Source organism: Pelodiscus sinensis, chromosome 1, assembly GCF_049634645.1.
Source record: "Pelodiscus sinensis isolate JC-2024 chromosome 1, ASM4963464v1, whole genome shotgun sequence".
NCBI lineage: Eukaryota > Metazoa > Chordata > Testudines > Trionychidae > Pelodiscus > Pelodiscus sinensis.
This window is the reverse complement of record NC_134711.1, coordinates 158673644-158745732: the sequence shown is the minus strand read 5'-3', so window position 1 is coordinate 158745732 and position 72089 is coordinate 158673644.

The window sequence follows — 72089 nt, the reverse complement described above, 5'->3', positions numbered from 1 at the left end:
GGTTTAAACTCCCACCATTCAAGTCACTGGAAATTTCCCCATTGACATGAAGGGGAACAGGATAAAGCCCCAGGCCATAACAGGAACGACGACTGTCCCAAAAGTAATGATTGTGAGCTACTTGTTCTTTTGGCAATAAAAGATTGCTCCTTGGGCTGAAAAGGCTGAATATCACTGATTCATAAGGAACAAAATGTTACCAATTCATAATTTATTGCAGATTCAAGATATTTGGTGTTTTTGTTAATAGCAAATGCTAAGTCAGCTTTCATTTAAAAAATCCAAACCATAAGTTTATAGCTCTCATAATTGCCGAGAGTAACTTGAAAACATGAAGTCTAAATGCCAAAAAAACCAGCAGGCAAATAAAAAGAATAAAAATTACTTTTTAAAATAATCTCATGATTTTAAGTGACTCTTCTTTTTTGGGGAGGGAGATGTGATAGGAAAGTGCCCTGCCTCAGGACTTTCATACACTAAGAACACCCTTGAGAAACCTTAATTTTGTAATAGGCTAACCAACTAAAAACTTCTTTCTATCAATAATAGGGGCAATACTTATGATAGAGAATTCACGTGTACTTATTATACACACAAATTCCCTGGAAAAAGGAACAAATTTATGCTATTGCATATTGGACCTCATTATGCAACATATTAATCACTTCAATCAGATGCATGATGGTGCTATAAAATTAAATTGCAATTATGATTAATAGTGAATTACATTTATGTACTGTCTTGGTTTCCAAAAACGTCCCCTAACTATTTTACAAAGGTTACAAGCTATTTGGGCCTCATTACATCCATCTTGCCGAATACAAGAAATGTGGCCATTGTATAAGAGCAGTATTCCCCATCACTTTGGAACAGTAAGTAAAGAATTTCCATGGATCAAATGTAAATAGTCAAGTTGTAATATGGCCATAACTTTGGGACTGATACTTCGTTAAAAGTGTCACAGGAACAACCACAGATAGTCAGAATTTTAGTTTACATATCACCCACAAAATGCCTCCAGCAGCACAATGTCTCAGGACAACAATACATTACATACTATATCCTACACTACAGCACACGTACTTATGAACACCAGGGTAGATGCATATAGTAATATATGTATTAATAGAACCATAGATATGTAGGACTAGAAAGGACCTTGAGCGGTCATCTAGTCCAGTCCCCTGCAGTCAAGGCAGGACTAAGGTGTAGGTCTCAACATAAAAACCACCAGTAATGAAAATTATACAATATCCCTGGGCAATTTGTTACAGTGCTAAGCTACCTTGGCAGTTAGGAAGTTATTGCTAAAGTCCAACTTAAATACCTCTTGCTGCAATTTAAGCACATTGCTTTTTGCTTTCTTCAAAGGTTAAGGAGAACAAATTTCCCTCTTTGTTATATCAACTTTTTATGTATTTGAAAATTGTTGTCACGTTTCCTCTCAGTCTTCTCTTCTACAGTTTTTTCAATCTTTCCTCAAAAGTCATGATTTCTAGACCGTTAATCATTTTTGTTGCTCTCCTCTGGATTTATTTTGAATTTTTCAACATCTTTCCTGAAATGTGGCCCCAAGAACTGTACACAGTACTCCAGCTGAGGCCTCATCAGTAGAATGAGAGAATTAATTGTCACGTTGCATAAAACGTGCCTGCTAATACATCCCAGAATGATATTCATATTTTTTGCAATAGTGTTACACTCTTCACTCATATTTCACTTGTGATCCACTCTAAATCCCAAACTCCTTCCTAAGCTTTCATTTCAGATTTTCTGTGTGTGCAATTGATTGCTCTTTTCTAAGGGGAGTACTTTGCATTTGTCCTTTCTAAATTTCATCCTATTCACTTCAGACTGTTTCTCCAGATTACTTTGCATTATAATCCTATCTTCACTTGCGACCCCCTCCCATCTTGGTATCACCTCCACACCGTATAAGTGTACTGTCTATGCCATTATCTAAATTATTGAAGATTTTGAGCAAAACCGGACACAGGACAGATACTTGCGAGAGCCTGCTCTCTATGCCTTTCCAGCTTGACTGTGAACCACTGATAACTACTCTCTTGGAATTGTTTTCCAACCAGTTATGCTCCATCTAGGTTGTATTTCTCTAGTTTGCTTATATGGTCATGCAACTCTATGTCAAATATGCTACTAAAGTGGAGATATACCACATATAGTACTTCTCCCCCATTCTCAAGGTTTGCTACCCTGTCAAAGAAAGCTATTAGGTTGCTTTGACACAAATCCATGCTGACTCTTACTTATCATCTTATTATATTCTAAGTGTTCACAAACTGATTAATTAATTACTTGCTCCATTATCTTTCCACATACTGAAGTTAAACTGACTGGTGTTTAATTCCCTGGGTTGTCCACATTTCCCTTTTTATAGACTGGCACTGTATTTGCCTCTTTCTAGTCCTCTAGAATCACTCCCATTTTCCCCGAGATTTCCAAGATAATCACTAATAGCTCAGCTATCTCCTCAGTTAGCTCCTTGAGTATCCTAGGAAATATTTAATCAGCTTCTACATGCTTGAAAACAGCTAACTTGTCTAAGTAATTTTTAACTTCTCTTATTTAGTCTTTGAACTTACCCCATTTTCACTGAAATTATTATTGCTAATAGTAGTAGCATTTATTGGTGTGTTCCTGCAAAATTGTTCTAAGTACTGAACGGCTAAAAGCTCAGTTGCTTGGAAAAAAAACTTTTTCACATGAATTGTTTTCTGTATTTTTTATTTCTCATTTTGAATCTATTTTTATTTTGATTTGAATCGAAATTTTTGTTTCATGCTATTATCAGTTTTCCCATTTCTCTCTACCTTCCCCTCACATTTTTTCTCCTTTCTTTCCTTTTGTCATTCTCTCTTTTCCAGAAAAATGAGGGAGGAAAAAGGAAAAGATGGTAGAGGACCTAGACCACACTTAGGCTGAAAATTCAAATTACAGGCAGTCCCCGACTTACGCGGATCCGACTTATGTCGGATCCGCACTTACAAACGGGGCTTTCTCGCCCCGGAGGTCGAGGTAGCGGATTGCTACCTGCGAGCTCCGGGACGAGAAAGCCCCGTTCGTAAGCTGCTCCGGTGCCCCTGGTCTGCTGGAGACCGTCTCCAGCAGACCAGGGGCACCGGGCGGGTTCCCACGCTTCTGAGGCTTTGCCAGAGCAAAGCCTCAGAAGCGCGGGAACCCGCCGCTAGTGCGGCTTCAGTCCCGGTGCCTGTGGTCTGCTGGGGACCATCCCCAGCAGACCACAGGCACCGGGACTGAAGCTGCAGCCCCGGCGGGGTCCCGCGCCTCTGAGGCTTTGCCAGAGCAAAGCCTCAGAGGCGCGGCACCCCGCTGCCGCTGCGGCTCTGCTCCCAGTGTCCCTGGTCTGCTGGGGGGGGGGGCGCAGCTAGTGTGCCCCCCCCACGCAGACCAGGCTTTTGTTTTGGACCCTGGGGCAGAGCAGCTGGGGCGCTGCCCATTGGTCCTGCAGCGCCGCTCTGGACACTACTGGACCAACCCGGCAGCACCCCAGCTGTTCTGCCCCAGGTCCTGATTCAGCCGCTGCTGGTCAGTTTCAGCAGTGGCTGAATCAGGACGCCTGGGGCAGAGCAGCTGAGGTGCTGCTAGGTTGGTCCAGTAGCACCAAGGAGCGAGGAGTGGTGCTACTGGAGCAACCCAGCAGCACCCCAGCTGCTCTGCCCCAGGCGTCCCCAAGTCAGCTGCTGCTGAAACTGACCAGCGCTGACTACAGGAAGCCCGAGGCAGAGTTGTTCTGCCCCAGGCTTCCTGGAATCAGCCGCTGATCAGTTCCAGCAGCAGCTGACTTGGGGACGCTTGGGGTTCTTAAGTTGAATCTGTATGTAAGTCAGAACTGGTGGTCAGTTTCAGCAGCGGCTGAATCTGGACGCCAGTTCCGACTTACATACAGATTCAACTTAAGAACAAACCTACAGTCCCTATCTTGTACGTAACCCGGGGACTGCCTGTAGCTCTATAAAAATGCAGTAAGATATAGATAAAACTTTAAAAATGACTTTCAATGGTAGCCTGTTCCTTGTTCTGTAAGCCACCCATCATTGCAAATTCATGTTCATCTGTCATAATTTTAAGTTAATTGTGGATATATTGTAAAAAATTATTTGAGAAGAAATGTGAGGTTGGAGGAGGAGAACAAAACAGCAGCAAATCTCTTCGCTAGCTGGATCTCATTCCTTTGAGAGAAAGCCACATCTGTCAGTGATAAATACATGGGTTCACATACACATACTTAAATGGAAGTTTTGGTCACCTATTACTACAATCTTTTTTGAAGCAACCTCAATAGTCATCAACAGTGCAACATCCAGTAATCTAGTTGAGTACCCAATGGCCAGTAAACAAGAATATGTCTACACTTGCACCCTCTTTTGAGAGAGGGATGCAAATGCAGCTGAGCAAAATTGCAAATGAAATGCAGATTTGAATTTCCCATGCTTCATTTGCATAATTGTATCCGGGCACTATTTTGAAATAACCTATTTCAAAAAAAGAAATGCTGTCTAGACGCAGTTATTTTGAAAGAAAACCCTTCTTTCAAAATTACCCTTAAACCTCATTTGCATCCTTCTCTTGAGAGGAGGGTGCAAGTGTAGACATACCCCATGACCTTGCTCCTGGGGTGCAAACATACGTGCATGGTAAGAACTCACCTATGATGATGTGCACATCCATGCAACCCCTGTGTATCATTTATGACAAAAGTTGGCCTAAAAATGGCCATTTCATCATTCAGCAAGTTTTCTCTGATAAATTTCAAGTACAGAAGTATGAATCAAAGACCCTAGTGAATCTCGGTCTGGCATAGCCAGAGCTGCAACTCTGGCTTGGAGAAGCCAAATGTTCTTTAGTGGATCTGACTGAGTTGGTTGCAATAGGGGACCTATGAAGTAAATGCAAAATTCTCTCATGGAACATCCAAATGCCACCCCCCCCCCCCCCCCACATAGTTCACCTGCCAAATAATTCCATCATTTACAGTGGAATACTAAAAAATCTCTGTCCTCCTCATTGTCCTCCCCACAGGCTCATCTCCCCCACTGTTAGATCATCCAATGCAAACTTCTCCTAAGGATAAAATGTAAAGGAAATTAGACCATGGAAAACACTATCAGGGTGTTTCATTCTGTCACCCACTGCATCTAGCTCCTTCCCCTCACATTCTCACTGAGGCATTAGTCACACCATAATCTAGAAAAACATTGCTGAACTACAACAAACAATAAAAAATCAAGTCTCAGAAACTTAAAAGAAAAAATAAAATGGCAGCAAAAAGAATATAAAGAAACAAGCCATCTGTTCCCTCCCTTAGAAAAAAGCTTCAAATGCCACTGGTTGGAAAATGCTTTTAACCAGTAACACTAGGGCTACAAAGTCATTTGTGAGCCATTTCTCTGGCTACCTCCCAACCACTGCATCTCCATCCAAGATGGATTTGCTTTGGGTTTTGCCTCCTTGATCTGTTTACCAATTCCAGAATGTTGTTAGGTTTCAATTTATATACTACAAGAAACCTTTTTAGTAAATATCACGAGAACAGTATGTGACATGTATTGAGCTGGTCAGGCCACTGTGGCATAATGGGGGATATAATGTAATTAGCATCCCAGTGATATTACCAGCATAGATGTGATTGATAGAAACTTTTTCAGAATATTTCTTCCCACACCCCAGAAAGACTTAGACGTGGAAAAACAACGATGAGTCCCATGGTACCCTGGAGACTAACAGATTTATTTGAGCATCAGCTTTTGTGTATAAAAACAACTACATCAGATGTGGAGTCCATGTGTCTGATGAAGTGGTTTTTACTCAGGAAAGCTCATCCCCAAATAAATCTGTTTGACTTTAAGGTGCCCCAGGACTCCAACTTGTTTTTGCAGAAACCAACTGACACAACTACTCCTCTGAGTCTTAGATGAGGAAGACACACCCCGGCATATTTTAAATTTTAAAAAGATACTGTCCACTCATCTGGAAAGGCAAAGACAAATAAAAACAACAAATAGTCTGGCAGCACTTTAAAGACTAACAAAACATACAGACGGTAGTGCTGTCAGACTATTTGTTGTTTTAAGTTTTTCCTGTTACAGACCAACTCAGCTACCCCTCTGAAGCTCTAGAAGAAACAGACAAATGTACCTGATCTTCACCTATGTCCATAAGATGAAGCAAAAGGGCACACTGGCTAAAGAAGCATAGACTTGTCTGGAATAGCTAACTTTCAAATTAAAAAAGTTAGTGCAAGAGACCATCATGTGACAGGGTTTGATTCCTTTCTGTAGAATTTAAAAACAATTTAGGTGATTATGCAAAGCAAATCCCAGCTCAGCCGAAAATCAAACCTCCGTGACAGGCTTGTCATCTGAGTGACTATTCCCTCTGCAAATCAATATACAAAAAGTATATTCTCTTTCTGGCACTTTCCCAGTCTAAGCAACACACATTATCCTCCATCACAAAGCACTGAGGGACTCTAAACAGAATTACAACAGACACATTCTACTCCCACCTGATACTGCTCTCAGATTTTAAGAGAGCTGGCATCCAACACTGTGATACAAATGATTCTAATTAAAAACCTACAACATCCAAAAAAGGAAACATGCCACCTATTGGAAAGAATAGTTGAAAAGTGGGATTTTCAAAAGCATCTAAGGGCTCATCTACACAAGGACACAGGAAATTTAATCCAAATTAACAAAGGATGAGAACATAAAACAATTGGTTAAACTGAATAAAATCCTTGGCAGTAGCCTCCCCAGGAATTGAAATTAGGGGGGGGGGGTGTTCAAATTTACAAGGGAGGATGTCAGGGCCCATGAGGGTGAAGGTGGGCTGTATGGCACCATAGTTCACAAAACTGGGGGGGGCTGTTGGGGAAATTCAGGGGGGTATACACCCCCATAGGGAGGTGTAGGGAAATCCCTGCTTGTGTGTACACTCTTGTTCTGAATTCAAGTGGCCTTAAATTGATTTACCTTCCTTAAGAATGAGAGTGTCCACAAAAGGGTTTAATTTAACTAATCCTCTTCAATTCACGTCTTTAGTTAATTTGGATTATTTTTCTTGAGAGATCCTGTAGACAAATCCCATGCATTTTAGAATGGCAAGTCCCAAAACTTTCAGTGTGTTTGGGCTCCTAAGTCACTTTGGCACCTTTTAAAATCTCACCCCAAATCAACCTGCAGCTAGACAAGATGCCATCAGTAGCAATAGCAAAAAAAAAAACCCATTTGTCCATGCATAAAAGCTTCACAGCCACAGACAACTAGAGATGGAGGTGGAAGGTGCAGTCAAAGTCAACTGAACAATCCCAATGGATAACAGCCACAAAACCATCTCAGTAATTTAGAAGCCTATGCCTAGATCCCATTTTTAAAGGTGAAAAGCACAGTTGAAATTATTACTCAAACTTTAAATACAAACCAAGACATACACAGAGTGGAACCAACCCCTTGAGCACTTCAGTTGTCATCAGTGAGACCAAGCAAAGGTTGAAACAAAATTGTTTTTTGTTTCTTTCTTTGTTACTCGAGTTATACAAACCACCAGCAAGGTCCTACGCTTTTTCAGTCACTGAGAAAGAGTTGAAAGCTTCTCACGAAAAAATACAAGAAGATGGGCGGGGAAGAGGTGGGAAATCCCCTGTATAACTTTGGGAGAAAAGAAAACAGCAAGGTCACCTTACAACAGCCTAGATGCTAAGCTGAACCCAGGCCATGCTGAACACAACTCATGAAGGAGTCAGCAAAAGAGGTTTTTATACTGCATTTGTGAGCACTAGATTCCAGGGACCAGGTGGAAATCTGTTAGGTCCCCAAATTAAGTTAAATCGGATTCAGGGTGATTCCAAACTCGATCTATCCTCCCACACAACAAATTGGCTATTTAAGAAGTCAGAAATAGTTGGACTGTAGAGGTACAGTGCCCATGTTTTCCATGCTATGGGCTGGGAAGTACAGTAGCATGCAGAAGCTGAGCTGGTCCTTTAGCACCTGTGGGTTTCCTCTTAGGAAAATGTGGCTGGTTAAGCTGGCTGGCAACTTTGTATTACAAAGCACAGTATGTGGCATCCTGCCACAATATCAGCAACAGACAGTAATTCAAAATTGTCACAGAGGTGAGGTATTAGCACATTACTGAAAAGATTCCAAAGGATCTACTCAGTTAAAATTTTCCCCCGTGAGAGGCCTTTACAATCAGATCTATACAGTACAAATCTCAAGTTGTCAGAATACAAAGACTCTGGCAGTGCTACAGTAGCACTCTCTAGAGCAGGAAAATGATACTAAGTGCTGAATGCCACAAAGCAGAAGCAATTAAATCTAATAACACAGTAATAATAGTTGACTTCAACTACCCACACAAAACTGGTCACGTTTCAGGTTTAGAGAAGGATTTTCTTGACAATTAGTTTTAAGAGCACATAAGAGGAGATGCTACTGTCAACTTTGTCCTAAGTTATGCATACAAGTTGATTCAAAAAGTTAACTAGAGTTAAGTAACTATTATAACATAGAGCTTCAGGGGGTAGCAGAGTTAGTCTGTTACAGAAAAAAACAACAAATGGTCTGGAAGCACTTTATAGACTAACAAAACATGTACATGGTATCATGAGTTTTCATGGGCACAGCACACTTCTTCAGATCATGCCCACAAAAGCTTATTATAACATAACTGCAGTATCCTTGGGCAAGGGGTTGTATCACAAATTAGAACTATGGCCCTTTAGAAACAGAGGCAAAATAGGAGAGACACCACAAAAATGTCTTCCAAGTTGTGCTGTTCAACACATTTATTGATAATCTAGAAAGAGTGTTGAGTTATAAAGGTAGCAAAGTCTGCAGATGACTCAAACACATGACGGTTAATCCACACCACAGAGAACTGCGAGAAACTTCAGGGAGACCTTAACAAGGTAGGCAAATGAGAAACATGATGGCAAATGAGAATACAAGATTGGCAAATGCAAAGTAACACAGAGAATGACATTAGCATCACAATAGACACGTCGATAAAGATAATTGGTAACTGAGAAAATGCAGTTTAAAAACAAACAAATAAGGTGTTAGTGTGTATAAGGGATAAGATGGCAAAATAGGGAGATTATAATGTCTCTACATAAATCAATGATAATGTCTCATCTGGAATACTGCATGTAGTACCAGCCACATCTCAAAAGAACATGAAGAATTAAAGTGAGAGTTCAGAAAAGAGCAACAAAAATTATTAAGGACATGGAAACATACTCATATACAGAGAGATTGAAAAGAGTTGATATAAGAAAGGAAAGGAGATATAATAAAAGTATATAAAATGCTGGTCTAAAGAAAGTAGATCAAGAATTTTAGTTCTCCCTCATATCAAAAGAGCAAGGGGACTTTCAATGTTTTTTCATACAACGTGTGTGTAACAAGGTGGTCTGGGGAGGATACTGCTGAGAGTATCTATTCAGGGTGAATTGCTTCGAGACAGGACTACTTACAGACAAAGAATGTAAGTCCTCCACCTTAAGGCACACCAAACCAGTCACAAAGAAGCTGTCTGGTTCACCACTCCGGTAAACAAAAAGTCATACAAGCAATTCCCTCATATACTCAGTTCGGCAAGCCCTGGTCATCTGCTATCTTCCAGGAAGCCCTGCGATTGTAGGAATTTTGAACAGACTACTCGATCCATTGACAGGTATCTTATCTGCCAGGGGCATAGAACTTGCTGGAAGATTGACTGAGCAGGCGCTTCTTCCAACAGAAATGATCGATCCACCTGGACATCTTGCATTCAATTTTCCTGAAGTGGGGGTTTCCCCAGATCAACCTCTTTGCGACCACAGCCAACAGGGAGTGCCTGATGTTCTGCTCCTTCAGGAATCACAGCCCAGGCTTGATCACAGATGTGTTTCTGCTCTCATGGGAGGGGGGTGTGGGAGAAAAATCAAATAACTCCAATTGTGTCTAAAGGGGTGGACTGTGAAGGAAATCAAAACTCTCTAAAAGAAAACTGCTGTAAGGGTTAAAAAGTTTTCCAGGCCTCTCTCCCTGTAACAGAGAGAAATCAAATTAGCTCTAATCAAGAGCCTTCCAATGCCTCTCTCAAGTTCATGGATACTCCTAGTCTGTCACAATTTGTCATGTAAACCCTTATCTTTGTCACAGTTTGCCTTGTAGACTTCTCCACTCCACATTCTCATGTGCCTTTGTTCTGTAAAACTTACTTCTAGCACTCCTGGGGTGAACAGAAGTCTCAGAGTACTTCTGCTGAGACTTTGATATGTTAAAGAAGAACAATCAACAACTGAACTGTCTAAGCATTCTGTATATAGGATACCTAAATCTGTCTCTCAGGGCTGCTTTCACTCTTGGTGTGACAGCCTGCATGCATGCATCATAAAGTTTTTCCTTCTAGATTTCTCTCCTGCCTGATTTGACCTCCGGCCTCGGACCCTTCTGGGGGCTCTGTACCCCAGGGGAGCGAGATTTCCCCCTCAGGGGCGCTGTCTGCTTTATGCCTTCCCACTGTTTCCAGTGGCTCACAAAGTGCTACTCAAGACCCGCAGGGACAAGGCAGACATCATTCCCAAAGCCTCAGCCTGGCTCTGCCTACACTAGTATCCATGCTCCTGAAGCTCTTGATTCACCCACCCATCCAACTGTCTCTTGTTCCTGATCTGATTACATGGGATCACAGACAGACTCATCACCCAGATCTGTAGTCCCTCCACCTCATGGCCTGGAGGCTTCATGACTGAACCCGACAGAGCTTGCCAGCTCAGAGCAAGTGAGAGAGATGATCCTTGGTAGCCATAAACCCACCAACCAAGGTGACATATCAAGCAAAAGTGGAAGAGGTTTTCCTAGTGGTGCCCCCCACATCAGCTTGGCCCCCTTCAAGCATTCAGTTCAGATATCCTGTGGAATTTCATGCACCTAAAGCAGCAAGAACTTGGATCATCATCTCTAAAGGTCCATCTTGGCCTTCTACAATGGGGTCTCCAGCCCCATGGTTTTTGTGCATCTGATCATGAAGCACTTCCTACAAGACCTTGGAAGATGGCATGCTCCCATCTGGCATCTGGTTCTGGCTTGGGACCTCAAATTAATCCTCTCCCATCTCATGGGACCCGCTCTTTGACCCACTGGCAACCTCTTCATTCCTCTACCTCTCTTGGAAGGAAGAATTCCAGGTGGCAATCACCTCTGCCCACTGCATTTCTGAACTGAAAACCTTCTGTCGAAACCTCCTATACTAACTTCCACAAATCAGCTTGGAACCACACCTGGCCTTGCTGCCCAAGGTGATTTAACACTTTCGCATAAGCCAGGACATTTTTACCACCTGTTTTCTACCTGAAACAGCACCGTAACCCCTAGAAGCAGAGACTGCATGCCCTGAACATTAGAAAGGTGCCCACGGTCTATACTGACCACACATTATGTAAGCTGGTCAACTTAACTGTTTGTAGTGGTTGCAGAAAGGATGAAAGGGCTCCCAGTTTCTGCACAATCTGTATCCTCCTGGATCACTGCTAGCATTCAGACTTGCTATTCTCTTGCCAAAGTTATTCTGCCTAGCATCATGGCTCATTGGACAAGGCCCCAAGTCTCATCTGACACGCTCCCGGGGGAGGGATAGCTCAGTGGTTTGAGCATTAGCCTGCTAAACCCAGTGTTGTGAGCTCAATCCTTGCAGAGGCTATTTAGGGATTTGGGGCAAAACTTTGTCAGGGATGGTACTTGGTCCTGCTGTGAAGGCAGGGGACTAGACTAGACTCAATGACCTTTCAAGGTCCTGTCCTTTCCAGCTCTAGGAGATAGGTGCCACTGCACAAGGTCTGCAGTGAGGTAATGTGGTCTTCCGTACATGTTCACTTCACACTACTCCTTAGTTCACCAGGCCAGAGAGGATGCCACCTTTGGAGGAGTAGTGCTGCAATCCATGTTTCCAGACTCAAATCCCAACACCTAGGTAAGGGTCAGGAACCACCTAATTGAAAGTGATACGAGCAAGCACTGGAAAAAGAAAACAGTTACTCACTTTCTTGTAACTGTTCTTCAAGATTTGTCACTCATATCTCTTCCATACCCACCTTCCTTCCCGTCTGTGGGAGTAGCTGGCAAGAGAGGACTGAATGGGGGTTGGGCCCATAGGGTCATATATGAGCAACACTCCAAGGGCTCCACTTCTGGCTTGATGGATAACTGCTCAGGAAAAACTTCTGACAGCCGTGCACATGGCATGCGCATATCTAATCAGAATAGATGTGAGCAACACATCTTGAAGGACAACAGTTACAAGAATGTGAGTAACCTTTTTTAATAGGAGGTGAGAGGTTTTGAAAACCACTCTCATCAAGGAAAACATTCTTCTAATCCCAAAGCACTGGGTCAATTGACAAGTTAGACGCTTACCCAAAAAATATCACAGTCACCAGTCCTTTACTAGCTAAGAAACAAACAAACAAACAAAAACAAAGAAAAAAGAAACAAAGAAATGTATCTTTTTCTGCTTTTCTTCCTAAAGAGGCTTTTCTGACATTTGGCCCATCTACACGGGGCCAAATGTTGGGAAAAAACCCTCTTTCGGAACATCCCTTTTTCCTCATAGAAATAAAAAACGCGTCTGCGTTTCCAAAAATTTTTTCGGAAAAACAGACTCGTTTCTTGGACATGGCAGAGCTTTTCTGGAATACCTCTGGTTGGACTTGTGGTCTGATCCAGTGTGACAATTCCTGTGTTCCTACATTCAAAGTTGTCAATTACAGATCTTCCTGTACCTTCTCCTTCAGTATCTGGTGCTGGTCATTACGGGAGACAGAATACTAGACTGGTAGAGCCATTGAAGTTACTACAGATTTACATCAGTGGGTATCAAGAACATAATTTGACCACATATTTTTTTCCTCTTTTGTGTATCTTCCCACCCCAAAGGATCATTACTTTCACAAAATTAAGCTGATTTTTTCCTTTACTTAGAAGATTGATGTTTACTTTGTAATCACTTAATGAAATTCAATCATTATATCAAAAGTAATTTACTAACTTCAAATTTAAAGACATCAGTTATTAATTAAGTGTTATAAGACAATTTTGCTGACATGGTCACAGCAAGAATTTATACGGAACCAGGGCCGGTTTTAGGCCGATTTCCCCGAATCGGGCCCCGCGCCTAAGAGGGGGGCCCTACGCCTAAGAAGGCTCCGTGCCCGGGCACATCCATGGTGCCCCTGGCCCCGGGCGCATGGCTCATGCACAGTGCCCCTGGCCCCGGGCGCACGGCGCATGTGCGGTGCCGCTCCTGGGTGCACGGCGCATGCGTGGGCCCACCCCCACGAATCAGGCCCTGCAGTTCCTAAAGCCAGCCCTGTATGGAACTTTCTACAATCAAGTACCAGTTTATCAAACTTCTGCCAAATCACAGCAACAACATCCATATCCAGATTAGCTTGGACCAAGTTGTTTGTTTCCTTTTTAAAAAGCACAAGAAAAATATATAAATTAAAACATTTCTAAAATGTTCAAAATAGGGAAATGATGTGTGATTTAACCATAGAAAAACAGTGCTATAAAGCATTTTATAAGTAGCAGAGCCCTGGAAATATATGCATTTTTCTCTATAGATTTAACTGAAATGTTAATATAAACAAAGTTTAGGAGCCAAGAATTTAGAAGAAATCAAAAGTTTAGATGTGTATATGACTAATACTAATATCTTCACTGATATACTTGGTAAAATAAGAAAAACAGAGGAAATCCTGCCGTTTTGAAATTTGTGTAAGTTTTTATGATTGACTGCCATCATGCTAGGGTTTCACCAATAAAGGATATCAAACTTCCTTTTTTTGGTTACACAAACCATCCACTAACTATCTGAGGTTAGGAAGGTATGGCCCAATGGGTACCTTCTCTTGTAATGGTCTATTACAGGTTTATACCTTCCCCAGTACTGACTACTTCTGGAGGCAAGGTCCTAGATTAGACAGATTTAGTAAGGCAAGTCCTGTTTCTTTACACAAGAGCTGAATTTTCTCCAGATGGTGGAATTTACTCATGGATTTCTTCTTTGTGCTCACAGAAGGCCTGATTCTCCTCTTATTTATCCCAGTTTTAAACTGGTGGAATATAATTTTCTTCAATGGAATTACTTCTTATTTACAGCAATATAAGTGTGAGCAAAATCAGGCCCTGAATTCTAGGATATCAGCATTCAGAAACAGCTAGGAAGATAAGGAAAGCGTGTGAGAGAATGTGTGTATTTAATATTCAGACACTGAGGTGTAGATTGTAAAATTGCTCACAAGTAATCAGCAACATCTGAAGCAATAATGACGCTGGTTTCCAATTTTACGCTGTACTATGAAGTAATCAACATCTGTTTCAAAGCTATGTAGGTACTGGGAAAGTTAAAAACATTGCTGACAACATATCCTTCCCTCCAGTGGTAGACAGACACTTTCCTCGGCCCTGAAAACAGGAAAGGAACTGGCACCTGTACCCAAATCTCCACAAGAACCTTCAGAATGGAAAGTTAGAGCCCTACAAAATGAGAACAGAATTCAATCTCACCAGGGCAGTCTGAGAGCATGAAAAGGGTTTGTGTGAATGTTCCCTTTGCAGATTGCAGGCTAGGCAATATATTGGTTCACGTTTCACAAATGGGCCTGGACAGACTATTTGTGCAGAAATCTGATTGTGCCTGACTAGTACAGTGTAGGACCACATCCTGCAAGATGCAGTCTCCTCAGCTGCTAGCTCTCCTCCTCCTCCTCATAATCTAAGAGGTTTTGCAACATTGTGCTGTGCAGTGTTCTCTGTAAGCTGTGAGCATGTGTGGTCACTCAGGAGAAATTCAAATGTCACCCAGCTAATTAGCACAGCGCCCACAGCTAGGTTTTTGTTCCTGGTGGCGTACATTCGCATGCACCTTCATGCACATAAAAAAAATTATTCGTCCAGGGATGGAAAAATTCACACATAGATGGAAAAGATTAGAGGGAACATTGTTGCCATGAGGTCTTGACAGAACAACACGTTTTCCATGTTTATTGTTTGTTGTATAGTAACACTTAGTATCCCCAATCTCAGACCACAACCCCATTGTGCTAGGTGCTGTATAAGCCCAGAACAAAAAGCCCCCTGGTTCAACTAAACGGTGAACTTTTTAAAAAATGTTAATGTATTTGTAAAATTCCCTTGTACATCACTGCCACAGAGCAATGCCTTTTCAAAGAGCTGATTTATGCCCATTTTGTTTTAATATTAACCATTTCAAATGTAGCTTCAAAGTTTATTAGTATTAACCAGTTCAAAGTGTAGCCTTGTCATTTCTTTCCATGCCAATATTTTTATTTCTATAGAAATCATACATTTCAATTATGCTATCCATTGCCAATTGTTGAATCAGACCCATTTCATAAAAATAAACCAATGCCAAGATTGTGCATAATCAAGAAACAACTAGTTTCTCCCAGGAGGATGAAGGTACTTAACATTCCAGCCTTGTGCTTCTATGCACTCGAGGCAGAAGATAACCTCATAATAAATAATGCACGGTGTTTTCCAACATTACCAAGCAGAACTGTTTCCTTGGATAAATAGTTTATTCTGAGCACTGGGTACATTTTTCCTGCAAACTGGCTCTTCTGTTTGAAACATTAAGTGTGTTTCATAATCTCGATCAATGAAGAATCCATTAAGTTTTCTGACTCACTATTCATTTAACAGTCAAAAGAAAATTAATGAGACAATTCTAATGTTAAGTTCATTTGTAGCAATATGGTTCAATTGCACTTCAAAGAGCTATGCTAAGATTGCAAAGAGAAGCATTTTTTGGCTTTTACTGATTTCAAGAGCTCAGAGCAGTCCCTAGAATATGTCAAATTGAGGGAACGGCTCTGGGCCCTATGCTCTGGTGCTAGAGCTCCCATTACCAAAACCTTCCTCTCCTCCTCCAATTCCCATTCTCCCCAGTGCCTTCTGCCCACTGGTGTGCCTGCAGATCAGTGCCTCCCCCTCTCTCCCAGATCAGATGTTTCTCAGCATAAGCAGACACTGAGGAAGAGGAAAGAAGAGTGGGAATGCAAGCGTACTCGAGGAGGGGACAGAACTGGGTGGGACAGAGAAGGAGATGTGGGAAGGAAGAGGTGGGCTAAGGCAGGAAGAGAGGGGGTGGGACTAGAGCCTTGGAGGGGAAGAGATAGAGTGGGGCTGTGGCTTGGGCAGAACGAGGGGAAAGAACCCCCAACAGATTAGAAATTCAAGGCCTACGTAGCAGATCCTGCACTCTCCTAGAGATGGCCCTTTGAGAACGTTAGGCTCTTTTAGGTTAGATTATTTTTAAATGTGTTTGTGAGGGGGTAATAAAAAATGAAATCAATGGGAAAAAATGATTCCGTAATGCAGAACCATTTACTAGCCCGCGCTATAAGGCTGCATGCTACATGAACCATTCATTCCATGAGGTAATGGCACTCTCACAACTGAAGGCGGTTCCGTCAGGTCAGGGTTGAGGCATCCTGCTGGGTTAGAAAGTGAGGATTTGCATGGCCACTGTTCATCTGGCACTGTTTTGTGGATAAATAGAGAAGAGCACTGACAGCTTTGCACACGGCAATAAGTGGACATTTAGAAATTGCTCAGAACCAAGTATTTTGAGGCTAAGACTGGGAAGTAGAATGCATGAAGGCTTACACAACATACCTGTATCCTGGCTCATATCACCTCTGCCCCTCAGCTATTGTGCCTTTCCTAAATAGACATTCTTCATTGTGGCAGATGAGATGGTGACTGAGCAACATGAAAACATTTATCCTAAAAATTAGATTAAGACCCCCTCGGTCCATTTTGTTTGTGACTTTTAAAAAAATCACAGTTGGACCTACTGTAGGCCCTTGGAGATGAAGGACTCATGCATCGAACTGCTATGACTCTATGGTAAATCATCACTTCATCCTCTTTTCATTGTCAGTCATGATAACACTTACATGGCAGGTGACTTTTTTTTTTTTTTTTTTTGCACTAGAGAGAGGTACTTTTCAAGTAAGCAAATACCATTCTTCGGGTAACAGCAGGTTCAAAGGAAAGCTTGGTATCTAAGGGAAAAAAAACATACTGAGGTGCTGTTTTCTCTTAGCAATTCAGAAGCAGCATTTAAGTGGCCAGGAATTGGATGTGGCAGCCTTTACTAAGGACGCTGAGTGAGCAAGACACTGTTTAGAAAAAATAGAAGACAACTTTCCCCAGCAGAAATGTATTTTTCTATTTACATTTAAAGCACCCATCCATTGCTTTGGATGATTTCAAAATAGTTATAACATCAAAAATTTTAAAAAAAATCAGAGCACATAATAAAATAAAATTTCACCCACTATTTATAAACTAACTCAGCACACACATGTCATATTTTGCTTCCATTTGTTCACCCTCCCCAAGTAAATTCAAACTCTAACAGAGTTACTCCAGATTTATACTGTTGTCACTGGCAGCAAAAATTGTGGGTCAGGCTCTGTTTAAAGACATGGATTCACACTTCTCTCTCTCTCACTCACATCCAAGCACATACACACCAATGGTATAAATTTATTCTGATATAGAAACATCCTGTGAGTTTGTTTTATGGCTGTTGCTTTAAGATAAGCATACATAGGGAGCATGGTATAGTTTTGAAATATAAAAGAAATCATAAGGAGATCTGGGAAGATTTAAACACAGATTTGTACCACACTAAACATGTTTGACAGATCAGAAATAAAACACCCGCATACTGAACAATATCTATCCCTCACTTGTAGCTTAGTAGCTGCATTCGCTGGAAGTAAGAGATAATTATTATTACTGCTATATACTGAAGTTGATGCACGACTGCAGTTAATCACTGTAGTATTACCGTACTCCATGACATAGTGATACGTTCTTGTAGGCCTGGAATTTTATGGTTCTATTTCGTCTGTTAGCTGAAAAAATGGTCCTATTTCTACCTTCTTAGTTATTTCTTTGTTTTACAGAAAAGTAGCGTACTAAAAAGCTTTTGTACTCTGTGTCACTTCATGAGCAGATCTGTTAAATTATGGACCTTTGAACTCCACACCACAGTCAACAAAATATAATATATTTCAATGCACCTTCACAACATAAGATCTGACAATTGATCTGCTTAAAAACTAGATAAAGTTTAGTTATATAGTGAACCTGATCCAAAATCCACTCAAGTTAATTGAAGTCCTTCTGCTCATCTACAGATTTTGGATCAGACCCTGTGAACATAAATGGTGGTATAAATTACAATTTGGGTGTGAATTTGTCAGAAAATAGGGTACAACATCAATATAACTTCCATTAATTTTGCCTTTTGTGTTTGAGCAATTAATTATAATTTACACAGATGTTTTATTTTTTGAGGACCAAATTTAGCAACTCCCACTAAAATCCAATCTAAAAAGTACATGGAGATGATGTGCTATACTCCTGGGGAAATGCTATGCCCAAAAAATAATATTCTGCACACAATACTTTCAAATTCTGTAAATATTATTTGTCAAAATAATATAATCACATCATGTTCAATTATTATTTAGGACATTTATTTCAAAGTACCTGTCAGCAATACAGACAATAACAAAAATGGATTCAGAAGATATTGTAGATTCCTTACTAGGTATGTTAATACAGAACTCTGAGTAATAATTCATTTAAACTACTGTACAGAACCAATTTCCTGCACCCTCCAGAGGCAGTGCAAAAGCTTGAGTGAGTCAGGTTAACTGAGGAGCTAAGGGAGAAGGAAGCAATTTCTGGGACGGAGTCTGGGTGTGAACTTGGAGGGTTCTGGGCATGGGAGGAAAAAATATGGAGCAGGTTTTTTGTAGGTTTCAGACCTTCTTGCACCCAGACTCTGGTTGACTTCTAGCCTCTCCCATGCATATTAGGGACATCTGCCCCTGTCCACATATGTCCCTGCATCTCCATGTGTCCTTGCACCCCCCCCCCCGTCAAAACATGTCCCTCCATCCTCACTCAGACACCTCCTCCTCCATCCCCTTGTGGCCCTGTGCCCTCACTCAGCAACAGCCATTCCCTCACACATCTGTATCCCTCCCCACTTCTGTCCATGTGGCTCTCTGGAACAAGGGCTGAATGGAGTGGAGGCAGTCTGTCCTCTCCCGCTAGCTCTTATGAACCTCTGTGTCTCCTCATAATCCCTGTCTTCTCCCTTGGCCCAACAGGCACAGTGGAGAAGGCTCTGCAGGTTCTCTCTCGTCCCTAGCTGGCTGAAAGCAACTGCTATGTTCTATTGCCACAGAGTGCTCTTGTGGGCCAAAGGAGAACTCCAGTGACTTCTCAGCAGCTGTTTTATGCACGCACAATTCAATATGTGCATAATTCATTAATTATGCATGCACACAGTAGTGCATAATTCCCTGGGGAGTAGTGCTAGATTTGTTAGACAATTATGCCTTCTTACCCAGGTTCTGAATTTGGATTCAGGATTATTGAGGAGAATGATGTATAAGCGCCCAAGTGAGTGGGGGGTACACAGGCCCACTGAGGCTGGGGCAGAGAGAGCAACTGCCCTGGGGTCTGGTGACAAACGGGCTCGAGACCGCAAACAGCTGCCACTGCAGCAACAGCTGGAGCCGTGGGCCCTTTAAATCACTGCTGGAGCACCATATGGCATACTCTAGGCAGCACTGAGGACTGGGGATTGCACCACAGTCTGGGTGGCACAGAGCTGGCTGTCCCTGGCCCCACCCCTTCCACCCGAATCCCTGCCCCTCAGCGAACACAAAGCCAGGCCCCTCTCTACCTTGCCCAAGTGCCCAAAGAGGCTGTGGGCTCCCCTCGTGGTACACATCAAGGAAGTCTTTATCTTACATCTGTGTTAGATGCGTCCTTGGAAAGTCAACCACACTTGGTTTTGTACAGCCCCTGAATACCATATTAGTGCAATTTGCACAAATCTATCATTGACTCCTAATGTGTAATTTACACCATCATTTAATAAGATTGTACGAAACACTAGCATGTGAGTTGCGTCCTAAATTAAGCAGGCCTTATATGTCAGTAGTGTCTATCTGGGCAGACAATAAACAATCAAATCTAACCACTGCAATAGTCAAAACATAATATTACACACACAAAAATGTTTCCACAATAGGTAACAATTCTTTTTCCCCAAAGAAAGAAACATATGTACTGTACCAAGGAAGAGGAAAATAGTAAAAAGAAAATAAAAGGAAAAAAAAAACATTTGTTCAAGTGAAATATATTTTAAAGGTTTTCCTGTTTAAATAAAAATTGTAGCGATTATATCACTAAAGACAGTAATTACAGACCACAATAGAATGCTTTACTTTCATTGCTGTGCTGAATAGCACCTACCTCAACTGTAGACAGTTTCCATTCAAGCAAAATTAATGCAAAATGAAGACTATTAAATCAGCAGTTGCAAAGATGCACATATCAAAGTTAAGAAACACATTGCATTGTTTGCTTCAAGCTACGGTAGGAGTGATACAGGAGACACTTGCTGACAGGTAACTGGAGACTGTGCATCGACAACTTCTTTTTTTTTTTTCTTTTCCTTTTTGGATTTGGCTTTCAGAAAGTGATTTTTTATTACAATTAGGACCAGTGAACAAGTACTAAAAAATTCCAGATGACACTTCCAACAACAAATAGTACTGGAATTATAGGGAAAAAGACAAGAACGACAAGCTGGAATGACGTTCTGGAGCATTCTGGAACAGCTGAAGCCCTGAGAAGGACTCTCACTGCAGCCTCATTAATAGCATTTGGGGTTTTTTTTCCAGTCTACTAACGCTGATCTCTCCATCACATTTTTAAGCAGATAATTAAACTAGTTGAAGGTTAAACTCATGGGAGGCGTTGTTTTCTTTACCTCTCCCAGTATAACCAAGATATTCTTGTCAAAGTAAATCCAGTGCTATTATATATATTAGGAAAATCATGAATAAAATCACAAGGGTATGTTATACCAGAGATTACACATTACATTAAAATAAATTATGCTCAAAGAGCATTAAAGTTGCAAAGTCAAACACCCCACAGTTATGAAATGCCAGAACTAATGTTGTCTGTGCAATCCAACTCCTGCCACGGTCCCCCTCAGTTCCCATTCCTCCGCCTTCCCCCTGAATCTGCTTCCTTCTGCTCCCCAGTCCTGCTCCTTCAGGCAGGGCAAGCTTTCTCTTTGCTACCTGAACATCAGCATTGGGAACACAGGAAGACAGTATTGGTGGTGTCAACTTTGTGATTTTAATGCTCTTTTAGCATAATTTATTGTTAATGTAATGTATAATCTCTGGTATAAGGTGCCCTTGTGATTTAATTCAGGATTTGCCTAATATATGTCATAGCGCTGGATTCACTTTGACAAGAATATCTTGGTCACATTGGGAGGGGACAAACAAAAACACCCCTGCCCACAGTTCCAAGGACTGACAAAATAAGCTTTGGGGTATGTGGCTCAGCCTGATTGACACATAGGAGCTGTGAGGGAAGGGAACATATCAGTGTAGGCAGACTTTTTGCAGAATGATGCTCCCAGTTTTCAACAAACAGCTACTGGGAATGTGCAAACAAACTAATTTTCATACGTTTATTGTTTGGCGAAATTCGAGTTCATTTTCATGGAAATGCCAAAAGGCACATCCCTGCTGTCAGGGCAGACTCTCCATACTAAATTTCAGAACCCTGCTCCAATGTGAGAAAGTACTACAGCTTCACAACAATAGAGTTAGAAGAATTATTTAGGGTGGGTATTTTTTTTTTCCATTTAATGTTGTTCTCTCAGACGACTTTAGCTGAAGTTTTACAAAATATGGGCCATCCTGAAACAGATGCCTGGCATGGAGTGTTTAATCCTGAACAGCAGGCAGCGCAGAGAGGCTTGACAATTGCTGCTGCCCCACACCAGGCCCAATCCCAATCCCAGTAATTCCAAAAGTCGTCCTTGGAGGGGATGGAGTCCATAGCGGGGGGAAGGGGGGAGTGATGACAAGAAGGGGCAAGGCTTGAGGAACAGTAAGAGACAGCTCACCCTACCCCTCCAGCCTGCCAGGGCTTCTGAGCTAGAGTGCACAATTGCTTGGACAGGGAGTTTGAGACCCCTGGTCTAACCTGCTCTTAATCTCCAATTATGCAGATTGCACCACTTCCATTGGCAATTTATTCCAGTGCTTAACCACCCTGACAGTTAGGAAGTTTTCCCCTAATATCCAACCTAAACTGCCCTTGCTTCAATGTAAGCCCATTGCTTCTTGTTCTATCATCAGAGGTTAACAAAAACAACGTACCTTCCTCTCCCTCTTAACAACCTTTTATGTACTTGAAAATTGCTACCATGTCCCCTCACAGTCTTGTTTTCTCCAAACTAAACACACCAAATATTTCATTCTTCCCTCAGAAGTCATGTTTTCTAGCCCTTTAATGATTTTTGTTGCTTTTCTTTGGATTTTCTCAAATTTGTCCACGTCTCTCCTGAAATGTGGCACTCAGAACTGGACACAATACTCCAGCTGAGGCCTAATCAGTATAGAACACACTGAAAGAATTATTTTATGTCTTACTTACAATACTAAAAGATATAGGGAAGTAGGGAGTCAGGCTCTTGAGTGCCCATTGCAAGGAAGAGGTAGAGTATTAAGAGTAGAAAGAGGGAAAGTGATCTCCACGGAACAACGATGTTATGGACCTTCACAAAACTAAGTTGATGACCTCAGCAAATTCCAGCCCTGCAAATGCTTAGCACCAGCTAAGAGATTATGCCCAAAGTAGCAGCTAGAGTGGACCACGGTATCTGACCCATATTCAGGGGAACCGATAGCCTCTGCACGCAGGACCCTGGGCAAGGTGTAGAAAGAATCTATCTTTGTGTGTGGCAGAGGCTCAGGCAAAAGGGAAGGTGCTGGGGCATTCAGCTATCTGTGCACATGCTACCTTCTAGCCCTCAGAGCCTCATGAAGTGCATCACACTCTAGCAGCAATTTCAAGGTCCCAGGGATGACCAGTAGCAGCAGTGGCAGCTAGGTGCCCCCAGCCACTTCCAATCACCTGGCCCCATGGCAACTACTCCTTTTGCCTCCACTGTCAGTGGGTCTGCCCATACTACGTACTCTTGTTCATAGACATTTGGACTAATTGCTTTTATTGTTAGTATTTTTGTATTTCCACAGCTGAGGGCCCTGCCCTTTGTGTAACCAATACCTCCTATAAAAAGTGAGTGCAAAATGCTACCCCAGCAGAAGAGCCCTGGATACTAACCTTGCACAAGTGTGAATGGCTGGCAAGGTGCGGGGAGTATCAGGTCCTAAGGCTTGACAGTCCCTAGCATCTATCATTTTAATAGTGAATACCAGTTATGGGGCAGTGAGATCAGCATAGACTTCTGTTATCTCACATCCCAATGTCACTAAGGATGCTGTTATTTTAGAGAATCCCTCACCTCCTCTGTTCATGAGCCATCTTGATTTACATTCTGCCTAATAAGTATGGCATATATATCACTTAGTGGAGCATGCATCGGCAGCATCTGATATTTCTGCATTCATCTTGTTCTCATTTCATTAAGAGGACTGCCTAATTCACCCTGTGTGATAACAGCAGCACATCACTCATGACATGGAAGACTGTCTTTGCACTGAAAACCAGGCTTCGGGATATCTGTTAACTTCCACTTGCTTATGCTATGTAGGAAGACCTTATAAGGTTAGACCTTTGTGGTTAAGAAGCCCTGAAATCTCCTAATAACATACAATTATTTTCTATATCTCTGGCTGTAAATGATGACTAAAAATTTTTTTTTAATTGAACACATGCCCAGGCCTCATTTTAAAAATCCAAATCAGGAAATAAAGATTTTAACAAATGCCTGAGAGCTCCACAAATGATTTTTTTCTACAGTGTGTGAATATGGGTCTGAAAAGCCAGCAATAGACTGAGCTTTATATTTATTCTCAATAAAGACTCCCTAAATCAAACGCTGAGGGCACCCCCATCAACCATGGTACTTCTCGCAGTCATGAGTAAGGGAAAGTTGGTGGGAAAATTTCTCCTATCGACCTCCCACTCTAGGCTCACCAAAAAATCCACGTAAGTTACGTCAACTCCAGCTATACAATTATTGTAGCTGGAGTTGAATATCTTGCATTGATTTTCTCCGCCAGTGTGACCTGACCTTAGAATTAAAGCACAGCTTCAACAAGTATAAGATTTTGCAAACACTGCCTCAAATCTGGTACCTGACCAAACTTAGCCCTGATGTAAACATGAACAACTTCATTAGAGCTAAACCTACTTACCCCAGGAGTGAGTTTCTCTACCACATGTATGCCTCAAACGATTACTAAGATTCCATGCATATCATGGGCCTGGTCAAAGCCCATTGAAAACAGTTGTTTTTAACTAAGTTCATGAGATCTTAAATCCTTTAGCACCGTGAAGGCAGCATATGAGGAGCCAAACATAATATTTTTAATGGCATACACAACAGTCCAACAGACACTGGATTGAATGTCAACTCAGCCCTACATTGGCTATTGAACAATTATCACCTGATCACTGCCAAGCGTGAGCTGGTTTCAAACAGATGACCTCAGTGTGAGAGACTGTTTCCCTTACCATTTCCATAATTTATCAAATATGTTACTGCTCATATTTAAATAAAGGCACCTCTTTGCCACTTCTGCCTACATTGGATCACTTCTGAGCTAGGCAAACAGAGGGCTCAGTTGCCCACTGATGAATGATGTATAAGCAGTAGAGTAAAAATATTCACTTTGGCATATACTCTCATCTCAGATCCTGAAAATCCCATTAGCATTAATCAGAGTACGATGATGGACTTTTTAATACGTTTAGTCTGGCAGACAAAATCCATTCGTATCTAAGAACTGGAACTTTAGCTAGTGTGGCATGAGGAAGGGAGGTGAGTGGGTTACACATTTACCACCAATCAAAATACTTCTCCGCGGGATGAAATGAGGGGAATCTTGGAGAGCTCATTTCACTATAGACTTCTTCCAAAGCATTGCACACTAATAAGCAGCTGTCACAAGAATGGGGACAGCAATGAAACCCTAACAGTCAAGCTGAACTGATATAGTCCATTGCCTCTTGAATCATGCCCACACAGGTATCTCAATTGAATGATTACAGCAGTACCAATGAGCTGTGCATTGCAATGTTGTATTGCAGCTCTGGTTCATAAAATTTTATAAGTAAAAAATTAAATACTATTGAAGACCCAGACATTTCTCTCACATGCGGCATGCTACAGATACCCCTCTCTTGCTGCAATTGGATGTTTAACATTTGTAAGTGCTGATTTTCTAGGAAAGAGACCAAAACCCAGACTGCATTAGATATATAATAGAGACATTAAAGAGGAGTCTTGTTCTTTTCTGAGCATTGTAATTGATATTGTAATTATGTGATCATCTGTGAAAGAGCTGTGCCATACCATTATTCTTTATTTTTTGGAAACTTACCAATAACCTTACAGATAGATGAGCAAGTACTGGAATACATTACTTGCTGATCTCCTGATGCACACAGATCTGTTTCAGATGGACCCTTTTTAATGTGGAAAACTGTACAGTAGAACTAATTTTAACAGTCTGCAAAATTATTGACACAGTTGCTGTGTTCGCAGCAAACTGTACTACAGTGTAAATAGTGTCACCAATTACTTTAGTCAGGGATGTTCAAATACCATTCCTGGAATACAGATTCTAGTCAATTTGGGGAGATTTAAAAGTCTCTGGGGCTCCTGGCGACTGCCACCACTAACTTGGTAGCTACAGCAGCTGGAACTCCAGGCCCTATAAATCAATGCCAAGCGCCCTGCAGTCCCAGTTGTGCAGAAATTCTGGCTGGATAGGCTAACCTCATTCCCACCCCTTTCATATGAGCACCCATCTCTTCTGGGGCTCCGGAGCTAGCTCTCCCCAAGGCCTGCTGAAGTCTCTCATCGGCTCTGGATATATGCCCATACATTTAGCAACTTACAAACATTTCTCGAAGCTCTGCAGTGCATTTATTGCAACCAAATTCTGGAGATACTAGAAATTTCAGAAGTACTTCTCATGCAAATTTCAGAGATAAAAACTTTGCAAAAAACAGACACTATTTTTAGAATTTCCACCTCTAACTTGATCCACGCTTATTCAGGGCAAAAACATGTAGTGTGATAAAAAGGGTGAAGGTCCCTTTTCCTTTGTCACTTCCCTTTAAGCCTCACCTTAGGAGGTTTGTGCAGACTGATGAATACAAATAGATATGCTTCATCTACTTTGAAGCCTAACTACTCGATAATAAAACAACAAATGGTCTGTTAGCGCTTTATAGACTAACAAAACGTGTAGATGGTATCATGAGCTTTCGTAGTTGGTTGCATGCCCCTTTTGACAGTGATCTGCAAAAAAAAAAACCCTGCACAGTCTTGGCAAAATTGCATAAAAACAATGAAATAGTAGCAATAAAGTTACCTAAACATTTCTGAAACACAAAATGTATTATTAGTTTTGTTGATAAAGGTAAGTTTGGTTGATAAAGGTAACAGTGTTGATAATAGATTTCTGAAGGTATTTTGAGTAAGAAAACAGACATTATCAGTGATTATTTAATTATTTAAAGTTTTCAAAGGACAGAAAGATTGAGGGGGTGGTAAAAAAAATAAAGAGGGCAGGTCCACTCGGGCAGAGTGATCTGGATGGTGGATAAGCTGGACACAAGTATATAATATGGACAAGTGTTAGGTCATATATCTGCAAACAAAGAATGCAGGCAATTATGGGATTGAGGACCCTGTCTTGGGAAGCACTGATTCTGAAAAAGACCAGAGACAACCAGTTAAACATGAGTTCCCAGTGCAACACTGTGGCCAAAGGGCTAATGCAATCTGTGGGTGAATAAACAGGGGGACATCTAGTAGGAATAAGGAGATTATGTTACCTTTGTATTTGGCATTGATTGAACCTCTGCCGGAATATGGTTTCCCATTCTGGTGACCACAATTCAGGAAGGATGTTAAAAAGTTGGAAAGGGTTCAGAGAAGACTCACAAAAATTATAAAAGAATTTTAAAACATGGCTTATAGTTAGACTTGAGAAGGTTAACCTATTTCAGTTATCAAAAGATAAAGTTAAGGGGTGGTTTGATCACAACCTATAAATATCTACACGGAGAAACAGAAACTTGATATTAGCATGTTCTTTAATCTGTCAAGGCTCTTCGTCAGACAAAGAGCTAACAAGATTCAATAGCTACAAAAATTCAGATTGAAGATAAAGCAGAATTTTTTCACAGTGATGATAATTAACCATTAGAACAACTTATCAAGGGTTGTAATGGATTCTCCATGCTGAAAATCTTCAAATGAAAATTGAATGTTTTTTCTTAAATATACATTCTACTTTAACCACAGCTAATGGGCTTGAAGATTGGATTAATTCAGAAAAGTCCTGGGGCCTGTGTTACACAGGAAGTCAGTCTAGGGGTCTGTCTAGACTACAAGCCTCTTTCGAAAGAGATCATCTAGACAGCCACAAGACTTTCAAAAAAGGCAATCTGGATGCTCTCTTTTGAAAAAGCCGTGTTTGAAAAAAGGCGTTCTCTCTCATAAAAGCAGGTTTACCAATATCGAAAAAAATGCCCTTTCTTTCGATTTAATTTTGAAAGAACACGATGGCAGTCTAGATGAAGGTGACGTTTTTTCAAAAAAACCTCTGTAGTCTAGACTTGGACTGAGCCATCGATCAACGGATCTCATCTTCTAGGACACCTTTGATAAGCAACTAAACCAATCCTTGATTGGCAGAGCCGTTTACAGATGTCACATAAAAAGCCGCCAACTGCAGGCGCTATATATTCTTTTCGGATACTCCGCTTTTCCTGCAATGCCTGGATGCACTGACTGTCAAAGCAATTAAGAGCCTGTATAATGGTTTGTCACCAGGGCCATCTGTTCAGAACTAGAATTTCCAGATCACTGGGAGATATGCCACATGACTTCATATTGGCCTTTAAGGTGTCTTTATAGCGCTTATATTGACCACCAATAGAGTGCTTTCCATGAGCAAGCTGGCCATAGAAGACTATCTTTGGTATTCATGTATCATTCATCCTCATAACATGACCAATCCAGTGAAACTGTTTGTTGCTAAGCATTGCTTCCATGCACATGACACTACACAACTTAAGAACCTACTCCGTATTAGGAATTTTGTCCCACCAGTTTACATGGGCAATCTTCCTCAAACAACACATTTGGAAGTGATCGAGGTTCAAAACATGGCAACGATATATTGTCCATGACTTTGAGCCATACAGCAGGACATTCAGGACAATTTCCTGATAAACCACTATGGAGTTTAATACCATGGTCATTCCATAGGCTTTTGGTCAGTTTTTCAAAGGCAGCGCTGGCTTTGGCTAGTTGAGCAGATATATCATGATCCACATTTATGCTAGAGGACAGTACACAGAACTTGTCAACAGCCTTAAGGACTGTGCCAGCAGCAGTAATCACTGTAGTGTTAGCCTATCTGGAAAGAGTCCGAGGCATAACTTCTGTCTTCGAGGCTCTCTGTGAGTCCAAAACAGTGAGCAGAAGTAACAAAGCGATCAAAAAGCTCCTGTGCATCCTTCACTGAATGAGCCAGCAATACACAGCCATTGGCAAACAGAAGGTCATGAATAGCTGTAGTAACCACTTTAGTGAAAGCCTGGAATCTCCAGAGATTGAAAATACCGCCATCTGTTCAAAACTGAATAGGTATGCCCAATGTGCAGTCCTTAAAAGCAACTAACAGCATCATTGAAAAGTAGGTGTTGAACAGGAGAGGAGCAAGGACACATCCTTGTTTTGTACTGTTTGATATTTCAAAAGGTGCTGATGTGTCTCCATTGTCATGGACGCAACCAAGCATGCCATCATGGAGAGACCTAATGTTGATAAATTTTTCAGGACAACCAATTTGTCTAAATATTTTCCAGTGCCCATTTCTGTTGACCATGTCGAACACCTTGGTCAAATAGATGAAAATCACAAAGAGGTCCTGATGTTGCTCTCTATGTTTCTCTTGTATCTGTATGGCTGTAAATATCATATTGGCAGTGCCTCGACTGGCATGAAATCCACACTGGCTTTCAGGAATACCACCATTTTTAAACACATGTAGTGAGAGCCAATTGTAAAGAACACGGGCCAGGATCTTACCAGCTATAGCGAGCAAAGAGATGCCCCGATGGTCATTGCAACAGTCATTGTCACCTTTCCTCTTAAATAAATAAATATGTATATGTATATGTATATACAATCAAGGCATTTTTGAAGTCCTGGAGGACTAGCTCCGTCTCTCAAATGGTGCTAAATAAATGGGTGAGACAGTATATCAGCTGGCCACCAGCAGCTTTATAAATTTTTGATGTAATTGCATCACTGTCAGGTGCCTTTCAAGATTTCGTCCATTTAACAGCTTTTTGTACCTCATCAAGAGTTGGTGGTATATCCGGTTGTAAATCATTAGCCCACTGAAGAATCTTTTCAAGAGCGCTACTGTCAAAAGTTGAGGTCTAGTTCAATACTTTGTGGAAATATACAGCCCAGATGTCAAGGATTTTAGCACTATTCGTGATCAAAGTGAGGCCATCACCAGAGCGCACTGGTGTACAGCCAGCAATGCATGACCCATAGCCTGCCTTCTGCCCATCACAGAATGCTTTAAAGTCATGTCTCCAAGCTGCATCTTGGAGTTTAACTTCTTGATGTTTCCACCAGTCCTCTTTCATTTGCTGTAATTTGACTTGGGCCTCCTGCTTAGTTCACATATATGCCGATTTTCTGGAGGCATTCCATTTATCATTGATCCAAGCCAGGTGTGTCATATGCATCTTATCAAGAAGAGCTTGGGCATCTCTTTCCTTGTCATCAAACCAGCCCTGGTGCCTGTATTTTTGGAAACCGAGGATCTCGACAGCAGTTCTGTAGGTTGTTTCTTTGATGTTTCTCCAATCATCCTCAATAGTGGGTGACCATTCTAGACCTTCATTGCTGGTGACTAAGACTGTGTTGAAATGGTGCTTGCATCCTGGGTATTGCAAGTTTACCTACATCCAGCTTTTTTCGGCATACAGCAGAATGATGACGTTTTGATGAACAGAGGCTCAAGGAGACAATACTATGAACCATATAGTGGTCAGACCAGGAACTAGTACCACGCATTGCACGAGTCAACTTGACATCAGAAAGCTTTTTTTATGTTTGGTGATGAAGTAGTCAATTATATGCCAATGCTTAGACCGAGGGTTCATCCAGGTTGCTTTGTATTTGTTCACCTGTTAGAAGAATGTGCTTGCAATAGCAAGCTCATGCTGTGCACAATTTTGAAGAAGAAGAGTGCCATTTGAGTTCTCACATCTAATACCATGATGTCCAAGCACCTTTGGCCATGTGATGTAGTCCTGACCAACTCCAGCATTAAAATGACAAAGTAAATATAGCTTGGATTTAAAAGGTACTGAAGAAATCACTGAATTCAGGCTAGCGTAGAAAGCCTCCTTTTCATCATCTGCAGCAGTCAAAGTGGGTGCATATGCACTAACAAATATGAGGCATTGTCCCTGCCTCAGTCTAAACTTTACAGTCATAAGGCGAGGACTGATGGCATGTGGCTAGGAGTCAAGTTAGGGGAGTAGTGGTGTCCTGATGGCAAAGCCAACTCCTGTTTGCCTTGGATGACCCTCACAATAATATGAATAGCTTGCTCCAACCTCTGTGAACTGTCTGGTAGCAGAAATACATGTTTCGCTTAAAGCTGTGATGTCAATTTTATAATGTGCAAGTTCTCTATCGATGATTGCTGTCCTCCGTTCATGGCAATCATCACAATTGAGAAGTGTGCATATGTTCCAGGATGGAAAGCATAGTTTGTTTAGTCATTGATTTTCCCTTGTGACCTAAAAAATTGGATATCCAGTCAGTCACGGTTAGCTGATAAGGTGCAGTTAGAATAAGCTATGTTTAGGGATTATTTCTCTCCCCCTCTTCTTTCGAAGAAAGCAGCGCTGTCCCTAAATAGGGCTGCTTTGACACCCAGGCAGGATACGGGAATTGTTGTTGTTCTAGTTCAGCAGACAGATGACCATCACATCTGGGCCGCCTACGTGCAGGTTTGTGACTAAATACTACCAGTGATATCCTCCTCCTGCATCTGATGACACTTGCCTATCGCTGTAGGACTTTCATCAAGAGGTAAATCTTTGGTGTCAAGAGAGATACCTTCACATATGAGTGGATTTAAGTGAGGCAGGCTTGTGAGTTCCAACCCCACTCTCTCTTCTCACTCCGACCATAGTGCACAGGCACAGAAACTGCGACATGTATACTGGAGGGAGAGAGCGCAGGTTTGAGATAAGAGTTACCTTCTCCTAGATTGACGCTAAAAAGACTAAAAAGGCTTAACGAGCCCAGTCTGCCCCAATTCGGAATCAGAGTTTCCCTTCTCCTAGGTGCTGCTGGTCCACAGTGCCTTACTCTGTATTATTCGGTGCAACCCCTCAGGATCACTCCACGGAGGGCTTCCTCAATCCACTACCCTGAGGACACACCTAAACACTGTAATACCCCAGCACGAGTGGTCCCTTCTCATGTTAAGCCCTAGAAAATAAATCAACCTATCATTTATATTACTGTTGTGTCTAGAGGTCCCAATTAAGACCACTGCCCCATCATACTAGGCTCTATGTAAACATATATGAAGATAAAGTTTCTGCCCAAAGAAATGACAGTCTTATTAGACAGAAGTGATATAGAGTGGTAGGAAAACAGACACACAGAGAGATGAAGTGACTTGCTCAAAGTCAATGGCAAAGCTGGGAATATGCATCATGTCTCTTGACTCCTAGTCTAGCATCTTAGACATCAGTTCACACTACCTGCCAAAAAACAAAAACAAAAACAAAAAAACGTGTTCCATTGAAATTGTAGCCTATGTTGTATTCACTCTTATTTTACGAAAGCTAATTAGACCACCTCTGATTATTACTAAATATTACTAATCTATTTATAGGAGACTTGGAATGACACTGGTACCATCCGTCTCTCCAGTCAATGTTTGCATTTCACTTATGTGCATGACAAAGTTTATCACTTTTCAGGCAAAAAACCCAAGTAAATGAATCTCATCAACCAGACTCCTGCATTAAATATTTCTATGTGGGAAAAAAATTAAATGATGATACAAGAAATATTATTTTAATTCTTCACCATATTGCATCATGAAATATTCTCAATGACCAGCTAGCACAATGCAAAAATAAAGTAACAACATGCATTATTTTCAAGGGTGAGCAAAAGATGTCTACATCCTCCTAACCGAGCCTCTGAACACAAGCAGCCTCATTTTCAAAGCCCTGGATATACAAACCTATGCTTTAATAGCTAAGAAGGATCGAGTTTCATTAAATGGATGTTTCACCCGCTACTTTGTGCAGTTGAAGTCGCACTCCAGCATCCCTAGTGGGACTATCACATCTCAAATATATAAGGTCAGAGGGGTTACATTAGCGTTCCACTTGGATGCCAATCACCATTGATCAATTGTCCTTTGGACCACTGATGTACACGTGTTTTTACTGCTGAATTAAAAAATGGAAATAAATGATTTATAACTGTTCTAAAACATTTATTTTCACACTCTGGGAAACAAAATGTGTGGTGCCAAAGGCCCACTATCATAGTATACATATATTTATATGTTTTTGTAATTATATTTATACTGTAGCTGAGGGACTCCAGGTCTGCACATAAATCTTGTTATTTTCTACACCTTGCAAATAAACATTCTATATGGAAATGAATCTTTTGGCCCACTATAGAATCCATTTATTCGACAAAGAAAATACACTATTGGTATCAAGAATACTATCAGCCAGCAGTCATCAACAGACCAATGATAACTCATCATCTAATTTGTTTGATGAGAACTTACCAAACAAGAAAGTACAGAAGGGTATTGTCACAGGGCAGACTCACCACAATGGTGACTCTAGCTGGTTGCTCTGGGAATTAGCTCGTTGACTCACTGGACGCCTCCCTCAAGCTGGTGTCTCCCCGTGTTCCTCTTTGACCACGGCCTTGTCTTCAGGACACTGCCCTCCGGCAGTGCCCATTCCAGTCTCTCTGAACCCCCTTCCAGGGAGGTGTTGTTTACTCCACTGTGCACTCCAGGGTCCTTCCCTCCCCAGGGGCCCCCAGTTCTTCTCCCAGGGAACACCCAGTTCCCCTGTACCCACCTTGCCTCAGTGACCAACTGCCAGTCTTCATCTAGCCCCTGCCTCAGGGGCAAACTGCAGTCTGTAATTGCCACTCATTGCTGGCCAAGGGGTGTAGACCTGCTGCCCTTGCCTACCATGGCTGCTCCTTGCAGCCCCAATAGCTTCAGACCTTGCATCAGACCCTGCAGCCTGGGAACTTGGTTGGCCAGAGCCTCCCCAGCCCTGCCTTCTCCAGCACTGCTCTATCTCCAGGAAGCCTCCTGGCCATCAGGTCCCTACTGCTCTCTGTCCAGAGCAGCAGTTAGTTCTCCCCCCTCCCACCAGGAGTCTTTCTTTATATAGCCCCCATCTGGGCCCTCATTAGCAAGAGATGCCTCAGTTGGGGCTTCACTCTCAGCCCGTGCTCAGAGCTGGTGTTTTGCCCTTAAAGGGCCAGTGCAGTGCAAACACCGTGTCACGGGTATGAAAAAATCGTCATAATGAAAGAAACTGAAACACTCTAAATCCATGGTGGGCAACCTGCAGCCCATCAGGGTAATCTGATTGCAGGCCACAAGACATTTTGCGGACATTTACCAGCTAATGGCATCACTCCCTGCAGCTCCCAGTGGTCATGGCTTTGGGGGACTTGCTCCCTCCAGGAGTTTTTAGAATTGACTATTTCAGATCACGCATACATGCCCACTATATAATATATACAATTTGGGAGTATTAGTTAGGCTAATAACATGTATACTTCAAAATAAGTCCTAGATTATCTTAAACTTCTTATTTATGCCACTGTTAATCCCCACCCAAGTCAATAAGCCAACTTCTGACGTACTCACGCATAACTTAAAAAAAAAACCAAATAGTCTAGTAGCACCTTAAAGACTAACAAAACGTGTAGATGATATCATGAGCTTTCATGGGCACAGTCCACTTCTTCAGATGATAGGAGTATAAAAAGTCCAGGTCCAAGAATAAATAAGGGGAGAGGAAAAAGAGAGAAAAAAAAAGGCAAGGGGGAAAGGAGAAAAAAAAATTTAAAGAGAGAGAAAGTAAGTAGATGGTTCAAACAGTTACAATAACAATTAACACTTCCATTGTTTGGTCAGTAGGTTAAGTCATAGGAAGATCAATCAGCAAGGAGTGTCCTGTTCATTATTAAAGATCAAATAATTGTTTCTGTAGACCTAGGATTGCAAAGAGATACAGGGTATCTTTCCACTAAGGAGGCAAAAGGACAATTGGACTTGGCTTGTGAATGAAAGATCACACCCAAACTTGTCTGTAATATGTTCTGGGCACCAGAAGATGTGGAGAAATTGGAGACGATCCAGAGAAGAGCAACAAGAATGATTAAAGGTCTAGAGAACATAACCTATGAAGGAAGATTGAAAGAATTGGGCTTGTTTAGTTTGGAAAAGAGAAGATTGAGAGGAGACATGATAGCGGTTTTCAGTTATCTAAAAGGGTATCACAAGGAGGAGGGAAAAAACTTATTCTATCCTCAGAGGCCAGGAAGAACAAGAAGCAATGGGCATAAACTTCAGCAAGGGAGGTTTAGGACATTAGGGAAAAGTTCCTAAGTGTCAGGGTGGTTAAACACTGGAATAAATTGCCTAGGGAGGTTGTGGAATCTCCATCTGTGGAGATATTTAAAAATAGGTTAGATAAATGTCTATCAGGGATGGTCTAGACAGTACTGGGTCCTGCCATGAGGGCAGGGGACTGGACTCGATGACCTCTCAAGGTCCCTTCCAGTCCTATGATTCTATGCTGGAAAGATTCTGGGTGAGTTTATGCTCTTATATGGAATGTTTGACTATAGAATGCATACATTTTATATGTAACCATTTACTTGTATCTTCTCTGACCTCTCGTCTTTTTAAAATAAACTTAGTGTTATAGTGAAAAAAAGTAGAGGAGCTGTATAGTAAGTGGAGGAGAGACCTGAAGGTAACACTAATATGCTTGCATGTGTTGTTCCTTGGGGAGCAGTGGCTGGGAATGGGTGACAGCGGTGAGATCGCTTGATGATTACTGCTCTGTTTATTCCCTCTGGCGCGCCTGTCATTGGCCACTTTGGGAAGATAGGATACTGGGCTAGATGGACCTTTGGCCTGACATCATTTGGCCATTCTTATGTAAGGATTATTTGAGGCAGAAAGAATTGCAGGACATAATACAGGCTAAATTGTGTACCCCTTACTCACATTACTGGGAATGGAATTACATTAAATCTCTGCAAAAATATGCATTGCCTAGCCCATAATAGTCTAGGTTAATTTGTCTGGATAAGAGAGAAAGTAATGCCTTCCAAGGTCACCACTATAAACAGCTCGCTTAAAATTTGCAAGTTACTAAAGAGATAAAGCTCCCAAAAGAAAAATTATAAATCCCTCTTGTATCTGGGAATATTTATTACTAAATCCATTTTAGCAATTTCATGCTGCGTATTGTTATTAGCTGCATATTTTCATTAGGCACCATGAAATATTCTCCCAGTCTCCATATGTTGTGATTTTGGAGATGACTGCAGGTGTTTGTAACCACAGTAGGTGAGGGATTCAGGCCCTAATTACTGGCATCATAGCATCAAGTTCCTCTTCATTGCTTTTGCTGGCAGAGTTTCCTGAGGGGCCAGTAAGAGATTGGCCTGCTGCTGCGCAACACCTTAGGATGCCATTTTACTTTTAATTGTGTGGAAACTGGTTTGCACACAGGTGAGAAATCCATAGTTATTATTGCATTCGTCTATATGCTGACCTTTAAGCTCTTCTTGTTACAGCACCAATACTGTATGCTAACGGAGCTTTCCTTATGAATGAAGAGGTGAAACTTATGATAGAAGGTGCCCGTGTAGGTCAGCTTCCATGAACAGAAACTATAACATTTGCTTTTTGTATTGGAGCAGCAATGCACTTGGGAAATTGCTCCAGCTTTCATCAAGTATGAAATTCTATTTGACCAAGATTGCTGTCACCACTCTCCAACATATGCCCATTGTTTTACAATGCATAATCCAAAGCAGGTCCCACTGAGAAGACAAGTATACACTCAATTTGCAAAACAGCAAGGAGAACTTAACTGAAAACACAATAATTCAATTAAAATGAGTTGGGGGCAGGTCATATCTTCTAACATTCTCAACTGTTAAAGGAAGACATAGAATAGCAGACAGAAAATTACAAGGACAGGAAAGAGAGAAACCAAACCCTCATTTGCTTTTTTATTAACATCTCACAAACTAAACAACTTGGACAACTATTAGCAGATCTCCCCCCATCTTCCCTTTCTTAGAAGAAACATGATCAATTCTTTCAACCTTTCCTCATAGGTCATTGTCTGGAGGACTACTCACTGCTATGGCACCTTTTCCTGACCACTCTGGGGATTAGCATCTTCTAGGTTCTGCAGCCTCATCCGGTGGTCTCTCAACCCATCGCCGCAATTCCAGATGCTCCTTCTTCATGACTTGGCCCTCTAGCCATATCACTATGCATGTTCCCCACCTCTGGGGTATCAATGGTTATGTCTACACAACAACATGGCTGACTCAGGCTACCCATCTTGGTAGCTCTTGGTAGCTTGGGGTGCAGGGATGTTTCATTCCTGTGTAGACTTCCTGACCCAGGCTGGAGCCAGGGCTGGCCCACAACATTTTGGCACCTGAGGTAGGGAGTTCAAACGACGCTCCCATGCCCCCTCCCTACACCAGCAGCAGACAAAATTTTCTACACTCTGTCCTAGTAGTGCCCCTCCTTTCCCCCCCCCCTCCCCACACACAGTCTGGCACCTGAGGCGGTCGCTTCAGTTCGCCTCATGGTAAGGACAGCCCTGGCTGGAGCCTAAGTTCTAGGAACCTGCAAGATGGGAGAATCCCAGAGGCTCCAGCAACGAAAGAAGCCCTCGAGCCCAAGCCGTGTGAATCTAAGTCAGCTGGTACAAGCCAGCCAGGTATTTGTCTTTTCTGTATAGATATACCCATATCATTTCTAACAGACAGATTCAGGCAATCTTTCCATTAATTGCTCATCTCATACCACTCCCCCAGTGGCTGGGGAAACCACCTGCTCTCTATCCTGTGTTAAAGTTCAGGGATCTCTACTCAGTAGACATGGTCTGTTCTCTCCTGGACCTTACTGGTAGAGCCCTGCCTGGACATACATTGGTATCTGTCGCAGGGCACTGGTTCCTGGGAATGGGAGCTCCACGCTATATTCCTTTTGCCACCACAGTTCCTGGGAGAGCTCTCTGATTCTCCCAGGATGGGACTCTCTGCATTAACAGGCCTGTTGTGAGCAAGACATGAGAAGTCATTCTTCCGCTCTACTCTGCGCTGGTTAGGCCTCAGTTGGAGTATTGTGTCCAGTTCTGGGCACCTCATTACAATAAGGATGTGGAGAAATTGGAGAGGGTCCAGAGAAGAGCAACAAGAATGATTAAAGGTCTAGAGAACATGACCTATGAAGAAAAGCTGAAGGAATTGGGTTTGTTCAGTTTAGAAAAGAGAAGACTGAGGGGGGACATGATAGCAGTTTTCAGGTATCTAAAAGGGTGTCATAAGGAGGAGGGAGAAAACTTGTTCATCTTGGCCTCTGAGGATAGAACAAGAATCAACGGGCTTAAACTGCAGCAAGGTTTAGGTTGGACATTAGGAAAAAGTTCCTAACTGTCAGAGTAGTTAAACACTGGATTAAATTGCCCAGGGATGTTGTGGAATCTCCACCTCTGGAGGTATTTAAGAGTAGGTTAGATATATGTCAGGGATGGTCTAGACAGAATTTGGTCCTGCCATGGGGGCAGGGGACTGGACTCGATGACCTCTCGAGGTCCCTTCCAGTCCTAGTAGTCTATGATTCTACGGATACTGTTTTGCACCCACAGATGTCTACATCCGTGGATATAAATTTGTATCTACACAGGGCTCTACATACTGGCTTTTTCTCAGCCTCCTTGATAGCTTCTGGCTCCCTCTCCCTTTTCGGGGGGGAACTGTAGGGAACTTGCCTCTATAACCTTAAGCACTCCTGCATTCTCTGAGACCACTTCCCTGCAGCCCTCCAATTAATGTCAGCTCCTGGGCTTTATAGAAGCCCCTCCCGTTCCTATCTTGCTGAGCTTCTCTTAATTAATCCCTGATTCCTCCACCAGATGTGGCGTAGGTGGTTAATTGGCCTAACTAGCCATGTTAACCCCTCCAGGGTTTGTGTGCAATGGACACCCCATCACAGTCATGTTTTCTAAACCTTTTGTCATTTTTGTTGCTCTCCTCTGGTCTCTCACCAATTTGTTCACATCTTTCATAGGGTTTGGCTACACTATGAGCTAGGGATGTGCTTCGTAGCTCACTCAGATTTAATGCACACTCATGCTTCTGTGAGGTAGCATGCTAAAAACAGGAAGGCAGCTGTGGTAACAAAGGCAGCAGTAGCACTCAGCTGTGCTGACTCCAAACTTGCTTCAACCTCCTGGCCATGTATTCAGCATGGTTAGCCCATGCCACTGCAGCCACTGACGCTACACTACTATGTAGTGAGCATACTAGCTCAGATGAGAGCTAGGATCACACTCCAGCTGGTAGTGTTGTATGTTGCATTGACTTGTAACACCCAAACTGTTCAAAGTATTCCAGCTGAGGCCTCAGCTAGCAGAGCTGAACAGTTACCTGCCATGTCTTACATGCAACACTCCCATTAATTCATTCTGGAGTGGCATATGCCATAACACAGGACCACAAACTTCACCCCAGAGACTGCACAGGCACACATGGCTGCTAGACTGATTGGTAACAGCGAACAGTTTCCAACCAACCATTAATGACAACAAATGATCAAATAAGTCCTATCACAGTGGTTTTTTTTCTTATGAAAAGAAATGGGGGTTTGAATGTGTAGCCCAAGGTCCAGTGTGTTTCAACAGCAGCCCTGGGAACTACAAGTTGTGGACTACAAACTGCAGCATGTTGGGAGAACTTCCTGGTTCCTGCCAGGATGTGCCCTCTGCCCCCAGCAGGATCTCAGCAAACACAGGCTGCATGCTGAGAGGAGGGGTTGCTGAACTGTGATCCTGGCCTATGTTTTTTTACAGAATGAAGCCTGTTCCGGGTGGTTTGTCTGAGTGGGTCTGGTGTGAGGTACACACACACGTACACAACACACAACGCAGAGCACACCAAGCAGTCTGAGGCCTAGCCTCCAACAGTGGTGTAAGAAGTCACAAGGCTTCCCCTATGTTGAATAACCTCACACTAGGCAAGCAAACAGGAGGGGTTACAAATGGAAGGACCATTTTCACAAAATGACTCATTTCCATAGAAAATTTAATCTTGTGAAAAAACATTTTCAGTTTTCAGCATTAAACAGGGTTGGGTTTTTTTGTGGGATTTTTTGTTTGTTTGTTTTTTTACAAACAGGCAAAATTTTCTGCAGATGGAAAAACAAATCTAACATTTGCACAATACACTTGCAAGGGAAAACATTAATATAAATAAACTGGATTGCAAATTAGTGAACAGTCTATACAATTGAACTCATCAAATAAGTTGGCTGCAAATTGTTCCTCCAGCTCCTGTCTGCACCCATCAATCCCCATACCATTATGATTTCTCTTTGAACAAAATAGGAATTCATGGCACACAAGAAATGCATGAGTGGTTCTAGTGTAGAAATCCAGGGATCATATGGAGACTCTTGGATGAGGTGGCACCTTAGTAGGTCCCAGTATTAAAGGGTAATATGGTAATGTCTTCTTTCCAAAGATTCACAACATGATATTTGTTTACAGAATTTTAATCTCTCTGCAGCCAAGTGCATCCTTGCTGAAAAGCCAATGAAATCACCAAAAAAATATATGGATTACTCTGACATATGGTATCAGGTGCTGGCCCAGCAATACTGGCATCTTGCCTCTTTCACTGAGCAAAATCTGACATGTTCAAAGGACAGAACAGGGGGAACATACAATAAAATACACCTTTTCACTTATGCAGTACTTTACATGGGAAGGGGATGGAGACAGGAACACATGTTTCAAGATAGACTCACCCCTTTTCTATCCCCCACTCTTCAACATTTCTGCAAAAGCTTGTGTGACTTAGTAATCAGTTCTGCAGCCAAGCACCTATTCTGAAGTGCTGAGTGAACATCTTTAACTCCCGCTGCTATTAAAAACAATATGGGGTACACAGGACACACACAGCATATTGCAATGCTGGGCAGTAAACTGTCAATGAGAGCTACTGTTGTTCCATTCAGGAGTTATTTTACTGAGACCAGGACTTTTCCCCATTACCCTTTAACTGCCAGAGTTAGATTTTATGTCAATGTTCATACTTTATTCCATACATAACCTTTGTTGGTGTTCTGCTCTTAGTATTTATTTGGATGCAGGCCAAAAAAAAAAAAAAAAACCCACACTCAAGAAACATGAGAATCTGGCAAATTATACTCTACCTCTAGAAACCAAATGCTCCTTTCAGTAAATCTCATCTCTTGTGGCTTACTGCATTTTTCAGCCTTATTATTCACAATATTTTGGGTATCATTTTCTGAATGGTGTCTCCGGAAAGAAATAAAAGCTTGCCCTTGAGAAGTGAGAGCAAGTTACTATATTTTTCCTCTGAACCACCTCATAATATGAGCAGCGAAACGCTGGGAATAATGTAAACTGTATAGTAAAACACCATGATGTACTACTAGAAATATCTCCGCTTAATAGGTGTTGTGTTGTTAACAGTGAGTTTTATGTACGCTTGTAGTTATAAATCTGTCATGCAGACAAAGATTTACAGTAATATCCACTTTGGTGGATGGTTTTCATCACATTTAGGAATGCCAGGCAAGTAGTGTGTTTTCCTGAATCTCTTTAGGCATGAAAGCCCTTTCTTATTAATAAAAATTTGGTACTTTGACCTTAATGTACTCTACATTGATGATCTAAGTTCTCCATTGTTTCTTTGATTATTACAGACACAAACTGTGGCTTAGATGACTTTGCAAGTTCACACAAGCCTCTCCTAAACAGAGAACTGGACATTTTGGCATATGCAAGTCAACTCTTAAGTTATGTTCAGTGAGATCTTTATATTTATGCCACGATACATTGAGGTTGAGGTCAAAATTCACAGCACAGGAACTCAGTGTTCCGAGAAACTAGAGTTAATAGATTTTATTTTATTGCACTCAGTATTAGGCGCAGTTATTTTGGGTGGATATATGTACAGTTTTCTTGTTTACTAGTTATTAATTGTTTAGTCTGGGACACATTTCACATCTGCCCCATAAAAACAATTATGAAGTTATCTTTGGTCTTCGGGTTAAGGCGACATGGGCCTGGGTCTAATTCCTGCTTTTGCCACAGGCTTTTGTGTGAACTTGGGCAAGTAAGTCTGACTTTTCAGGGGAGGGATTATACCTTACTACATATTTAAACAATGCATGATGGGTTCCTAATCTCAGTCAGGACAACTATATGCTCTCAGTCAGGACAACTATATGCTATGGAATTTCAAATCATAAATAATGTCCACTTCCATAAGTAAGGGGTGGGATAGCTCAGTGGTTTGAGCATTGGCCTGCTAAACCCAGAGTTGTAAATTCAATCCTTGTGGAGGGGATTTGGGGCAAAAATGTGTCAAGGATGGTACTTGGTTCTACTGTGAAGGCAGGGGACCAGACTTGATGAACTTTCAAGATCCCTTCCAGTTCTAGGAGATAAACTTAAATTAATGGAGATTGCCTATTTACACTTGTAAATAAATCATTACTGAATTTTAAGAAAGGAAACTTGAAGTAATAGTAGAGAAAAAAGTGCTTGTACATAGATTACCATTTCATGACAATAGTTGAATGGCATTAACTACATGTTATCCAAGGACTTAAACACAGTAATTCAAAAAATAAACTCATTACATTGTATGAAACACACTCAAATGCACCACAAAAAACTGACAATGATATGAAAAGTTAAATGTTTGCATACTTCAAAGTCAAAATTGATTAATTAGTTAATGCTCTTGTGCATCTGCTCTAGGGTTTCTCTCGTGCCTGTACGATAAAAGAAAGTGGTTCTTTGCTAGGAAATTAATATACCTGCATTTCATTTAGTATTTAATCAAACCGCTGGTATATTTTAGCTTTTTTTAAAGAGGCTGACGCATAGATGAGCCCTACCAGTGATGAAGTGAGAAAATCTTCAAAACAGCACTACTACTTTTCTTCTTCCCCAGCAGGACAAACAGAAACGACACAAAAATTGTATTTCCATTTTCATACCATTTCAGAGTCGAATACTCACTCTTCAAGGAGTTGTCATTCTATTTTTTAGATTGAATATATGAAAATCTTTCCAGCACAACTGATGCAAAGCCAAAGTGAAAATGAATTTTTATCATCTCCCTTGATTGAATTTAGACCACTCAGACAAGCAGAAGTTCTGAAAACATTGGGAGAAATCCATGCCACTGCATGCAAATTGAATCTATGTTTCTGCTGGGTAGTGAAAGGCTGCCAGGATGCACTTCCAACAAATTGTCTATGCCCCGCTCAAAGAGGTCTATTTTTCAACAACTCCATATGATGATATAAGGAAAACATCATAAGACGTCAAAGATCTCTCCACTGAATTCCCCACCTCTAGTCATTCCTTCCTGGATAGGGTCTTCAAGATGATGGTTGCATGACCTGGATACTATAGACCACGAATCTCACCCACAACACACCCACACAACCCAATAGTGGAAATGACACCAGTGGAAACTAGTCTACATTAGAATTTTAAAAAATAATTCTGCCACACCTACTTATGAAATACTGTGCCCCAGTACAAGCCACAACAGCTGATGCTTCTATGAACTAGAGTACTGGAAGAAAAAACTAGTAAATAAATACCTCCGCACTCTTAGTAAACTACATTTTACTCACTGGTTATCAAACCAACATATATTCTCTGCACATGAAGTCTATTAGTATAAAATGGACATGAAATTTAGTATCTTCACAATTCACATATAAAATTATCTTTAAAATAAATTTCAACTTTTAGCAGCAGCATTTCAAAAGCAATTAAATATAGAGTTACTGATACTCACAAGTTGGCTAGGAATCTCCCAGAAACAGCCTCAGTCTTCTGGTTGCTACTGAAAACAATCCAGAAGATTTCAATAAGCCAAGAGTCCAGTCTGTATGGGCCAGACAATGGGATATAGGCATACTCCCTACCTGCATGGCTCCCAGAAGTGGCGGCATGTCCCTGCAGCTCTCAGGAGCCGGCAGGAGTAGCCGGGGCGGGGGCCTTCATATGCTGCCCCTCATCCCTTGTGCTGACTCCGCAGCAACCATTGGCCAGGGACTGTGAACAATGGAAGCTGCAGGGGTAGCACACAGAGCCACCTGGATGTCCCTGAACCTAGGAGCAGGAAGTTTGGGTTTGTGTAAAGTTGGCACCCCTATTCAAATACTCAGCAGGAATATTTGTCACCTCAAACACTCTTAAGGCCTTAAATATCATAGCTTATAGATCTTGGCATAAAACAGTGCCCTGTAGGAGAAATGGAGCAACTGCTGGTTGTTATACTGCTTCATACTTGCTCATTCTACCTGATCAGGAAAGCAATCGCCTCAGTAAATTTCCAGTTCATGCACATTGGCTATTTTTTCATCTAATCCCACTGTAGAAGAGCTCCTGCCCTCTTCTACTACTCTTTACTACTGTTTCTTCAATGTTAAAGTTGCATAAGGTTAAAAGCTGTTTTGCCAGCAGTACGTATGGTATGTCCCTGCCATCTGCACACAGTTATACATGGAAAACAGGCACGGATTGTTTTCCAGCATTTCCTGATTGTCAGAGATTTGAAGGTGAGAAGAGAATGTCAGGATCATGTAGTCTCACTTCCTGCACAACATAGCCTGCAGCATCCTATCCCTTTCCTTTACAGAGGCATTTCATTTTGATTTGAGGACTACAAGCAACAGAGAATCCATTTCATCTTTGTTGCCAATATTTTATTGCCCTCACTGTTGAAAGTTTGCAACTTATTTCCAAAGACTAGCTGCAACTTCCAAATATTGGCTCCCACTGAATGGAAGGCATCTTCTTATTGTCGGCTTCTCCTCTTCATTTCCTCCCTAACTTCTCCATTTTCACTTTTAAAGCAGACCTCCGTACCCCCTGCTCCCCTCCCAGATCCTCATTCTGAAAGCATAGTGGTACTTCAGAGATTAGTGTGCGTTCCCCTCACCATCCACACCTGATCCCCCTGGATTGTTTGCTTCTTTATTTTACTCCCTGCAGCGCTGCATAATGAACAACAATGCGTATTCCCTCTCTGACTCTTTATGTATTTCTTGCATGTTAAATTTTTCCTAATGTCACATACTTATAACACTTAATCATCAATATTGTTGCAAACTTCTGAGATTTTTGCAAGTGTACCCAAATGTATACTGCAGAGGTTGATAGAATTCCTGAAAGATACAGAGACAGCAAAAAATTGAATAAGTCCCTTACCACAAACACACATGACCTGTATGGATTAGAATGATGCTAGGATAGTTCCGATTTCTCTTTACAACAGGGGCATCACATCCCACAGAAAACTGGTGGGACAATCAAAAGCTACTGCTTTTAAACATAATACTTTTGGAAGAAGGAGCCAAAATTCAAAGCTGGCACATAAATTTGTGTCTATTTTCTTGATTCAAGTATCTTATTTTACATTCTTATTGAGCATGAGAATGATTATTAGAAAAATTATATAGTATTTATAACAGATTTTCAAACATTATCTGGGAGTACCCACAGATCAAAGGAGTTTTTTTAACATATAAAATTTTTGATACACTCCTCAATAGTAGAGGCATTTTCCCAAATCTATCCAACCACTTACACATTTATTATATTTTTTTCAAAATAGCAGCAAGGAAAACATTACCAAGCAAAGGCATCGCCATAAAATAGCTCAAGAACAAAGTGTATACTTCTGATAAAAAAAACATAAGGGAAATGAGACATGACGCTAATCACTGACTGGATTAAGCAATTGCAAGATTAAAAGACTGGTAGGCTTTAGCCAATGAGCCACTTAGAACACACATACAATGAGAGAAAACTCTTACCTTTGGCTAAAACTACTCTGTAGATGTCAGTCTTCTTTGCATATTGAATACATAACTCATGCATATCTACCCAAATAACAATTCTGCATCAAATATCTACTAGGGGTGTTAATGGTTAACAGGTAAGCCTCACCTGCTTACTAGGTATATTTAACCAGTGGGGACTGGAGCAAACCCCACCCACAGTGGGCTGCTCCAGCCCCACCAGGCTGCCACAGGCAGGGGTACTTCAATCCAGCTGGAGCAGTCCTCATGTTCAGCATGGGGGTACTCCAGCCCAGCTGGGCTGGAGAGGCCCCCTGCTCACCCCTGTTTAATTGGTTAACTGGCTAACCTTAAGTTTAACTGGTTGACCAATGAAACAGGATTTTACATCCCTAATATCAACCACATAAATATATGGTGCTTCTCAAAACGCAGTTAAGGATTTATCTGTGTATAGTACTGCACTAGATACCTCTTTTTATATTTATATTAAAGCCTTCACAGCAACAAAATGTAGAACTGGTCTGAAAATGTTTCTCTCCTGCCTCTATAGTTTTTTGGGTGGAGATGGGGAGTAATTAAAAATTGTTTTTCAAAGGAAATTGATAGTTTCATGGAACATTTTAATTTTCTTTAAACTTTTCTGCATTTTTTCTGTGAAACAAAATGAAGTGCATTGTCTTGTTTTGTATCTAACATTTCATTTAGTTAACATTTAAAAAAAAACCCAAAATAGATTTTGGTCCCCTTCTTCCACTAGGTCTGCTCTTTTCTGTCTTTTTACCTGGAGGTAAAACATTTTTTAAAGTGAGAGAAAGGAGGAAAATCCATCCCCCCAAAAATGAAAAACATAAATGTTTTAATTTGAAAAATTACATGATATTTTTTATTCAAAGCTAAATGTTTAATAACATCAAAAAAATTAAAAAGTCCATGAAAAAAGCCAAATAAAATTATTATTCATCATTTGGTTCAATTTTTTCCATGGATAATATTTGCTGTTACTTGTGCTGCAGGCTGATCAATGGTATTCACATTTTTTATTCGGGTTCTAACAATGTTATGCTGAGTGTCACTCACTCATGAGTGGCCCTGTGATTTCACTGGGCCCGCTCATGGAATAAGATATTCTTCATTGTAAAGTAGAATAGGAGAATCTGGCTTCACATCTGAGCTTTTGTTATAACTGTTTTCATATCCTTCTAACTAAAAAACTTCTCAATCAGTGCTGGAAATTGCTATTCTTGGTCGCAGCCCAGGACAAATGTTTATTCAAAAGAATAAGACAAATCCATTCAGCTGTGTTTGACAGTGATATCTAAACATAATTTGCCATCTGAAAGCTCTCTGGCATGTTGTATGAAATGAATTAGTATTGTCAATCCAGTTTCTAGCAATCAAGAGCTCAAATCACAAAAAGCATGATCTCAGTAGGTGCTAATTGGCATCCAGTCTCTGGAGAGATACTAAGGATTGAATGGACGGGGATAATTCACTATGACTTAAGGGTGTATTAACATTTTCGTTACTGTGCTGAGGGCTGGGGTCAGGGGTGCATCATGCTCCAGACGGCTGCCGTTCCCTTATCCCTTTTGGCTGAGCCTCTGCCCCTTCTGGGGACAAGAAGCAGGCCCTCTCCACTTTGCTCAGGGGCCTGTAGCTGCCTGGAGACTTTGCTGCTGGCCAGGCATCCTACTGGACTGTGGGTTCCAGGGACTCTGCTGTTGGCCCCAGGGTCTTGGTTGATCACCCGCTCTGCTGCGGGCCCACATGGGAAGTTCTGAGGGTTCCACTTGGCCTGTCGGCCCTTTACCCAGGGGCTCGGCTGCTGGCCCAGTGTCCCCACCACCAGCACTGCAGGCAGGGTCTAAGCGACCAGCCACAGCTCTAGGGAGCGGTGAGGGGCATGGACAGGGCTACGGGTGGAGGTGCAGCTCAGCACCTGACCACTCACCGCTCCAAGAATTATTCCAGCACCCCGATAAGGAAACTAGGAGTTGCACTTTCCACTTGTATCAGGTGCCTATATTTACCACTGCAGAAGTCTGAGATATTGGTCAGAACTGGGCAAACTTTTTTGACAAATAGTAAATTCATCAATAAATCCATTTTTCAGGAACCTTAAAAATATTCACAAATTCAGGCTGAATTTGGTGTACTGTTATAGGCAACAAAAAGAAAGGGAAATCTTTTTTTTTCTGTTGAGTGGAAATATTTCAATTTTCATTTCAAACTATTACATTTCAACCATTGTGAAAAGTTTTTTATTTTTCTCTGGGAAATAGCATCTCTTTTCAAAATGTGGTTATTTTTAAAAAAATGGTGAAACAAAAATTATCCAAAATGAGTTTGGGGATAAAAACAGGAAGCAAATCACTGTTTTGGATCAACTAAAACTTGCAACAGGGTGAAAAAAAATGAAAAAAATCAGTTTCAGTTCAGTCCAAACTGATTTTTTTTGTTTTTCTCTGCTCCAATACTGATACATAGCTTCATCATTAGTCTACTACTGAATGTTGCTCATGAACCCTTCACTGGAATCTATGAACTTTATTACATTTAGTTTAGGTTTGTTTATTGGAGATCCCTGTTGTCTCATTGTTCTCACTTAGCTCTTTGCAAAGATGTTTTTGAAATCAGTTTGTTGTTTGAAAATTGAAAATGGCTTGCTAGACGTTTTGCCTTCTGTCTGGGACTCCATCCCCACAGAGCCATCTGCATTTTCACTAACCTTAATTAGTGAGTTAAGGTTAGTTTGGAGTCTGTGTCCAGCCCCACGGACTCCAAACAGGCTCCATTATCTGAAAGGGTCCAGAGTGGAACAGTCTGCCCATGCAGATGCCTGTGCAGGAGTGGTTTCTGCTGCATCCGTTTCTGCCAGCAAAGCACTGCTGTGTGATATATTTAAGTCCCATTCGTTACTGGCATTATAAAACACTTTAATATTTTAACTGGCCATAACAAGTAATGGCTGATGCTGTGTTAAGGGTGAACTTTTTAGTGGAGCTTCTCAAGGGTTAGGGTTAAATTCCAACATCAGCACAGGCTACTCTGAAGTACTTTGCATCCTTTTGTGACGACTGGGTGGCTCAATCCATTGAAGAACCCCAGTATGTGTTGTTCTGTGCACTGCCCTTCAGGGATCACAATTTCACAGTTTGATAACCAGTGCTGCTCTGCAGGGTTGCTACTATAATGAATTTCTGGATCTTCACACACTACATGAAAGAGTCTCCCCACCAGAGAAATACTGGCTTCTAAAGGTAGTTAAGGCAAGACAGAACAATAAAAAAAGGATAAGATGAAGTGTTCAGTGCACACCACCACAGGTGAGCATGTAGCATTGCCATAGCTTGTTTACCATAAAAGCTGGTTATATTAGCAGTGGTGGTGCAATCACTCCTACACAAGTTAAAGAGCAGGGGACATATGGGGGAAATAAGGGATGCTAGGTGGTTGTTGTTTTGTAAGGGTCACAAGTACTAATTGACAACTCTGTCTCTGAACACTTTCTGGGGGGAAAGGGCACTCACTAAACTGTGAAGAAGCCAGGAATTAGTCAGCCAGGGAGCTTCTGATGAGAAAATAAAATTATTTCTTGCGGACAAGGTTTACTACCTCCGCTGTTAAACTTTAATATTTGTGTTGTACAAATCTATTACCATATATACTCAAATATAAATCTGTTTGTTCATAAGACAACCCCCCAAACTTACAGAGAAAAAATTGAAAAAAGTCACTAACCCCTTTATAAGCCAACTCCAGAGTACAGTGGTCTGGGACCTCATAAATGGGTTAGTGACTTTTTACCATTTCTTTGCCTGCATGTTTGGAGGTTGGGGAGTTGTCAGGTCCCAGACTGCTGCAGCTTTGCTTTTTAAATGTAGTAAGAGCTGCCAGGCTCCTACTACATTTAAAAGGCAGAGCGGCAGTGGGAGACCCGGCGTGAGCCAGGACACTGTGACTCTGCTTTTTAAATGTAGTACATTTTAAATGTAATATATTTGAAAAGCAGAGCCACAGCATCTGGGACCCGGCATGAGCAACATAAGGGATGGTTATGCCAGGAAAATGGGATGTGCCTGGAATGGGATTGCTTCTCATAAAGCCATAGAGAAAAGAAACAGAATCTCCAGGCAAAAGGGGCTGGTTGGGGGGCTCATCCCCTTCCTTCCCAGGGATTGCCCCACCCCATATGTACCCTTTAGAGAGGATGGGGGCTGTATCTCCCAGCCCCAGCCCTCTCCCCCATCCCTCTGGTTCATATGAAAACATTGATGACTGTTTCCCCCTTGGCTCCCTGACAAAGAGAAAGTGCAGTTTGCTGCATTCCTCACTCGTAGGGTGTATCAAGACTACAGGCTTTTGTCAACAAAAGTGGAGCACGGAGTGCTCCACCGCAGTTTGGGAAGCCCAGCGCCGCAAATCCAGCCAGGATGGTCTGCAGGTTTCTGAGGCGTATGGTCCTGTGGAGCAGCTCGGAATTGATGGTCGTCACCACCTGCAGAAAGGGACAAATAGAAACACATGGAACAGGACATTAGAGGAGCTGGCTCAGCAGCTGAGGGGTGCTTCCCCCCTCCCCTCCAGACCCCAACAGGCCCCCCCCCAGACAATCCTTCCCCCACCCCTGCACCATGGCTTCTACCTCTGCCACCCCATCCCCAATTCCCTGTGTCTGGTCCTGACTACCACCCGGGAGTGCCCCCTGAAAGTGACTTACCTCCATTAAGACTCCCCGACGGTAGATTTCCCCACGCCAAACTGATGCCTCACGGAGCAGTAGCTGTCGGGGGTGGCCAGCTTCCACAGTGCAATGGCGACGCGCATCTCCAGGGGGATGGCGACCCGCAAGCGGGTGTCCTGGTGTTGCAGGGCAGGGGCGGGCCAGACACAGAGCTCCTGGAAGGTGGCCTTCCGCATCCGGAAGTTCCAGAGCTACCGGTCGTCGTCCCACTGCTGCAGCACTAGCCAGTCCCACCAGTCAGAACTGGTGTCCAGACTCCAAACTCGCCTCTCCAGGAATAAGGAGGGGGGCAAGGGCAGCAGGGCTGCAGCCTGAGCAAGAGGCTCAAAGCTGGGTTCAGAATCCAGCTCTGCTGCCAAGGTCGTCATGCTCTCCTGAGCATGCAGCAGAGCTTCCAGCAGCACGGTTGGGGCCATCGCCTGCCCTGGGGCAGCTCAGGCTCTGTGGCTAAAAAAGCCAAAGTAACACACAAACAAAAGAAAAAAAAGAAACAAACAAATGGACAAAAACACAAACAAAACCAAAAAACCAAAAAAGCCAAAACCCAAACAAACCAGCACACAAACACACAAGCAAATACAGAAGCAAACACACAAACAGACAAACCAGAAAATAAGCAGCTGTGGTGTCCGACAAAGCAGGGCAACCAGAGCCAGAAAAACTGCAGCAGCTTTGCTTTCCCTGTATAAGGTAGGTAAGCCAGAAGCAGGAGCAGAGCTACGGCTGTCCAGGAGGATCCTTTTAAGCACGCGTTTCTGCAGAGAGCATAAAGCAGTGCCTGGACTTTATGGCTGCCCCTGTGACCTTCCAGAAGCACTTCCGGGTGCCTCTTTCTGTCGACAGAGCATCCCTCAGTCTGGACGCTCTATGTCGACGTACGTTTTGTCGACAGAATCTGTCAACAAAACGTATGTCGACGTAAGCCTGTAGTCTAGATGTACCCTGATTGAAGAGCATAGGGGGCAAATGAGCTATGCACTTTGCTCTCACTCCCTGTTTTTGAAAAATGCAATCATTTAAATAAAACATGTATATTTTCCCTTTATTTAAAAAAAAAACACCTTTGAGTTAAGGACACAAGCAATGCTGGGTAAATATGATAATATTAAATATGGTTGGAATGGCTTATCTGGGAAGGAAAGAAACTCCTCCGACTCTAATGTAGTGTCTTACAGTCTTTGTGTAACAACCGCTAGCTCCTTACTCTTACTATAACTTGAGTTTATATACAGTACTGAGATACTTGTGCTAATGATAGGCTATAAATGTCACCCACCTTTTGTAACGGCCAGTAAAATCTCCTTCCCTGTGAGCAACCTTACATGTTAATTACACAGTATTATTCCTGTTATATTATAGCAGTGCTTTTTGTTACTATATTTTTAACCCCTGAGAGAAAGAAATATTGTGACTGGACATACCATTTCTGAGAATGCTTTGTATGCTGCACCCCTTATAAACAATAGGTAAAGAGCTTCGTCTACACAAGAAGGTTGTACTTTCCCGGTATAGTTAGAGCAGTACCAAATCCCTAGTGTAAGTGCACCACTACAAAAGTGTTTATACTCTGCATAGCTCTGTAACCCCCCCACCACCACCACCTACCCACCCTCCAAAGAGCTCACTCTGCTCCCTGTGTCTCTGCATACTAGCCTCTCAGGGAGAGGCATACTGTCCCAGAAAAGAAAGGGGGCTAAGAACAAACTCAGAGTCAGCAAGGTATCCTAAAGGGAGAGGATACAGATATTACTTGAAGCAATAAGAGCCCATTTGATTCACAAAAGGAGCAATGTCCATCATGTAGCACTTAGCTGAGAAGCTACTTATGTCAACAGGAGAGCTTCTCCCATCGGCATAGGTACTACACCACCTCCTCGAGAGGTGGCAGCTATGTTGATGAGAGAAGCTCTCATAGGAACAGCCATACTGGGTCAGACCAACGGTCCATCCAGCCCAATATCCTGTCTGCCAACAGTGGCCAATACCAGATGCCCCAGAGGGAGGGAACACAATGACTGATCCTCACATGATCCCTCCCCTGTTACCCATTTTTAGATAAACATAGGCTTGGGACACCATTCCTGCCCATCCTGGCTAATAGCCATTGATAGACCTATCCTCCATGAATCTTTCTAGCTCTTTTTTTAAACTCTGTTAAAAGTCCTAGACTTCACACCATCCTCTGGCAAGGAGTTCCACAGGTTTACTGTGCGCTGAGTGAAAAAAAACATCCTTGTTTGTTTTAAACCTGCTGCCTATTAATTTCATTTGGTGACCCCTAGTTCTTATATTGTGGGAATAAGTAAATTACTTTTCCTTATTCACTTTTTCTACACCAGTCATGACATAGTGCTATGTGTATCCAGACTGGAAAAAACGTGTCACTCAGAAGTCCATACACCTTAGCAATATCACTATACCAACATAAGTTGGTCATATAGACCAAGCCTGAGAGAAAGAATGGGGTTAGAGTCAAATGACAAGGAAAAGCATGGGGAAAGCAGCTAGCCTGACCCACAGGAAGCTCCTGAAGGAGAGGCCTACTCCTCAGAACATTGAGAGAGGGAGAAGCCATTTTGGAGCTAGCCACTGAAACGGAAGGACCTTCTGAGTGGTGAGTCGGTGAGTCTCAAGCCTACATGCAGAGTCTCCTGAGATCTGGCCTCTGGGTGCCTAGAAGCATAATCCCTCCCCTTGATTCTTTCCCAGTTGAGGGTGAATTTTGTTGGGTAAACTCTCTACCCATTCAAACTGAGTCAGTCCTCCAGCTTCTAGATAAATAAAAGCAACCCCTCTGATACTAGATAAACAATATCACTTCTGGGCCTGACACCTAAGGTGGGCCTCACACCATCAATGACAAGTGTTTTTGACATTCCTGAAGATATTGCTTTAGGAATGCTAGTCTTATTCCAGCTATATTGTCATACTGCTTTGTATGGGTGTAACACCAGTGATATTGACTTGTGACTTATCCTGATGAGAAAAAGGACTAAGACATTTCTTTTTGTAATTTTGATGCTAAAAAGGTGAGGTTAGCTAAATATAGCTCAAGATTTTCTGCGGGTCTATTGCATTTAGAAGTAATTTGCCAAACCAGTTTGAATCCATTACAAGGCAGGCTCAAATTTTCAGAATGAAGACATTTTAGGCATCAGTCTTGTGAGCAGAATGCCTAGCTAGTTAATTCCACACCGCATTGCACAATTTAAATAATTTCTACTTTGAGCTGGATTCTTTGCTCCAGAACCGTTAGGGCATCTGACTGAATATTCAGAGAACTGCTAAACAGTCTACTGTAGAAGCCAAAGTTGCATTTACTTTCTTTTCTTTAATCTCCCAGTTCGTAATTGCCATATTGACAAAAAAGAAACAGTTGTTTACCTTCCAAAGTCTCTGGAGTGCCTGCCAAATTAATCCTTTTAAGCCGTGTTTCTTTGGGTCCAGAAACAACTAAGTAGAATGCAAAGCAGCTAGATGCTTCCTTAAGAGTCAGTAAACATACACACTGCTTAGAAATTAACCTTGACTGTTAGAACTTGTCAAAGATTTTTTTTTCTTTTCCAACTCATACAATCACGAGGCTCCCAGGGATAACTATTTTAAACAAAACTAAAGAAATTGTAAAAAATAATATTTTTCTTTTTAATACGAACACGCTGTATAATAAAAGAGGCAAGAGACAAAAATTTTCCCCAAGCTCTTTACACCAAAGAAGGAGGAACCTATAGCAAATCAGAAACAACAACAATAGAATCTTGCCACAAACTTACTACATATTAAGAGGACAGAGAAACTAACTTGAAACTGGTTTCTGCAAGTTTCCACAGTTGCCTACATACAACAAAGAAAACCACTGCCCTCAAATAATAGATGTTGCATAATACAGGTAAAATCTGTTTCATCTTTTAATAGGAGTATTCATGTAAATTATAGGTGTTTCATCTTACTATTTCAAGATTTAGCCGTATTTCTGTCAATTTGTATTCATGTAAAAGATAAACTAGGAATTATGTAAACAAATCCTTCAGTTATTTTAAAAATATAAAAGTTTCCACGGACACAGTGGCTGAACACTAGCACCAAAGAGTTACATTTATGCTTCAAGAACCAGGACAAAATGTCTGTGTATGTATATTGCAATCCTTCCTTCTGAATAGCTTAGCATGACACACATCAGTTTGCAGAAACACACACACACACCTGTATCAAGGTCAAATTAACAGCACTTACAACGGGATTCTGTTAGCGCAGTAATCTCCATAGTGACAAATGCCAGCTCTTTGTTTATTCTAATGCAAAAGTGGGTTCCACGGTGACATAAAGGATTCTTTCTTATGGCCTCTCTTTGCATGCTACAAAGTGAAATTTACCAAAATATCTTCTCTTATGACATCAATTGGAGGAACTGGCTCAAAAAACAAAAACAGCCTGCTGCTTGAATCAGCTGGCAGCTTGGAGGAACACAAACCTTTAGGAAGTGATGGGATTCCCTTCTAGAGTCTTAGGTCTCATTGCCTCATTGATTCTCCATTTTTTTTTTCAAATCTCAACTGCACATACATGTCCTCCTTACCCATGCCTCTTCATTTCATTCCCCCTCTGCTCTTATACATAGTATTGATTCTGTGTGTGTTGATGTCAGAGGCAGTTTACATGAAAGACAGTGACATTTACAGAATAAAATTCTCACTCAGATAAATATTGCTGCCCTCACTTTCAACACCAGAGTGCTATTCAGACACTTGTGCTGCCCCTCTACAGACCAGTAATATTAATCCATGGTTAGTTTCCAACGGAGAAGAAAGCAGTGACACAGAGCCTAGGTATACTCCAAATGCAGCTGGATTTATTCATGTATATATACACACCAGTCCTGATATAAAATGGCTGAACAGCTTGCAGGGCAATCCTTCCTTCTGGATAGCTTAGCATGACACATACATCAGTTTGCAGAAAACAAGGCTGCCTCAAATTGACTCTAATCAAGAGCCCAAGGCACAGAGGAAAAACTCTCCTGCTGGGTAAATACAGCTTCAGAAGCCTTGCATAAGTAAAACTACCAATACCATAGCACCACAAGTGGCAACCTTGTGTGTGGGCTGCATGAGTGGCCCTCTCTCTCAGCTGGCTGCAAGATTGTGGTCACCAAGACTGTCTGCTAGAACAGGGCCGTTTTGCTAAACGCACATTCATACCTAGAATCGTGGGGTGTGCCAACTGAACTGTAGCAGTGCTTTGATTGGATGTACCTGGCTCATTGTTGTAAGCCATCAGCAAACACCTTACTTCATGTGTCCTTGCTTTACACGCGTGTCACTTTAGTAGTATGAGTAGGAAAAAAACTATATAGATGGAAACCAGTGGCATCTGGCCACCCTACGCATGGGCCAGGGTTACCAAAAAAGTCTTGCGGGCCACACACAGAACCACAATGGTCTGCATGTGGCCTGCGGGCTGCAGGTTGCTCACCATTGCCATAGCCTGTCTTCCCAAGAGTCTCGACTTACTTGCATGTTCAGAGAAAGTGTAAGAGCACCACCGTGACACCTTCCATGACAACAGGTTCTGTCAATTAGACATGTACGTGAAGGTACTAGATTGTCCATAATGAACATTCAAAATATATTACTCATACGTAGGTCCTGAACCTGCAGCCATTACTGATGTGAGTAAATCCACTGGAGGCCGTGGGGCTCATCACCACAGTTCTCTGTAAAGTGTGTGGCTGAGCAGCTGCACAGGAAGAAATTAAGACCTGTCCACCTCACTTGTGGAGCTGCACAGCAATGCCTGCACTAATTAGCTCCTTCCTCCTGAGTCCTGAGGGTAGAGAAGGTGGAAAAAGGTAAGCTGGGGGGGGGGGGGATAGAAGTGGGGGAGTCAGCCTGTGAGTCAAGAGACAGAGCTGACTCAGAGTTCAACTCTCTTGGGCAGTTCCAGCAGCTGTCACTGTGCATATAGAAGGAGCACCTCCTCCTTCTCAGCCAGCCCAACAGCTGGGCTGCCATCAGTGAGTGTGCCTGCAAATTGAAGCAGCAACTCTCTTACACTCCCCCTCCCAGGCAGTCCTATGTGCTGGGTTGCTTTAAATACAAGTGGCAGCTCCCTATACCCATCCATACCCTGTCCCTCTCCATGTGCTGGGATGCTCTCTTCCCCTCCCAGGCAACCCCATGTGCTGGGCAGTTTTGAATAAGAGTGGGGGAAACTTCCTGTGTTGTCTTCTCCCCCAATCAGAGGCAGCTCTCCCAGGTGCTGGGCTACTTTGAGTAAAAGCAGCAGCTCTATGTCCTCTCCGCCCCTTCTCCTTTCCACCCAGGTAACTCCAGTTGTTTGGCTGCTGCTCAGAAAACAAGGCAGGAAGCACCCATAAAACGGAGCCATTCAGATCTGAGAGTGAGACTCACTAACTTGGTGCTAAAATGCTAAAGCTCGCTATCCACCCATGTTATTCAGACATTGCTTAAGTGCCAAAATCAATTTAAATAAATAAAAAAACATACAGAAGCATTTCATCCCTCGCTCTTTCCCCAGAGCTCAATCACAACAGCTCTGATGAATGGAAAAGCAAATTGTCTGAAAGACTTGAGACATGTAAACAGAACTGAAATATTTTTTTTAATCCTGTTTCTTGGGTAATAGGGAGCAGTATGTGCACAAAAAGTGTTCGGAAGTGAGCCTATTAAATAACATTTAGTCATTAGTTGAAAACAATTTAAAATATCTATCCCAACAGCCCAAACCCAACTCAGGTCCCAGTGCCTTCAACTCTACTTTCCTGGCAAAGACACCAAGTGCAGACACCTTTATAAGAAGGTATCAAATAGCTACTGAAAATTTTGAAGTATTAATTTTCTTTTCTTATGTCATATTAAATAAATATTTAAAGCCGTGCATCTTGTTAAATATCCCTTCTTTTAGTATTTTCTTCTTCACTAACATTTTAAATATATATACTATATCTAGGATTTTTGTTCGTAACTGGCAGGCACCGTGGTGGCACACATCTGCACAAGTGCATATGACCTCGGCATTGGTACACATGATAAAATACACTTTGCTCATCGATGAAAAAACAGAGGGAACACTGCTCATCACTACAGTGAAGGCTGTTGAATGTGACACTTCAGTATGCATTTTGAGGGGCAGGCATTATTAAAATTAATTCAGTTCTTCAGAATTTGTAGAAAAATCCTGTAGGAAAAGCAGTTTGGAACAGCAGTTTACTCAAGATCCTTTCCCCGGACATGACTCGAATCATTCCACTAGCTCGGAGATTTCCTTAGACATTATCAAATTGTGTGACTCTATGCTCATAATTCAAACATGGTCTATGCAAGGAAAAATTTGCACCACTTGTAACACCAGTATTAATTCTAGGATCTCTGCAGGTAGGGGGGCAGTATTTTTAAACACAACTTTCTTGTAACATTGCCAAGGAACAAGGTTTAGTGTCGCAGGATTAGACATTCCAGCAGTACCCAGCCCTAGACTAAGGCTTTAGATGTCACTACACTAGTGGAGCTGAACCAGTATTACCAAATAATGTAAATATTTTCCATGATCGCTCCAATACAGATAGACTCCAGGATATGAAATGAGCCTTAGTGGGTGATTCGACTATTTACTCTATATTATGGACTCCTACAGTCCTGAAGTACACATTGCTATTTGCATTCTCATCCTGAAAGCTATAGGCAAAACATTGCTATACGCCCACTCTATGCAAGCTGAACTTTGCTCTAGGAGCTTTACATTTAAGTCTCATTTTTTCCCCTAGCAATTACAGGCAATGCTGCAGGGGGAAAATCCAACAGGCTTATCACTGTTTGCAGAGGAAGCATTTCCCTATGCAAGAGAAACCATGCGTCTTGCATGCATATTAATGTGTCAGGGCACCTGTACATGCAAGATGCATGGTACACTTGGTAGGATTCCTAGCTCAGTGTCTTTTCCTTTGCCAATGCTAGAAACAAAAGAATATACATATCTCAGAATTGGGTTTGTCTTCTAAGCACCCTGGATGAAGGTTATCCTTCAGCATTTCTGAAGTCTCAACCACAATCAATTGATACCTTGTACAATGGCCCAGATTTACATAATATGTTGTGAAGTGCGTAACTCAAAAAGTTCAGTCCAGATGAGTATCGAAAAGTTCACAGACTTGACTCATAACAACAAGACCTATGCCAAAAAAATGTCAACATTGCCCATAGTATAGGACCACAAGAACCAAAAGTCTCCCAGGAAGAAAAAATATCATGGCTGCTCAGGAACTCTGCAACACCTTCTCCGCAGCCAGCCAGCACTGCCTACAAAGAAAAGGGGGGATGGGATTGTCTGGACAGCATATTCAAAGAACCCATTGATTCAGTGCTTTCTTTTGTCAGTCTCCACGAATACACGTCATTCGCAAAATACAAAGCCACTCTTCCCTGGGAGAGCCCAGCACAGAAACACCTCCTGCTCCCCTCCCCTCAACCCAGCCATAGTCATTTCCATCTCTTTTCATCGGGGAGCATTTCAGAAATATTGCTGAGTGGGGGCAAATTTGTGTCAGCAAATAGAGTAGAATATCTGATGATATTGTATCCTGAAAAGTCTGTAGGAGTAGGGGAGAAGCAGCTCTGTCATCTCCCACGTAGTTGGATCTCCTTGGGTAAAGTTCGCTCTAAATATTGATTCAAACAGCATGGGAATACTGTGTTGAAAACTATTAGGTATTACTAGGACTTGACTCCCCATTGTATGGTTTAATTCAGATGGTTATTCCGATCGGACTGATAGAGAAACAGCCTCTGCTTCCTGGTGTTTGTATCTCACTAAAGCCATTTTCTGTGGTCATTTTATTTAAATGCATCATTTAGCTGATAGCATATTGTCTGAAAGAACAAACAAGAGCAATCAAGGGCAAAAACCATTCTCAGGGGACAAAATTTGCATTTGGTGACTTCAGGATTAATTGTAGAAATTCAGTATACAGGTCCCACAGCTAGGGGATATTTGGTGTCTCCCTTTAGGAGTGGCAGTGGAATGTGTGTGCTGGATGGGGAGTGCATGTCACATCTACGTCCACCTAGAAGACAACTGATGGAAATCATTTGGAGCAGTGAATGATGGTTGGCATTCTAACAGTCTTTAGAGATGCCCATGGTCCCATCTGCATTCATTTCCAACTATGCCTTAAAAGCCTGAAGCGTGGAGACAGGAAGTGTTTGGAGGTACAACTGCAAAAAGGATAGGAACAATGTTTCCCAGTACAAAGTACGGCTATCTTAAATCATTCAGAATATATTAATTTGATTTTAAAGCAAAATCTAGTCAGGCTAGAATCTTCTGGTGGTATAATTTTGTCAAGCAAAGATTATGGGCATTTCAATTTCTACAGTTTCTTTTACACATGAGGGTGAAATTCACCTCTCTACTGTGGCCCAATCCAAGATCTATACACTGCCTAAGTGTAGGTGGAAAGGTAATTCCTTTCTCACCAATGCCATAACCTCTTTTCCACACATAGTTGCATATTTTTGCTTACCTGATATTGACTGAATTCATAAGAGCTGCATTATGTAACAGGCCCCTTTTAGATTAATTCAGAACATCTGATGATGTTCAACAACTCACACTGTTCGATTAGCTAAGCAGTCATAACTTGGTAATTTAAAGAAAGATGGATGTGCATAGCGCAAAGGCACTTGGTTTAGGTTTTGCTCCATTGTAAATTATTCCACTCTCTAATGTAAAGTATTTAAAACAAAGCAAATTAAATTTGTTTATTGCAGTCTTTTACTACTGTGTCAGACATCCCACACTCAGTCAGTCATATTCAAGCAACACAAATGCACACCTGATGTTCAAGAGGTAGAGAAAATTGTTCAATAAAAGCTAGGAAATTCTCTTCCTTTTTAAAGTTTGAGAGCAGCTGTATGAGCATTATTAGGTGTTATTTTGCAAAACACGTTAACAGAGAGCAAAGCATAAACACTTCCTCAAATAACATAAGACATATGATACTAATTTTTCTCCAGACCTCTTAAAGATTTACTGTCTTAGGAGACATTTTCTCTCCACACTTCATCACTGCTGCATTGCAGAATGCTGCCAATAACAATCAATGCTCACAAGGGAAAACAGAGCGATGGTGAATTCCCAAAGTAGAGTTGATATATTCCATATTTTTTCTTACTTTACAGTTCCTTCCCCCCCCCCCCAAACTCCAGATCACTTCCATGAGAAGATGGAAAGGTGGGAGATGAAGGGGAGAGAAGGTCCAACCACTAGTAGGATATTAGTTGCACCCAAGAGTGGCAAAAAGTAAGTTGTGTTTTTGTTTCCCGTTCAGTTCCATGTTTTAAATACAAACCATAACTCCACATGAACAAGAATTTGCTGTTAGAGCTTTAGTATCCAGTGAATTCTCTGTGTCAAACACCCATAAAATATGTAAGACATTTTGGCAAGAATACTGTGATTGGGAGATGCTGGGGGGAAAAAACCATGGATGATATTGGGGAAGGAGGGGGTTGCAAGCTTTTACCCGATGTGTTGAAATGCAAAGCAATTCTAATCTAAAATTCACACTAAAGATTAGACTTGTTTTTCCACTCCCCCTTCTGACTCCAAACCCTAAACCAGAATACAATCAAAGCAAAAAATTAGTATCTAGACAGATTTATTAGAAAAAGGACAGTTTTGCTCATCCCAGTGTAACCAAACACAGGCAGCATTAATGAAACCAGCCAAAAATAAGAACAACTCTCTAATGCCTTTTACTTTGTTGTGAAACATATACAGGAGATGAGGCTAATCTTATGGCCATGGTATAGAACTTAGTCAGCAGATCCTGTTTTTTTCCCAACTCTACTATTGACTTCCTGTGTGACCCAGGATGAATTACTAAAACAGGTAGTATATCACAGAGGTGTTGTGAAGGTTAATCTACTCTATATTTGAGAGAGTTTGTGCATCTGTGTGTCCATCCATCTGAGACTGTTGGTCCAAGAACTCCTCCTAAACAGTAAGAGCTAGGACCACTAAATATGGTGTGCAGCTTCCACTTATCATAACTTAATGCAAGGTCAGGATTTGCCTGGACAATGGTATGTGTCTGGAAAGAGATTCTCTCTCACCAAACAGAAAGGGAAGGGTGTGATAGCAGGGACCATTATACCCCAGAATGATCATAGCCAGCGGGTGGACCCCAGCGGGAGCAGCAGTTACCCTGGAAGTTTCTGCAACCCATATGCAGGGAACCTTTTTCAGGAACTGCAGCATGAGCTGTGTGGAGTTTTCTGGGCTCTGCTGTCTTTCCACAAGTTTTACACAGTGAGAGTAAAGCTACATGGCCCACAGGGTCATTTGGGGCATGCTGTGCAAGCAGAGGGAGAGAGTGCAGCCTTGGAAGTCTGGTGCAGGAGTCACAGTCTTGGGTTTCCTATAGGAAAGCTGGAGGCAGGGGGTCCATGATAAAACTGACAAACTTCCAGCTTGTGTACTATCCTTAAAAATCCAAAATCTAAGCAAGGAAAACAAACAGTTACATGTAACCAGACTACACGGTGTTTTGTCCAGGCACTCCTCGTTCTATTATATCTATTTTCAAAGCTGCCCGTCCCCCGTCCCCCCCGCACCCCTATTGCTACAACCACATTTTTGAGAATAAGACTGGCATGTTTCCAGCCTAATACAGTAAATAGGCTGGGTAGTATGCTCAAGGTGTGCTGCAATGTGAAAAAGGAAATACTTTTATCAGATAAAATACTTCATTGATAGAATACTATGCAAGTATGTCCAACCTAGGACATCCACATCCAGAAATATATTTTTAGATCTAGCTCTATGCAGATATACACCACTGCTATTATGGCTGGCACATTGTCCATGTGTGTCATTACTACTCCACAATTTTCAAAACAATAACAACATATTTGTATTGTAATAAAAAATTGTCAATGCAGTTAATGCAGAGTTTGTAACAGGGAAGGAAATTACAAGAACCAAGGTGTTGGCCAAAGAGATGCCAACAATAATGTTACAGGTGGACTATAATGGTTTAAAAAGGAAACACTTTCCAGTAACAGGAGTTTACTTGTGTAAACTGTACCATAGTTTTAACAATGAACAGCAGGAACAGTAAGGTGGTATTTATGTGCCTTAAATACCAGAAGAAGAGGTCTGTGTAGCTTGAAAGCTCATCTCTTATCGACAGAGGTTGATCCCATGAAACGTATTTACCTCCCCCATCTTGTCTTCCTAATATCAATGTATACTGCATTCGGCATACTCTTGCAACTAGGTGACAGCACTGAGGTATAGCCTTACCCTGAAGGCAGCATAGAGTGGAACCATTTTCATCTTTTTGCTTCAGGACAAAATGGTGCCTGGAGCAAAAAATGGAATTGCATTCACTGCTCTCGTCCATCCCTCCTCTCTAACCTCTTTGGAGCACCAGATGGGAAGTAATGTGGGAGCAGTCCATAAGCACTGGGGACCAACATTCCATCCAGCCCTTGCTCAAACTCCATATTCTACCACAGTCACCTATGCAAATGCCCCAGAGAATCTAGACAGTAATTTTATCCCTCACCTTCTTCCCCATTCAGGTTTTGGTTAATCATGCTGTCTCCCTCACCTCCCTCCTCTTTTCATCCTCTCCTTGTTTCTTTCTCCAAATTACTTGCAAGATTTTTATCAAATACTGACAGAAGTTCATCCTTATTGTCAGAAGTGGGGCTCCTCAACCAGCTCAGTCCAATCTGTTCTGACTAGGTGCTCAATAGTCGAGAATCCTACCCCAGAGAATACGGTGGCCTGAGAAGCTCAGCCTGAGCTTTTATAGCTCCATTGTCTCCATGGAGCAATGCTTTCTTGCTGGGTCACACACAGTGAAATGGCCAATGAGAAGGACATCTTGTGCTCCATTTTAGGGCATTTTAAATCCGGCTAGACATTTAAATGTAGTTCACAAACAGGTGGCTAAAAGAGTGTCCACAGCACCAGAATGTTGTGCTCCCATTGGTCTTTGCTGCTTAAAGTCTGGTTGTATATATATATTTTTGGAGAGACTAACTAAAAAAAAAATACTTCATTGTGATTATTTTGCAATACTCCCATTTCCAGGCAACAAAACATTGCAGAATTTTTTGACTATAATTAAACAGAACATTTCCTTTTATTTAACACTGAAAAGCAATGAAATGTTATTAAATGGTGCAGGCTTTAATGCCAGTTTATTAGTGGCTCTGACTTGGTGCCTGCTGATACAGTTATTGTGAAGGCCAAAAGGTTAACAAGAGTTGGCAGGACCCAAACAGCTTGCCAGGTGTTTTTCCTTGTGGTTGATGGAGTAAAGCCAATTGAAATTATCACTGTAAAACTAGCCACTGGTAACTCTGAATTTCAATATGAAACATTATTTGCAAGGGCTTATCCCCCCTTCCCATTACTGCTGCAATTGTCACATATTTTGTAATAATAGCAGCAAGCTCTCTCAGTCCTCAACAGCTCCCTGACAACATACAAGAAGTATAATACTTTCCATTATAAATAATAATGGCCTGTGCAATCAAATAAAGCTTTGCAGCCTTCTGCATCTTTGTTAGGAGCAACTCAGGCACAAGACAAGTCTTAAGATTTTCCAAGGACTTTTAATTGCTGACTTCATAAACATGAAGAGATTTAATGAAATAATAAGAATCAGATTACATATGACCCAGGTAGCCTGGGTAATAAAACACACATGCTCACACTGGTGTTTTGGACTGAGTACACAGGTATTTGGTCCAAAACAAAGCAGGTGGTAAAGCAAACAAGTAAGCATCTATTTATCTTGCAGCTTCTGTAGCTCACCAATTACTCTCATTTATGTGCAGTAATTCAGCATATCTGCAAAATTAGATAGAAAAAAGATGGAGAGGTAACAGAATGGGATTCCATGGATTTATTGTCAGAAAAAATTATATGGCACCATGTATATATCACCGGCCATTAGAAGCCAGCCTGTCAACAGCAAATAGATGGCACTGAATGGGCATCTGAGATATTTACTTCTGCTTCCATATACTGACTATAGGAAATATCTTGACTATTGAGTTTATCTAAATGCAAATCTGGTGACTTTGAAGGGAATATAGACCATAGGCATGTTCAGGTTGTCTTCTAAATTTTCAGCCCACTTAAAAGGTTGTAAGGTCCTCTACAATACAGGGTGCATTGAAGTCAAAGGGAAAACTGTCGTTGAATTTGACAGCCCAAACATCTATTTCCAGAAGGGAGCAGTGAGCAAAGAAACAAGCACACTCATGTACAGTGCATATACTCGAAACTTATTTTACAGATATATATTCTACTCCCTAGAGAGAGATCTGGTTCTCCAGGGTTTTGCCTTTCCAGTCACAAAATGTTTCAGACACCTTGTCTGGCAACCCTGATACAGGCATCTGACGAAGTGGGTCTTTGCCCACGAAAGCTTATGCTCCAACACTTCAGTTAGTCTATAAGGTGCCACAGGACTCCTTGCTGCTTTTGCAGATTCAGACTAACACGGCTACCCCTCTGATACCTGATACTGGAGTGTTCTGTTTCATTTCCCACCTGTCCATTGTACTACATCTTCAGTTCAGTATCTTCTCCTTCCCTTCTGAGAATAGTGGCACTGCTAATGACAACAAAATGGTCTATTCTCTCTAGAAATTTCAAAAAGCTAAAACTAAGTTACGTTGCAAGAGAACGGTGATATTTTTAAAACACTAAATATATATGAAAATCCCTATAAAAAAGCTGAAACCTGACTGCTGGGCACACATGCCATGATCTGTCACTGCTCTACATCCACAAAACTAAACAGTTACATGTAACCAGAGGCAAAGCATCCACGTTCAAGTTGTTTCTACAGAGAAAGGCATAGGCACTTTTGAAAATTGTAGCCTAAGGACCAGATTTTTTTAAAGATATTTTAGGAACCAAGTGGGCTTTTCAAATCACAGAGGCATCTAACTCCCATTTAACTTAATGTGCATTAAATGCCTCCCTCAAAAGTGGGGTTGAGCTGGGGCAGAAGTTTGGGATGCAGAAGGAGGTACTTATTGTCCACAGCTCTGGGTGGCAGCACAGCAGGGCTAAGGCAGGTTTCCTACCTGCCCTGGCCCACATAGTTCCTGGAAATAGCCAGCACGACCAGCAATGGTTTCTGGTAAGGGTAGGTAGCACCACGCCCTGCAGATGTCCATAGGCCCTGCCCCCACTGTCCACGATTCCTTGTTCCTGGCCAATAGGAGCTGTGGGGGATGGTGCTTACAGGCAGGGGCATAGAGAAAACTCCTGCCATCCCAGTCCCCAGGAACTTGGGGCCACGGCAGGCAGGAAGCAAGGCTTAATCCCACTGTGTCACTGGATTGGTAACCCCACAGACCAGATTAGAAGATTTGAGGTGTCATGTGCCCACCTCTGCCTCTGAAAGTGCCTCAACACCTTTAATTCTCTGGTCCTTAGACATCTAACTTGTTTTGAAAGTCAACGAGGCTGAGGATCCTAAGTGGTTAAATCATATTCAAAAAAATTACCCAAAACACTTCTAATAAGCAAGAATGTAATTGTTGGCATCATAGTCAAATACCATTGCCCTGTCTTGGTGGAAAGGAATGAACTTTAGCTTTTGACTAGGCAAGATTTTCAGGTTAAAAAGGTTTCAGGAAGCAGAAAGAGCATGAAAAATGCATTGCTGTTTGCAAACTAGCAAAAAAAACTGGCTGACACAGATACTTCTCTGTGACATATTTAAAATTACCATTTATCATTCAACATCATTAGAACAAAGACTCCACTTACAGTACATCTTATCAAATGGTTCTGAATGTTTTTCTAAGTTACTCGGTGGCCAAAAGGCACCTTTCTAAGGAGAATGTTCTATTCCGAAGGACAGGCTGATGAAAGCCAAGATTGTGTTTTGAAGGATTTTTCCCCCTTCCCTGTTACTTAATTTTTCTTCAGTGCCGCTGTCTTTGTAAAACAGGCATGTCATCATTTTTCAGAACGTGTTTTGACACTTCATTGATGTCTTTACTATAATCAGTTTTAGCAATTTACTGGTGTAGATATTTTTTCTTTTCATTATTACATCTAGTTCCTTCTCATTGTTACTGCTTGGTTTTTGCTTTTTCCCAGACTGGTGAATTTTTTGTATTATTTCCATTTACTTTTTCTATATACATAAAACTAGAAAATTTATCTGGCATAGCTCGATTCCTTAACTCAATTGATTTCGGGGGGGAGGGGGGGGTTGGAAAATAACATGAAAATGTGCATGTGTCATTTAAATTATTGTGCTGGTGAGGCTGGGGATTAGGAGTTCAATAGGCAAGCTGCCCCAGGGAGAGAGTACTACCCCAGCCCCCTCTCACCACAGCAGCTTGAGGCCAGGTGAGAAATGCCTTTCCATGGCCAATGCAACTCCGGTATGCACAGCCAGGGGAGGGGTGCACACCCTACAGCTGGGTCAGATACAGGTTCATATGCCCCCAAGCTTCCCCAACCAGAGCAAGGAATGCAGCAAACTGTGTACTTTCCACTTGCTCCCTGATGAAGATGAACAGTCAGAAATGTTCCCATAGGAATAGGTTGAGGGCTTCAGCTAAAGGAGGCTGGGGAGGAGGGAGGCGTGGACAGTCCAGGATGGTGTCAGGGAGTGCACTCCCAACCAGCCTCTTTCACCTGCCTGGTAATTCTGTCTCTTTTCTGTAGGATATTCTAAGAAGCAATCTCATTCCAAGCACATCCCATTTTCCTGGCACAGCCAAACCCTTGCCTTGCTTTAAGTTATGATCAGAGGAAGCTGCATACCAAATTTGGTGATATTACTGTTTAGGAGGAGTTCTTGAACAAACAGACAGAGTCTCTCAAATATATAGTAGCTTTCAGTCTGAATTGCTCATCAATTTAAAATGCTTTAGCAGGGATCACTGATGGATACAGTAATGTGACACTTCTGTAGGTGACCCACGATGCCTCAGGAATTCACATTACAAATACCAAAACACACAGGTTTAGATCTACTTTAGGGTAGTTATATTCCAAAAGCTAGGACTTCATACTCCAGCATTGTTAATCTGAGACCTGTGGCAAATATTACATTCACTTAAAAATAATTCTGGATTATCCTGGATTAACGCAGAGTCAGGGCACATGTGGCGCATTGAATACAGTTCTTGCCTTGTATTCTTCTGATGAAATAATTAGAAATAATCACTCCAGTTACTTCCCTCAATTTTTCATGGCTTTTATCTCCTAGTTTTAGCTCTTAGCTTTATTTATTTAGTTTTCTTATGCCTTTAGACTGTAACTCTCTTAGCCCTCAGTCTCAGACCTATTTTCAGTCTGGCACTGACCTAATTAATATTCTGTAGCTCTGCACAGGTTTACAGGCTATGGAAATTACATTCTTACTATTATTTTATTAGCATGGCCTAAATTCTGGAAGTAGGTAGAAGACGAGTGTTTAAAAACAGATTAAATCTTCTGGTTTCCTGTCTATGTTAGGGGTTTGTATAGCTCCCAGCTCCATAGTATCCAAAGCTTTGCAGGTAAATGAGATATGCAAGGCCAGCTCCCGAATTATCTTAATGAAGTCTTCAGATCTCTGTTTCCTAGTTCAAGAGGCTCTGCTTGGAATAATATATATTTGAGGGTTGCTCATTTCTCTTGTCTACTCAGTTATACTGGGAATATTTTTTCAAAGTAGAGTGAGTTGGAGTTTAATGATCTTTATGGCATGCTATAAGGCAGGGGTGTCCAAACTTTTTTCAAAGAGGGCCAGATTTGATGAAGTGAACATGCGTGAGGGCCGACCATTTTGCCTGACATTCTTTGAACCATTAAAATTAAATGCAAATTAACTATTTTATGCAAAGTTTATTGCAAACGGCATACTTTTCATTTCTTCACATGGATGACAAATCTAAACAGGTGTTAAATCACTCTGCTTTTCATATCTGAAGGCCAGATGAAAAAAAAATCCAGGAAGCTGAAATATATGTCAGGAACATTGTAAAGTACATTACATATTATTGGTAATAAAGGTTGTCTGTCAACTTTTAAGTTAAAAAAATATGAACAGGAACATAACACCAAGTATACATGTTGTGTCCAAATATATTTATAAATGATTTAGACCAACTGACATTAACTGAGATTTTACAATGTATTCATCTCAATACATATGGATTCGTTGGGGGCCATAAAAGATAGATATTGCCAAATTACCTGGGGGGCCGTATTAAACCGGAACACGGGCCGCAATTGGCCCGCGGGCCGGACTTTGGACATGCCTGCTATAAGGTAACTACAGTGCCTGAAAGAACTCATTCCATAGACAGATTCTTTTGACCATCAATGTGTCATCTCTAGCTCTCAATATAGGTTTGTCTTGCATTTGGGGAGAAGCATTCTGTACCACAAAAACATAGCTCTTTTAGCAGGTCATGGATGGAGATGCACTCTCAGAAGAAACTGGGCTCTTACCCATCAATTCCACTGAAGATCAGGATCCAATTCTGTAACTGATACAGGAAGCAGTCTGAGAGCCAGTGGTGAGGATGCAGGAAAGGCATGTCAGCCCAGGCCATGGAGGCAACAGATTTTCACTTTGGAAAGGATGTGGAACTTGGAATTCCCAAAGGACATCCTAGCAGACATTAGACACTAGTAGGACATGACAGAGAGTGGTGAAAAGCATTTAGCTGGCAAGTAAGCAAGCATGACTCAATGATTTGGGTGAGACTGATTTGAGAGTAGTCTAGATAGGCAGCATTTATTGACTTTCGTCCACTTCTGCCTTTAAGTTAAACACAAAGCACTAGACAATGTCCCCAGGTACTCAGATATAATGGGTCTGTCAAAAAGTCTCACAGATACAATTATTTTTGTTTCCAGCACCAAGACTGTTCTTAGCTCATGCTCAGAATGTGACATGCTTGCATAGGTATGGATGTTTACTTGCTTTAACCTTGTTAATAACTCATTTTCTATTAAACACATTTTTTCATAGCTTATTATAGGACAGACCTATAGACCTTAAGGCCAGAAAGGAACATTATGCTCATTTAGTCTGACCTTCTGCACATCACAGGCAGAACCCCAATCATCCCTCATGTAATAGACCCATTAGCCCTGGCTGAGTTACTGAAGCCCACAAATCAAGACTATAAAGTACCCATCTTTCCCCATTCATCTTTTCTTGGAGCCACCCATAAGCCCAGTACTGACAAGCCTCAGAAGCATATGGTGTAAGAGACTAGTACAACACATTGATGCAAATATTGATTTTCCTGCATGAATATAGGTAAGAAGTTCAAATTTTGCATTAAAACGGCACATTCATTTTACCATACCACATCAACCACCATGTCAAAATAAGTAGTGGCTGCCATTGAAAAGTGGCCATTTCCTACACTCTTGTATTTACTTTTGACCTGGTATGTCCCTTGCATCAAATATACCCCCAGAAATTGCAGACAGTTTTATTATCATTCATGGGTACTGCCCAGTTTGAAATGACACTGGTTATAGCAATGTCCTGTGGATTGCTATATTTCTGGGAACATATATGAGATTGCTTAGTGTTGACGTTAATAAACAAGATGCCAATGTAAGCTAATTTGTTTCCAATTATACAGACTAAAATTGATGGCTGCCATTGTCTAACCCTGTTTTCTATTGTTATAATGATATTAACTTTAACCATCTGGATTGAAATTTTCCAAGCTGGATGTCTGACTCAGGCAGAAATGTATTGATAAATTTCAGTCAAAACTGCTTAGCGATGTAAGAGAATGAGGCTAGAGAAAGTACATTGCTGTGCCCTTGTTAAAAAATTCTGGCAACTGCTTTAAAGAGTTCTAGTGTTCCCCAGGTTTTGCACTTTCATTCTGGCATTCCCTAACTTGTGAGTGCATCATTTTGCAATCATAATGTCCTTTTAGCCTAGTTTTTTTTCCATGTGTGATTGTTCAGTACATTGTGAGAGTGAAAAATACAGATCCATGAAAATGCTACAAACATTAAGGGGACGAGGGGGGGAAAAAATCACTAAACATTCTGGGTGGGATTATAAAGCAGGATCATAACCACCGTGGAGTGAATGGTACAGCCATCTAGGGCACAACACTGAGAGGGGATAGAAAAATAGGACAGAAAAATTATGAAAAAATGGTAGCAGATGGAGCCTTGTAGCGGGCATGGAATTGCCACCCTTCCTTCTGCACTGCTACTGGCTGCGGTGCTGCCTTCAGAACTGGGCAGCCAGAGTGCAGCAGCTACTGGCCAGGGTATTTATTCCATTCCTCCATTGTCCATTGACCCTTCTATTTTGGTAGTGGGCAGAGGTAGTTCCTGCCCCTTTTCTGTGCAGGGGCTGAGGTGGGCTACACAGAAAATGGGGCTGAGGGATGAGCTACACATCTTGGGAGTACACACACGTATTTTTCTAACACTCAGCACTTAAATGTGTTATCATCGTTGCCCTCAAAACGAGAATAAAAATATACATAGACCGACCCATTTTAAATTTCATCTATGGCAGTTCACTGGTGCAACATTTATTCACCAAATAGAAAAACCCTGACACACTAAATAAATGATATGAATAATAAAAATAAATGCAAACTTCTGTGGAAAAATTATTGGTTAAATAATGCTGATGGCTAATTGCTTTAAATCAGAGAATGCATTGTATTATATTTTAAAATTAGCCATTAGCACAAACTATGAAAACAAAGCAGCATCGCACACACTACTATTTAAAGCAAAACAAACAACAAATGATCAGAACTAAGTACACCTTTCTTCCCTAGATAGAACCTCTATTTCCATTCCAGTCAAATCTAAACCCAATCAATCACAATCTTATAATTCAAAACATTTATCAAGTGCTGAACACTCTGGCACTGAACCAAGAAAGGCATTCAAACTGTGCTTAACTTTAAGAACAAATAGTCCCTTTGACTGTACATGTGCTTAAACATAAGCTTAAATTTAAGCACATACTTAAGTGCTTTAATGGATCAGTGCTCAGCATCTTGCAAGACTGAGTCGTACAACATCTGGCATCATATATATAGTAGCCCAGTGTCTGTGAGTCTGTAACGCTGAAATGCTGGCTGTTCCCTCTGGGCGGCCTGTGCTGCATGGGGTGTGCGGGGCCCAAACGGCCACTTGCTCTGCTTGCTCCCTCGCAGCGGCCCGGCTGAGCAGCGCAGAAGTCAGCCGAGTGTGACGGCGGGAGGCAAAGGGGGGCAGGGCGGTGACATGCAGCATGACAGCAGCTCCAAGCCCCACCCCCTGGCTGTGAATGTCACCGCCCTGCCTCCCCTCACCTCCCGCCGTGGTACTCGGCTGACTTCTGCGCCGCTCAGCTGGGCCGCCGTGCTGGAGCAAGTGGCGTAAGCAACCATTTGGGCTCCACGCTCCCCATTCAGCACGGGGAGTGCAGAGCCCAAACGGCCATTTGGGCTCCGCAGTCCCCCGAGTGAGAAGAGAAAGAGAGAGACGGAGAGGGAGGCAGCAGGCGGAGGAGAGCTGAGAGAGAGAGAGAAGGGGGAGGCAGTAGGAGGAGGAGAGAGAGACACGGAGCGAGAGACCGGAGACTCAGGAGAGAAGACCGACGTGGAGGAGAGACCTGAATATCCTGTCTTATGACGGGCTAATTGGCTAGTTAAACTATAAACTAATAAAGCTGGCACAAACTGAGCCAGGTAATAGCTACTCTGATTTTTAACAAGGGAAGATGACCCAAATAAAGAGTTATTCAAAAGGATGGCTAGTAATGAGCTGATCCAAACAGAAAAGTTGTTCGCTAATTCCTGGAGACAGATGCTGAAAGGAACTCAAGGTGAGATCAAGGAATGAGTTCCACAAGTGAGACCCTTCTTGGTT